Here is a 72089-nt window from a genome sequence, read left to right as displayed (position 1 = left end):
AGACTAAGTACTACTATATATATGTCGGCATGCATAGTTCTTTCGCGTTGCATGAGTACACAACGACGTGCCTTTATTGGCACCATTTTACTTACCTTATTGAGCCAGTTTTATTTTTCTATTTTTACTTTCTATTATTTTTGTAACTGATTTACTGATCAATGATCATAGTAACCACAAGTAATTATGTAAGATGTCTAGAAGAGTGAACGACTGAATACAATTAACCTGTAGGAATGTTAGAATGTTAAAAAATATATATATGTTTATTTTGTTATCCAATTTTAGAGATCATAAACTAATTTTAGTATAGATTACTTATTAAATATTTCTTCATGTGCTACGCTTGGCTGATTTAAATTTACCCAATTTAGATAAGAGTGAAGTCATGAAAATGAGTTTTGTAGCAATTTATAAATTTATTGTCTGAATAGTTACTATTTGTGTAACGCGATCAGTTTTGTACAAGTATAATAATTCAGAATTTTCTGAAATATAAATTATTTCATATCCATTCCTTTATCAGTAAAAAAAACAAAAAAGAAAAAAAAGAAAAAGAAAACGATAAGATGGCTTTTAAATTGTTCGAAAATTTTGAGATTAGGGATTTTCTTTTATTTTTAAGTGCCATATTAACGATCTATGTGGCACAATATTATTACAAATATTTTACTCGTGTCAATCCTCTACCTGGGCCATTTCCATTCCCATTCGTTGGTAATTTACCTCAATACTATTTGTGGTTTAATGGAGAAAATAAAAAATTTTACGAATATAATTACAAGAAATATGGTGACATATGCGAGGTTCAGTTTAATGAACGGGCTATAGTTTTATCTAGAACAGAATATATTGAAAAACTTTTAACACCTTCGACAAAAAATTCACACGTGGTAAGATTTCCCGATAATGAGGGATTAGAAGAATTGGGAATTGAAGGAAAAGGAATATTGTTAAATCAAGATCTTAAATCGTGGAAATATAATCGTCAGTTTTTCTCTCAAGCTATTTTGTCACCGAAATTTACTAATGAAGCTATTGATTGGACAAACAAACTTTTCAACGAACTGGAAGGTTATTGGAATAAGTTATTTCTTAAAGAAGAAATTATCAAAGAAAATAAAAATAAATTGGATTTTGCCGCATGGCTTCTTCATTACACAAATGATATGATTATTAAAATATTAACTGGGGAAAGATCTTATTCAATGGCGGCTTATTTTGATACTCTCAGTGATGAAAAATCTGATCATCCATTAGCAATAGTCGATGATTCTGTAAAATTAGTTCAAGCACTTCGTAAACATCTTTTGGGGTTTATAATGTTTGTAAATGTATCTTCTTTCTTACGACATTATGTTCCATTCTTCAAGAATAAAGCAGATGATTTACTTCAAAACGTAAGATTTATCAATAAAAGACTAGATGAAATTATTAAGAGACGTAGACAAACAATTGAAAATACACCATTGAATGAACCTTTAACAAATGATATGTTGACATCGTTAATTACTGCGAATACATCTCGTGATGTTAATCATACCAAAACTGTTGGTGGTGAAGCTTTGAACAGACCTATGACTGATACTGAAATTCGTGGTATTATTTTTGATGGATTCCTTGGCGGAACCGATACAGTAAGTAAATTTCAAAGAAATGCTGAACCTCAGCCTGAAATTACATTAAATTTTCACTTGTTTTTATTTAGACAGCAAACACGATCTCGTTCGTTACATATTATCTTGCACATAATCAAGATGTGAAAAAGAAATTGATAGAAGAAATTGATAGAATATTCCAAGGTGATGAAACACGTCCAATCACTGAAAATGATTTTCAAAAATTAAAATACTGCGAAGCAATTGTAAAAGAAGTCTCACGCGTTTTAACAATTGCACCTGTGTTTACAAGATATATTAATAAACCTGATGAAATCGCAGGATATAAATGGCCAGCCGGTACAATGTTTCGAATCAATGCTGATGCTATTCATTATAATAAAGATTATTGGGAAGATCCTGATAAATTTAATCCCGATAGATGGATGGCTGAAGGTTTCGAGTCAAAGAAACTTTCATTTCTCATGTTCGGTGGAGGATTAAGATTATGTCCAGGAAGAAAGTTAGCAATGATTGAATTAGTTTGTTTGATTGCTTTATTTTATAGAAAATATGAAATTGATTTAGTAGATATGAATGCTCCTTTAAAAGTTATAAATGGCGGTGTAACTGCTTGTGGCGAATTATTAACAAAAATTAAACATAGAAAATGATGTTTCGTTTCATTTTTTATTTTATTATGTAAAAAGTTTATTTGTGCAAAACAAAATTTTATTTTTAAAGTGATATTTAAGTTTGTTTTATTTCAAATGAAATTTTTATCAGGAACTTGATCCATCTCGTATATGATTTAACGAAAAATTTCGTGTTATTAAATATCAAATGATTGAGAATCCCGATGACATCAGTAATAGATGATGTAAAAATTTCTAACGTAAGTTTACGAACCTTAAGGTAAAAAAAAACATGGAAATGACTAGTATTACGGAAGTCAATATTATTTAATGCCATTAAGAAACTAATATTGACGGCCTTTTAATTTACAAATACACATACAGTAACCGTAACTGAGAATACAAAATAAAAAAAAAATAGGTATAAAAGAAGATCAAATAAGCGTCAATAATTTAAATATTCTAATTTATTGAATCTTAAATGAACGTACCGAATAAAATGTGTCCCTCTACTGTTTGATATTTTGTAGTAATTTCTTTTTTATAATATCTTATAATAGGATCGCTTTACTAGAGGAAATTAAATATTGAGATACGATATCTAATCTCTCATCTAAATGGATTATTATATTCACCAATAATTTTTCCTGGATTATGAACTCTAATTAATACTTTCTAACTTTTCTTAATTTTAACTTTACACATTTCTTTTTGAGCTCTCTTACTAAAGTCAAAGTTTTCCAATTAATAAAATCCATTGAAATCCATGTAAATAGTTATCTTTAAATTTTTCTGCGGGATGCAAAATCATCATATCAGCCATTTGATCGTAATTGAAAATTTTTGGGCCCGTCCAAGATTATGTATAAGGAAATCTTTAGCAATCTCTACGCTGAATTATTTCGTTTTAAGTTATTTTCAGTAATTATAAGTCGTAAGCTGCAATTTATAACATAAAAGTCATTTCACGGTAAGTTTCTTGAAAAAAAAAAAATAATTATGATTTTTGTTGAATTCATGACGATCTATTGTCCTTACATTAAAAGAACGCAAAATACCGAAGAAATATTAGGTTTTTTTTAAAGAAATATTTGGAGATTTAGTATCATCATATAATCGCGAAAATTTTTGTCTATAATTCCGTCAAGAATGCTAACGAGGGTGCTTGTTTTCTTCTTCAGCTTTAACTATCACATCAAAAGTGTTGTAAATACGAAATACAGTGAATTAATAAGCTCTTATAAATAGGGAAATTAAAGGTATTTATATTAGATTTTGGATTTTGACAATCACATTCTTTTGGATTAAGTGAAACTTAATAACGTACAACGATAAATGATTACTAACATGAAATCTTGAGATTATCAATCGGTTAATCTTTCCGTAATTTATTTTTTCCGCGAATTTTAGGTTCAATTGCCAATCGATAAGGGAGGACAAAATGTTAAAAATGGATAATTAATAGGTGACACCGACCAGCATTACGGCATTAAGAAATTAAGCATGTGAATTTTAATATTTAGTGTTACAATAGCTGCAAATATTTACACACTATGTATAATGCAATGAGTATATTAAATTCTTCCGCCTACATACAGTGTTTATCTGGTTGCTGAACAAGAAATTACGTGAATATATGTGGTCATATTACTTGATAAAAAATAATGAGCCTTACCAGCCTCACTTCTTCAGCAAAATACTACGCTTTCTTCTTTTCCTCATACTACCTTATCCTTCTATTAAATTTTTTTTGTTTTTTTTTTAAAAAAAAAAAGAAAGACTTTGTTCCTTTTCTCAAAAAATCGGCCATATTTGTTACACCAATGTATTTTATTATTAATATTATATAAATCACGTCAGAAGATCAACAACGTGATCAATGATGGTATTAATTTAATTTGTCAATACTGTTACCTAATGAATAATTATGATGTGCTATCGGAACTTTCGGAAATGATATCGATGATATCGATATGCATGAAACTTTGAAGATAAACATTTTAAGTATCCAAACAATGAAGTAAATAAAGTATAAATAAGCTGAGAATTTTCTATCATCATTAAATTTATTAAATTTTTATGCGATGTACTCAATTTTAACGAATATATTGAAACAAAAAAATGTATTAAAGTCAACGACAACTAACGTTAACCGTTATGTTATATTCAACTTTCATAATAAAATACGACAGTTTGGTTCAACGTCTGTAAACCACGCGGTTCCAACTGCAGAGAATCCGCCCATGCGTATTTTACTTCTCGGAAATCCGGTATGTGCAAAAAAAACCTAGTATTATGTTTATGTAATATATTCTGAAGTTAATACACAAATTATTGTTATATTTTATTTAATGAAGGGTGCTGGAAAAGGAACTCAATCCTCTCGCATGCAAAAAAATTTCAACATTACCGCAATAACTAGCGGCAACCTCCTTCGTCAAAACATAGCAAAAGGCACAACGGTTGGTAAAATTGCTGCTAAACACATGGAGCATGGAGGTAAATGGAAACGGAACTAGCTATTTTAGGAGGGTCATGTTATCTTTATGCGACATTGAATTTGGAAACGATTTTCAATTTGTTTTATAGAATTCGTACCGGACGATATTATGATTGAATTAATTGGCGATGAACTTCAAAGAAATAAGCGACAAGTATATATTATAACTATTGATAATTTAAAAATTGTTAAACCTTTTAATAATGTATATTTTTTTATTTAAAAGAATTGGCTATTAGATGGATTTCCGCGAACAATTAATCAAGCGATGGCCTTAGATGATAATTTAAATCTATCGGGTCAATCTTTAAATTTAGTCATTAATCTTCAGGTACCTGAAGAAGTAATATTACAACGTATCATGGGTATGTTAATAAATTATTGACAATATGTAATATTTTGTTTATATTCATTATTTAATAATTTATTCCATTATTAAATTATAAGATCGATGGATTCATGTTCCTTCAGGACGCGTTTATAATCTAAGTTATAATCCACCAAAAATACATGGAATTGACGATGTCACCGGTGAAAAACTAACAAAGCGCGATGATGATAATCCTGTAATTATCATATATATTTCAAATGATTATTTGTTTAAAAAAAAACTAATTAATTAAAATTATTTATTTTTCAATTAAGGATATATTTAAAATTCGATTACAAAAACATCATGCTCTAACTGAACCGTTATTAGAATATTATAATAAGCGAAATATATTAATTACTTGCAACGGGCGAACAAGTGATGAAATTTATCCGCAAATTGAATCGGAATTAATTGCAAGATTCAATGTTATTTCTCCCAATAATCAGGTTAAAACTTCTACTGAGAAAAATCTTTTAAAGGTTGCCACTCGAGAGAATTTATAGAGTAAAATTTCCATTCAATTACCCGCATCATACTTAAACTTGCCTTGTACATTCTTTGTGGTATATTTTTTTGTTATAAGGCAAATTGTTAATTTGTATATTCCTTAATTGTAAATAAAAATTTATACAGTAATAGTAATATAATTTGGAACACATTATTACTTTCGCAAAAAATAAATTTACGTTAAAAATTTGTTTGCTTCTAGGGCTTTTAGGGTTATATTAACTTTCTTTAATTTATCAATAATAATTGCATAATAAAATTATAATTTCTCTAATTCTAATCATTATCTTGTAATAAATAATATTTAATCGTCGTTAGTGTTTAGACATTAAGGATATCATTTGGATGAAATAAAACTTTTGCTTTTAACATGTCATTGAAGTAAGCCAGATAATCTTCAACGAACATAATAAACGCTCCAAAAAACATGTCAATGTTCATAATAATTATCTTCAATGACTTATTAACTACTTGTGTGGTACTGTTCGATATCAAATAAAGGTATCGGTCAAGAGTGACCATGGCAAGATGGAAAAGTTTTTTTAAACCTTTAGAGTAAATAAAGCACTTTTCTGGCAAAATAATTTCTTCGTGCAAATGGTCAAATCAGAATCAAATCGACTCAATTTAACTTGATTCGACTCGATTCGAATTTGATTTATTTTATTAGTTAAAAAGTTAAATTCGAATCAAATCCATTCAGATTCGACTCGACTCAAATTCGAAATGGACTTGATTCAATATAATTCGAATTCAAATCGATTCAAATAAATTCAAATCTGACTCAGTTCGATCTGATTCGATCAGTGCGGAACACTAGTTTGTAAATAGCAAAAAAAAAAAATATAATAATACAAGTGCCGCCCGTTATAACGACATCTCGTTATAACGACATACAGTATTATTGTATAACGACATATCATTTTTTGAATTCCTTTGATGTCGTTATATAAAACATAATAAATCACATTATAACGACAATTAGAAAAAATTTACTAATGGCCCGAAGCACTTTTACAGACTAAGATGTCAAAATTTCCTCTATCGGCGCTTTGGTATTGTATTTCAATTGTTCATCAAAAACTGTCAGGAAAACTACAATGTATCAATCTTATCAATTCAGGTGATTGTTACTAATTTAATATTGCATTGAAAAAATCATGTATATTATTTGCCAAATAGGATGGATCATGTCGGTTTAACATACTGATATTTTTAGATAAATCATTATTGCATAAATATCTTTGATATTTTTGATTAATTTGTAGGCAAAATATCTAGTTTACTATCATGCCAATAAATAAGCCTATAGAATTTATTTATTAGTTATTTTTTTTTATATGGAACATAATCTTGGACGTCTGCTAATAGCACAGTTATTGGGTACGGTGGTTAAAATATCATCTGAACTGCTTCTCCGTACGTGATTTCAACCCCACCCTCCCTACCCAATAACTATTGTATCTCAGGGAGAACATGGCATAGAGGATGTGGTTTGCATACTATGTTCGCTCACCGTTTATTACTACGTATAAATATGTTGGATGGGCAGATTCTTTATGAAAAGCACCACTCGGTAAACTCAATACATACCAACGTGCGCCTCAATATTAATTATCTGATGAAGGCTTCCGGGTAGGTCGATATTGTATCTTATTACTTTTGGATTATAATATCATGCGCGGCGCATTGTCTACATCAGAATAACCTTTCAACAAGGCTAAGAAAGGTGATGCATTATTTTATTTTTTATTTTTTTTTGGATATTTTCTTCGATTAACTGAATAAGTTATGCACGATAAATAATTCTACTATTCTATGGTCAAGCGTTTTCACGATTATTGTTAGTAACAGCATATACTATTAATAACTTTTTGTAATCAATTAGTAAGACACACATGACGCATAACATGCTTGACTAATGCTACTTGCCAATACTTATTTGCCTAATGGTGAAAAGTGAACTCTCTATATAAATGTTGAAATGCTAGGACTGCTAAAATTGTTTAGCAGCTTCGGCAATTTCGGCATTTTAACCCAATAAATCCTAAAAAAAAAAATTCGAACCTCAGGGCGCGCCTCTCATATAGACACGGCTTACGAAATAGCACAAATCCCGATATATAATCTATAAAGGTTATTTAAATGTACAGTAATTACGATATTACAGAGTTTAAAATGTAAATATATATTAAACAATTTTTTATATAGATTACAAACACGATTTCATTCATTAATCACATAATCCGGAGCGAAAAAGAAATTGATAAAAGAAATTGATTGAATTGTAAGTAGTGGGATATAAATGGCCAGCCACTATGATGTTATTCGCAAAAATGAGTTTTATTGAAAAAATTCTGATTTTAATCCTGGTGGATGGTTGAAGGTTTAAGAAATATTCATTTATCATGTTTGGTGGAGCAACCGAGCAAGGAAGAAATTGCTTTATTGTTTAGAAAATACGAAATACTATGATTAGACCAAGAAATTAACTTTTCTTAGTATTTAAAGAATACATAAAAATGATTTTAAGTTAGATCGATTTATCAGAAAAATAAAAAATTACAAAATTACATCCTAAAATTATTTGATAAATAATAGAAAATTATTATCAGTTTAACTAAATAATAAAGGCTATCTAAAACGAGTGCAAACACACTGTTATAACACTAATAAAAGCATCATAAATGCTGAAATTATGAAATTAAGAGATTTCCCACTCCACATGGAAATCCACATCAACTATTGTGGAATTATGTGGAAATCCAAAATACCCTGTGACGAAACACATGGTATTTCCGGCGTAGATCCACAAAATTCTACTTGGAATATATGGAATTCCACATATTTCTGAACTAATTCATATGGAGTTACGTGAAACCGATCTACCTATGATGTTTTTGTTAAACCCTACCTAATACAGCGAGCCCCTAATTATATGAAAATACACATATAGGATGTAACGTACCGCACTGCCTAAAATACCCGTATGATTTAAAATAATGGTTTAAAACATTATATAGTACTCGTGGTACTACATCAATTGCGCAATACTCGCAATATCAGCTATCAGCTATATGGAAATTTTAAGAATAATCATTAAATATACCGAATTAAAAAGGCATAGTACATTTTACATATTTCTTACTTGATTGCTGTTCCACGAAGAAATATCCACATGATGAATAAGGATAAACAAGAATTTGATTTGTTATTTCGCAAATCAAAAATGTAGATAAAAAATGCAAATGTAATTTTACATTAATTGACGAACCTGATATAATAAAAGAATAAATCGTAATACAGATACCTTAAAGACAGAAATATGTCATATATATATATATAAGTTGCAACTACTTTTTGACGATCACGTGAACTTCCTTAATAAGTAAGATACGTTTGTCTGCAAGTTCACTAAATATGTGAAAAAAATTTCATAGTGATTTATAAATAAATAACGCATATTTTGTTATGAAATAATTAGACTATTCTTTATAGGAAATAAATAAGTAAATAAATAAGTACAAATAAATATATATACCTCAAACATTATTATTTCTCAGCAAAAATAAAAATAAAAATTAATAAAGAAAATATGAAATCATTTGAAAATTTTGAAATTAGTGATTATATCTTCTTGCTAAGTACCATTTTAACGATCTATGTGGCACGGTATTATTACAAATATTTTACTCGTGTCAATCCTTTACCTGGACCATTCCCATTCCCATTCGTCGGTAATTTACCTCAATATTATTTGTGGTCTAAAGGAGATTCAAAGATATTTTATGGATATAACTTCAAGAAATATGGTGACATATATGAGGTACATTTGGGTGTACGATCTATAATTTTATGTCGAACGGAACATATTGAAAAGCTTTTAACGCCTTCGACGAAAAATTCACACGTGATGAGACTTCCCAACAGTAAGGGATTAGAAGAATTGGGAATTAGTGGGAAAGGAATATTAACTAATAATGATTTTAAATCATGGAAATATAATCGTCAATTTTTTACACAAGCTATTTTGTTACCAAAATTTACTAATGAAGCTATTGATTGGACAAACAAACTTTTTGATGAATTGGAAAGTTATTGGAATAAATTATTTCATAAAGAGGAAAATAAAAATAAAACAAATTTTGCTGCATGGTTTCATCACTACACGAATGATATGATTATTAAGTTGTTAACTGGCGAAAGATCCTATTCAATGGCAGCTTATTTTGATACTCTCAGTGATAAAAAATCTGGACATACACCAGCAATTATCGATGATTCTGTAAAATTAGTTCAGGCACTTCGTAAACATCTTTTGGGATTTTCAATGTTTTATTTTGTTTCTCCTTTCTTACGACATTATGTTCCATTCTTTAAGAATAAAGCAAATGATTTACTTCTAAACATGAAGTTTATTAACAAAAGACTTGATACAATCATTAAAAGACGTAGACAAGAAATTGAAAATACACCATTAGATAAACCTTTATTATCAAATGATATGTTGACATCTTCGATTACTGCAAATACGCCTCGTGATACTAATTATACCAAAACTGTTGAAGGTGAAGCTTTAAATAGACCTATGACTGATACTGAAATTCGTGGAAATATACTTGATGGATTCCTTGGTGGAACTGATACGGTAAGTAATTTTTCAAATGAACAGTAATTTTTTACTCGAGATTATATTAACATATTCTAATTTTTTTTAAATATAGACTGCGAATACGATTTCATTCATTATCTATTATCTTGCACATAATCCAGATGTAAAAAAGAAAATGCTAGAAGAAATTGATAGGATATTTCGAGGTGATAAAGTGCGACCGATCACTAAAGATGATTTTCATAGTTTAAAGTATTGCGAAGCAATTGTAAAAGAAGTATCTCGTGTTTTTCCAGCTGTAACTTCATTTGCAAGATATATTGATAAACCTAGTGAAATAGCGGGGTATCAATGGCAAGCTGACACATTGTTTAGAATCAATGCTGATGCTATTCATGATAATAAAGATTATTGGGAAAAACCTGATAAATTTAACCCTGATAGATGGATGGTTGAAGGTTTTGAACCAAAAAAAAATTCTTTTATTATGTTTGGTGGAGGATTAAGATTATGTCCAGGAAGAAAGTTAGCAATGATTGAATTAATTTGTTTGACGGCTTTATTGTTTAGGAAATATGAAATTGACTTAGTAGATATGGATGCACCCTTAAAAACTATAAATGGTGGCGGCATGACTGTTTGCACTGAATTATTAGTTGAAATTAAACCAAGAAATTGATGTTCTTATATTCAAAAGATGTTTTCGGACGATAAATATTTAATATTTACATGTATATGTATGTTATTATATATATAATATATTGCAATTTATGAAATATCATATATTTAACCATTTTTAACTATTTAATAAATTAATAATGTTTTATTAAGAATCATATACTAACTGGTCGTAGCGTGCAGCGGCACTATCATTCAAAATACGTTTAATATCACGCTGCGTCCTTTTTTTGTACGCAGTAAATCAGTCATGTATTTTGAATATATATACTAAGTCTGCAAAAAATATTTTTTTCAATATAAGAATAAACCTTATAAAAATTTTATCCATTATTTTTGCAAAAACTCCGTAAAAATGAGCCTTTTCCGGATCCATTTACGGAAAATGTAAATAATTCGATAAATATAAGGTTATTAATTCCGGAAATATGAGCCTTTTACGGAATATAAAAAAACGGATCGACTTTTTCACAGGGGTTGTATTACGTTATTATTATTACGATACTCCTTTATTACGATGCTCCTATATTTTTAATTATGATATAGGGTAAATAATTTTTTAACTTAAAATACGATCAATAATATGTAACTTTGAGTGTGTAAGAATCAAATATTTAATCAGAATACATGATTGACAATTTGTACAAAAAAACTATAAATGATTACCAATATATTTATCGAAATAGCATTATTTGTTCCACAAGAAAGAACATGACTACATGAACAGTTATACAAGATAAAATGGTTAGTAATGAAGTACTACATGTACCAGCTATTTAAAGAAAAAAGTATGCAAAATCAGACTAAATTTGTTCGGGGCGTACTTAGAGTTTCGTCAAATTGAAAACGAAACAAACAAACCCGCATTAGTTGACCAATGACGATCCGGAAATATTAGAGTTAATTCAAATATTTGTTATCTTATTACTAAGTTCATGTTTATATTACGAATAAGTGATTGTTATTTAAAACTTATGTATAAACAATCGTGCGGGTATTGTAATGATATAGCAGTAACTACACGGCAAATTCTATCTTTACGTTATCGTGAACTTCTACATGATGCAATGTTTGAACGTCTCCACAGTTCTCAAATGCTTTGCTTTTTCGTAGATGAGTAAATCCAATTTTATTAATTCTCATAAGAAACAATATTCTGATCTAAAGAAAAGAATCACATGTATAATGTTTATGTCATATTACTAAATAAAAATTTCTGATCGCGATAATCTTATGTTAGTGTTGTAACTTACTTAAATTTTTAATTTTAAGAGTGATCATGTGTACAAAATAACTGCAAAAATTTATAATTAGGTAAATAATAATGAATATCATCTTACTAAAATGAATTGCAAAAAAAAAAAATTATGTATATAAATATACCAAGAGTCCAAGACACATTTTTTTGGTTAAAGAAGCCGGTAAAAAACATTAAAATAAGAAATAAGAAATAAAATAAGAAAAGAGAAACAATGGAAAATTTTGAAATTAGGGATTACTTTTTATTGTTAAGTACCACACTAATGGTTTATGTGGCGCGATATTATTACAAATATTTTACTCGTGTCAATCCTTTACCTGGACCATTCCCATTCCCATTCGTTGGTAATTTGCCTCAACTTTATTGGCAGTCGAAAGGAAATACCAAAATGTTTTACGAATATAATCATAAAAAATATGGGGATATATACGAAGTTAATTTTAGTATACGATCCATAATTTTATGCCGAACGGAATATATTGAAAAGCTTTTATCGCCTTCAACAAAAAATACAGTCGTGATGAGAATTCCAAACAGCAAAGGATCAGAAGAATTGGGAGTTGGTGGGAAAGGATTATTGTTAAATAATGATTTTAAATCATGGAGACATAATCGTCATTTTTTTTCACAAGCTATTCTGTCACCGAAATTTACTAAGGAAGCTATTGATTGGACAAACGACCTTTTTATTGAATTAGAAAGTTATTGGAATAAATTAATTTTTAAAGAAGAAATTATCAAAGAAAACAAAAATATATTGAATATTGCTCAATGGTTTAATCAATACACAAACGATATGATTATTAAATTGTTAACTGGAGAAAGATCTTATTCAATGGCAGCTTATTACGATACTCTCAGTGATGAAAAATCTGATCATCCATCAGCAATAGTCGATGATTCTGTAAAATTAGTTCATGCACTTCGTAAACATCTTTTAGGATTTTCAATGTTTTACTTTGTTTCTCCTTTCTTACGACATTATGTTCCATTTTTTAAGAATAAAGCAGATGATATAATCCAAAATAAGAAATTTATTAATCAAAAATTAGATGCAATTATTAAGAGACGTAGACAAGTAATTGAAAATACACCATTGGATGAACCCTTATCAAATGATATGTTGACATCGGTGATTATCGCGAACACACCTCGTGATGTTAAATATATCGAAACTGTTGATGGTGAAGCTATGAGACCTATGGCTGATGATGATATTCGTGGTATTATACTTGATGGGTTCCTTGGTGGAACTGACACGGTAAGTAAAATTTTCAAAGAAATATTGAATCTTAAAATTATATTAAAAAATCCATTTTTTTTCTCATTTAGACTGCGAATACAATTTCATTCATTATCTATTACCTTGCGCATAATCCAGACGCGAAAAAGAAAATGATAGAAGAAATTGATAGAATATTCCAAGGTGATAAAATACGACCAATCACCGAAAATGATTTTCATAACTTAAAATACTGTGAAGCAATTGCGAAAGAAGTATCTCGCGTCTATCCAGCTGTAACTTCGTTTACAAGATTTATTGATAAACCTAGTGAAATAGCTGGGTATCAATGGCCAACTGGCACGTTGTTTCGGATCAATATTGATGCTATTCATGATAATAAAGATTATTGGGAAAAACCTGATAAATTTAATCCTGATAGATGGATGGCTGAAGGTTTTGAACCAATAAAAAATTCTTTTATTATGTTTGGTGGAGGATTAAGATTATGCCCAGGAAGAAAATTGGCAATGATCGAATTAATTTGTTTGGTGGCTTTATTGTTTAGGAAATATGAAATTGATTTAGTAGATATGAATGCTCCTTTAAGAACCGAATCTTCTGCTATAACTGTTTGCACTGAATTGTTAGTTAAGATTAAACCAAAAAATTGATAATCTTATATTTAGAATTTATGGTTTTATTTACAATTTTTTTTTTTTACTTATTACGTTAATAAAATGAATTTACTAAGTAAAATAAATTAACAATATTTTATCGTACAAGAGTACAAGACAAGTTAGTGAAGACAAGTACAAAGAATAAGAAAATTTATTTTCACATTTATTTTATTGTTTTATAGATCATTATAAAGAAATGAAGTAATCACATTATTACTCTAAAAAGAAACGTTAATAAAATAATTGCGAACAAGAGCTAATATTGCTATTTGCTAGTATTTATTGCAGTTTTGTGTATGCCCAAAAATTAAAACTCTTATTGGTGATGGCAACTCGCCAAAGTATTTTTAAACAAAATAATAATAATAAAATATATTAATTATTAACGTACGTATATCGAGAATTTATTTTATAATATGGACAACGATTGATCAATGTAATAGTATTGAATCACGTGATGTGACCCAATTAATGTCATGATGTTTGAGAATCTCGCTTTTTCCTTCTCACCCTTCCCCTCTCTTCGTTCTCCCCTCGTTCTTATCCTTTCCTTTTTTCTCTTCCCTTCTTTCTCGTTTTATGATATGTTTATATTTTGCTAAGTAGATTATTGACCACATACACCTGAAGTTACGCTGCCACTAAGTAATAAGGCGAGGTTTTGGTACGAAATCTCGAAAATCATTTGAGCGACTGACACAAGACCGACAACAAAATCCAATATCTTGACAAGTCAAAATCCTGTCAAAATTATAACACATTTAAAACTAAATATTACATATTGCAACAAATTATTTTATTAGAACACACATCACAAAATTGTCGATATAATGACATTTTGTTGTCGATCTTGTGTTTAGTCGTGCAAGTGACTGTCGAGATTTTGATCGGATACCATGAGGCGACAGAGAACTGGAAGCGCATCATGGCACGAGTCGGTTAATATATTGTGAACTCTATCTAACCTTATTATTCGAAAGCAATTATGGCTGTGGTGATTGGGATGTTCTTATTTGTCTTCATGATGCATATATGTATTCTTTTTTTTTTTAGGAAGTATAATTATTCGCTGATGAATTTTCTTAAATCTTTAATAAATAATCATTTAAGCGAGAATACTGAGAATACTCTTGCATTGACTTCAATATAAAACCTCCAACTCACTTCTTAGGAACATGATCACGAATAGGAAGATTTAAGCATGATTATAAATAAGGTAAATCTGAGTGTATTATTTTTCGTCTTTAATAATATTTTCGTTATCGTTATTAACCCATTTTCGAACTAGTGTGATCAGGTGAATCTATCGATCAATTATTTAAAAAAAATACCAAAGCACAAGAAAACAACCGACAATACCACAAAAAAGATTAAAATACAATAACCAAAAAATAATAATATAAATTTATCTCATACAATGTTACAAGATAAATTGAATAATAAATTAATATACAAAAAGTAAATTCCTTTTAAAAATAAATATTAAAAATACTAAAATCTTACAAAGTAAAAAAAAAAACTCATGAATCACTAAATAAGTTAAAGATTTAAGTTAGAATAAGTTGAATTAAGTTATTATAAAATAATGCAAACCAAAAAAGTTTATATAAAGAATAAAAAAATATAATCTCACCATTTTTTTTAGTCGATATATTTATAACTTCTATAATAAAACTTATGATGGAGTTGTGTTTGATTCGCTTGGAACCAAAATTAGAAAAAACTTATTTTTACTATTTTTGTCAGCACCTTTTTTTTTATAGCTGATCGACAAATCATCTGATCACACATCTGATCACACTATGGAGAAAATCACGCCCCTCTTCGGGGATAGTTTTTTTCGGTTAGTCAAAATCCATTTATCACACCGACAATCAGAATCTTGTCATATGAATGGCTATACTAATTTTTCGCCCCAGGTTCCCATTGGATCCGATGTGGAATTAGCTCTGATTCCATGTAATGACGGCAGAAGACATGGGTCCGGATGATTACAAATGATTACAAATAAAAAAATTCCAGATGTTGATCAATCGAACCCGGTTCACCAGCCGGAATCAATGGAACTAGGGGCTAAATTAGTATAGCCCCATATGAATAACCATACAAGATAGGAGTATGATTATTGCGAATATTTGAACAAAAATAATTAATATATTTAAGGTTAAACTTATTTCTCATGTTTTATAATTGAAAACTTAATATGGTAGAAAAATAAAACTATTAATTTTCAGGAGCTTTAGAATATCATTCAAAGTCACAACTCCTTATTATACTCCTCATCCTATTATTATGAAAGTTTTAAACATGCTCGTGTTAAAACTCTGGAATATAATCTCTATTGCGCTATACGATAGATTATTTTATAATCAGCCTTTATAGAATTATATACTTTATATAATGGAATATTCAATTAAAAAAATTAAAAAGCATGAGCATCTTGCCGCCGTTAATTAATAATGGCTCACCAAGTTAAAGTATATATATATATATGTATATGAACAGCTTCATAATTTTTTTTTTATTATCCAGGTTATATATACTACGAAGCTTAACGTTAGATCCTTTATTGGCGATTTCTTATTAGATTAACACATGCAGTTAAATGATCAGCATCATTGTCTATTTGACACATCAAAATCTAGAATCTTACTATGTTTAAAGTTTTAAATCGCGAAAGATTAACGTACATATTTTAAGTGTCGGAATATTCATATATGTAGAATAATTTGCAGATTAACAAAAATTATATATATATATCATTGAAAAGGTAAAAAGGGATGAAAGGCTGTTTAAACAACAGAAACGATAAGATGATTTTGAAATTACTGGAGAATTTTGAAATTAATGATTATATTTTATTGTTAAGTACAATATTAATTACATATGTAGCATATTATTATTATATATATTTTACTCGTATCAATCCTTTACCCGGTCCATTCCCATTCCCATTCATAGGTAATTTGCCTCAAATTTATTGGTTATTCAATGGAGATGCACAAATGTTTTACAATTATTGTTACGAAAAATATGGTGACATACATGAGTCTTACTTAACTTATTCGAGTTTTGCGAATGTAAGATCCATAGTTTTATGTCGAAGTGATTATCTTGAAAACTTTTTATCAGAAAAAAGTAAGCATTGGATGAGATTTCCCAATTGCAAAGGACCAGAAGAATTGGGAATTGAAGGAAGAGGAGTCGCGTTTAATACCAATTTTAAATCGTGGACACTTAATCGTCATTTTTTTTCACAGGCCATTCTGTCACCGAAATTTATTAATGAAGCTATTCATTGGACAAACGATCTTTTCATTGAACTAGAAAGTTATTGGAATAAATTATTTTTTAAAAAAGAAATTATCAAAGAAAACAAAAATATATTAGATATTTCTCAATGGTTTAATTATTACTCAACTGATTTGATTATTAAATTGTTAACTGGTGAAAGATCTTATTTAATGACAACTTATTATAATACTTTCATTGATGAAAAATTTGATCATCCATCAGCAATAGTCAATGATTCTGTGAAATTAGTTCAAGCACTTAATAAACATTTTACAGGATATTCAATGTTTTATATCATTTCTCCTTTCTTACGACGTTATATTCCATTTTTTAAAAATAAAGCAGAAGATATACTTCAGAACATGATATTTCTTAATCAAGTATTGAATGCAATTATTAAGAGACGTAGAAAAGAAATTGAAGATATACCATTGAATGAACCTCTACCACATGATATGTTGACATCGATGATTATCAAAAATACATTTCGTGATGTTAATTATATCGAAGCTGGTGAAATCGCGAGATCTATGACTGATACTGAAATTCGATTTAGTTTACTTGAAGGAATTATTGGTGCAGATTATAAAGTAAATTTTTTTATAAAAATATAAGTTTTGATTTATTTTACAATTTTAATATTATTTTTATTTTTTAACTTGAAATAATATTAACCATTCCTCTTTTTTTTTTAGAATGCGAATATGTTTTCATTCATTGTCTATTATATTTTAAAAAACCCAGATGTAAAAAAGAAATTGATAGAAGAAATTGATAGAATATTCCAAGATGATAAAACGCGATCAATTACTAAAGATGATTTTTATAGTTTAAATTATTGTGAAGCAATTGTAAAAGAAGTAGCTCGTGTTTTCCCAATAATACATACATTTGCAAGATGTATTGATAAACCCGATGAAATAGCAGGATATCAATGGCCAGCCGATACATTGTTCCGAATCTATATTGATGCTATTCATTATAATAAAGATTATTGGGAAGAACCTGATAAATTTAACCCTGATAGATGGATGGATGAAAATTTTGAGCCAAAGAAGAATTCTTTTATCATGTTTGGTGGAGGATTAAGATTATGTCCAGGAAGAAAGTTGGCAATGATTGAATTAATTTGTTTGATGGCTTTATTATTTAGGAAATATGAAATTAATTTAGTAAATACGGATTCTCCTATGAAAACTACGAATATCGGTTTTATAGTCGCTTGTGACGAATTATTAGTTGAAATGAAACCAAGAAACTGAATTTCTTATATTTATAAGATATATTGTATCATCTCTTTTATTTAAATATTTTTTTTTATTACTATATAAATAAATTGGCAACGTATATGTAATAGTTATTTCACGAGGAATTGTGGATTTTTTCACGGCTGTGCCGTGAAAATCTTGATGACTCCATGAAATAACTATTTATACCACGGTTTCCGAACATAAAATTAATAATGATAGGCTTATTATTCTAATATTGATAGATTTTCTATTTATTATTTTATATAATATATTATGTTGATTTTCAATTTTGTATGAAAATTTAAATATAGTTCGTTATACGACGATTACGGTCACAATACGACAATCTTGAGATGTGCGATCGTCAGAGTTTTTAACGATCATATGTAAATAATTTTGCAGATTACTAAAAATATAAATATCCCTGAAAATTGTTAAAGCTGAAGGAGCTGTCAAACAAGAGAAAAAAAAGGAAATAAAAAAAAAGAGATGACTTTTAAAATTTAAATAATTAATGTTTTATTTATTGATATATATGTGACACTATTATTATACATATTTTATTACCAGTCTTGCGATCTTCCCATTCATATTTATTGGAGATACCGAAATGGTTTGTAATTATTATTGACATACGTGAGATTTATACGCTATAGTTTTATGTCGAGTAGAATATTTGAAATTTTTTGAATAAATACACATTGGATGAGACTTCTCAAATCGTGGATATTTGGTCGTAGTTACTGTATCATCCATCAACAAGAATCGAAGATCCTTTGAAATTATTTCAAGTTCTCCGTAATATTCTTATGGGATTTATCTACAAAATTATGTTCCGTTTTTTTAAAATTATATTCCGTTTTTTTAAATTATTTTCTGTTTATTTAAATTATGTTCCGTTTTTTTAAATAAAGCAGATACTTGAAATTTATTAACCAAAAACTGAGTGCAAATATTAAGAGTCGTAGACAAGAAATTGTAATACACCATTGAATAAACATTTCGTGATGTTAATTACATAGATTTGACTGATACCAAAATTCGCGTTAATTTATTTGATATTCTTAGTGGAACTTATAAAGTAAATGAATTTTATTAGAAATATCTTAATTTTAGATTTATTTTACAATTTTAATCATCGAAATTTAACGTAAATGTAATCTGCTTTAACTTTAATTATAATAACCAATTCCTTTTCTTTATCTCAAATAATAAATGTTCATTCATAGTATATAAAATTTGACCAATTACTAAAGATGAATGTTATAGTTTACTATATTATTTAAAATAAGGTCTTATTTATTATCTAATCGTAAAGAAATTGTAAAAGAAGTAGCTCGCGTCTTTTCAACTGTAACTTCGTCTGCAAGATATATTGATAAATCTAGTGAACGGATATCAATGGACAGCTGATACATTGTTTATAATTAATGTTAAAGCTATTCATAATGATGATTATTATTGGGAAGAACCTTATAATTTTAATCCTGATGGATGGATGGATGAAAATTTTGAGCCGAAGAAGAATTCTTTTATCATGTTTAATGAAGGATTAAGATTATGTCCAGGAAGAAAGTTGGCGATGATTGTATTAGTTTGTTTGATGACTTTAAATTCTTAGGAAATATGAAATTAATTTAGTAGATATGAATTCTCTAATTGTTTGTGTTGAATTATTAGTTGAAATTAAACCAGAAATTTGCTTTCTTGTATTATAGTCTTATTTACGATTTGTAAATTTTATGTGATTTATTATAAATAATACGGCATATTTATATAATAGGGTGCATATTACGTCGCCATCCATAGAGATATTTAGGTTTTGTAATTATTGGCGAATAATTTAAAAAGATTTATATAACAAATCACATTAATTGACAAACCGGACATGATCCAGTTGAATCTGCAAAGAGACTTCAGAGAAACCACAGCTCATTTATATATAATAACTCTTTTCATCTTCCGACGATCTTATGATGTAAGTTTTAAACATACTCACGTGTCAAATTCTGAAATTTACAAAATACTTCGGTGGTAGATCCTTAATTGAAAAGCATGAACATCTTGCTCTTCAATTACGTCTACGCTTAAATGATTTACTTTCTCGGCAAAAGAATAAATCATTTCTAATTTTTTTTTTTTAATTCTATTAATTTATTGTAGAAAAAAAAGTTCAAAAAAGCAACTTTATGTTAAATAAAATACAATTAAAATTATAGTACATCAAGATATATACATATATATACAGCTTTATAATTTTTTATTACTCAGGTTATACTGCGAAACATGACGATTTCTTTAATATTAAAAAAAGATCTGCCAAAATTAACCCCACATGCTGTTAAATGATGTCATACTGTGCGTCATCCTTATTATCTAATTGACGATCACACAATTTTGAAATAAGATTAGAAAAAGTTTAATCGTGAAGATAACATGATGTTGACGCTTGTTATTTTCAAATGTCAGAGTGATCATGTATGCAAAATAGATTGCAGATTATTAAATGCAACAAAAAAATAAGGAGACGTTAAACAAAAAAAGATAAGAAACTATAGAATGGCTTTGAAAGATTTTGAGAATTTTGAAATTGATTTTTTTTTTATTTTTAAGTACCATATTAACAGCCTACGTGACAAATTATTATTACACGTGTTTTACTCGTATCAACCCTTTATCCGGCCCATTCCTATTCCATTAATTGGTAATTTGCCTCAAATTTATTGGTGATTTAATGGAGATATCCAAATGTTTTGTGATTATCAGTTATTTTTACGAGAATTATATGATAGTAAACGTTCTATTATTTCATGTCGAGGAGAATATCTTGATAATTTTTTTATCTCTTGCGAAAAAATACGTTATTGGATGGGATTTCCCGATCGCAAAGGATAATATTATTCAATAATAATTTTAGATCGTGGATATTTCATTTTTTTAATCGAGCCATTCTGTTATCAAAATTTACTGATGAAGCTATTGATTGGATAAACAAACTTTTCGATGAATTAGATGCTATTGGAATAAGTTATTTCTTAAAGAAGGAATTATTAAAGAAAATAAAAATATATTGGGTATTCCTGGACGGTTTAGTCATTACACAAATGATAATGATGATTAAATTGTTAACTGGTGAAAGATCTTATTTAATGGCAGCTTATTTTGACATTTTTAGTGATGAAAAATCTGATTATCAATCGGCAATAATTAATGATTCTGTGAAATTATTTCAACCACTTCGTAAACAACTATTGGGTTTTATTTCCTTTTTAATTCCTTCTTTCTTACGACATTATTTATATTCTATTTTTTAAAATAAAGCGAATGATATGCTTCACGAAATGGGATTTATTAATCAAAAGCTAGATGCAATTATTAAGAGTTGTAGAAAAGAAATTGAAGTGGATGAACCCTTACCTCATGATATGTTGACATCGATGATTATCAAAAACACATTTCGTGATGATAATTATATCGAAAGTGGTGAAGTCAATAGATCTATGACTGATGACTACTGATATTGAAATTCGCGTTAATTTATTTGATGGAATTCTTAGTGGAACTTATAAAGTAAGAAAATTTTTTTAGAAATATCTTAATTTTAGGTTTATTTTACAATTTTAATCATTGAAATTTAACGTAAATGTAATATAGCCTACAAACGTGCTTTCATTCATCGTTTATTATATTGCACATTATCCAAATGTGAAAAAGAAAATGTCAGAAGAAATTGATAATATATTTCAAGGTGAGAAAATGCGACCAATCACAAAAGATAATTTTTATAGTTTAAATTATCGTAAAGCAATTGTAAAAGAAGTAACTCGCGTTATTTCAATAGTACACTCATTCGTAAGGTAGATAATAAATCCGATGAAATAGCAGGAATCGGTTTTGATTCATGTTAAAGCTATTCATAATAAAAATTAAACCTAATAAATTAAGCACTGATAGATGGATGGATGAAAATTTTGAGCCAAAGAAGAATTCTTAATCATGTTTGGACTTTGGTGGAGGATTATGATTATGCCCGGGAAGAAGTTAGCAGTGCAATGATTGAATTAGTTTGTTTGATGGCTTTATTGTTTAGAAAATATGAAATTAATTTAGTAGGTATGAATTCTTCAATTAAAACTACCTGTGACGGTATTTTAGTTTCTTGTGTCAAATTATTAGTTGAAATTAAACCAAGGAATTATATTTATTTAAAGATTATTTGTACAGTATATAACAGATAATACTATATATATACAGCGCGCAACGGTCACAATGTTACACGTAATTTTTACCTGTAATTTATTCTATGCTGGTCAGGACTCAGGACTGAAATATAAATTATTTAAGGTTAAATTTATTTTGACTTGTTTGTTTTAGCTTAAGGTTTCGCAAAATTTAAATGTACGTAACGAAGCAAATACATTAATTGGCCCTGTAAAAATTTTATCCGTGAAAATAAAAATCTACTAAATTCCGTGCATATGATACATTTACGGAATAAATTTTTTTATTGGGTGACAAACTAGAACAAATTATATCGTTTTTTTGATTCACCAAATTGTGTAACTGATCGCTACATCTTTTTTGAAGTTTATCATAGATAAAGAATATAATACCTTTTTTGATTCGTTAAATGAACTTTTTTTGATCAATTACGTGATTTTTTTTGATTCGTGTAACCTGTACAACTAATAATTCAGGCTTTTTTGTACGATAAAAGGTTGATAAAAGGAAATCTATCCGGAGAAAAATTTTTTTTTTTGTTGTAATAAAAACACGCATCATAATAATGAAAATAACTAGAGAACATGTTATATACTGGTTATACAATATTGATGGTTTTGGTCGTACGGTATAGTGGTATAAGGTATGCCGTTTAAAAAACACCAAAGTCGTCAAAGAACTACACAGCTTATTAAAGAGTGATTTATAGAAGTTAAACGTACTAGATGCTATTGACTTTTTAAGCAAGGTGATGTAAAATCAACGAATAGAATAGATGATTATTAATTCCAAAATTGTCAAAACAGATCTTATAAAGGAAATTTAAAAAATGTTAATGATATGCATTTATGCAAAGTTAGGGTAATTTTAGGGTGGCAACTTTCATGGACCACTCCTTTAAAGATAACAATCCAAGGCTCTCACGTTCCGCATAATTTTCCGATTAACAATCACGAAGTTACACGTATTAATAATTTGGTCTATCAAACAAGGGATATGGTTTTTAAGGACATCATGCTGATCATCAATAAGGTAAAAATTCTTGCTCCTTTAAATGGAGCATCAGAAGAAAAAATCGGAGAAGCCCTTAATAATCAACAAAATTTATGCTCTAGTATGCTCTAATGACAAGCATAGGAAATTAACTACTCGAGATTATAAACGTTTAAAAGATAATGGGGGACCTTGGACTGACCTTGGCATGACCAATTTTGCATATGGTTGAAAGATATTAAAGCCGAACGGGTTTGTATTACATTATTAAATAGAAAATCCAAATGAATCTGAAAATTCTCCAGCAAAGTATTATCAATTAACGGTATCTGACGAAATGGAAGAGATTTTGGTAAAGTTTGCATTGGATTAGATGAAATATGACCTTAGCATAGATCGAGCACCTATATTATCAATAATTGTTGAAGATAATGCTGGTTGTGGCATTTGGTAATTATTCTATTGATTTATTATATTTTTATATTCAAAATATTGTGCTGAATTTTCTCTTTTTTTTTTTAACTTTAAGCAATAAAGAAAATCATAGTATGACAATACGTATGGCTATTTTGGTAGTAAAACGAAATATTCCATGCAATGATAATAATCATTGGTATTAAGAAGATTTGAGTTTTGTCCATGTCACAAAATAATTTGTGGAATCCATACTTTATGATTGACAAACACAGACCATCAAAAATTGAAATAGAAGGTTTGTTATGCAAACACTAAGCAACAATCTTAAGAATGGCAAATTTCAAAATAATTAATATTTGATAAATTAATTAATTCTAAGAATAATACCGAGATTAAATATAATTTATTCATTAGAAATCCAATTGCGGACGATGTTAATCAGATAATATTTCGTATGATTTTTCCTTTAGTCCGAAGGATTATATACTTCTACACTTGATGACGTGATGTCCATGAATAAGCATGGTAAAATAAATTGGCTGAAAAAGCAATTCAAGAAGCTGGTGGAATACGATCAAATTATTATGCTGTTAATATAATAACAGGAGAATCATATTTAGATTATACTTGGAATGGATCATTCCGTGATGTTTGTAAACATGTTCATGCAGTTCGTATATATCATGTTTTTTAAGATCACAAAATCAAAGTGAATTTATTGAAAATATAAAATATGAATTAGTTACATATTTCAAAGATAAACAACGAGTTTTACCAAGTTCTAATAAGAATTTATTAATTTATAATGGAAGTGTTGCATATCAGGAAATAATTCGTCTTTATAATTTACAAGGTATATGTTAAAAATCCATTTATCAATAATTATTTATATTTATATACTGTACTTAATTATTTCATATTTATATACTTAGGAAATTTAATCTTTAATTCAAATGAACGTCCTACAAATCATATAAATGAACCTTTTCGACCTAATGATCAAATACTCGTGCATTAAGTAATATGTCTCCATCAAATGACATGCCATCAATACCATCACAATCACCATCACCACCAAATGCAATACGTTTACCACTACTATCAAATACAATGCAATTACGATACCATCAAATACACGATCACCATTACCACCAAATACAACACGATCACCATCATTAAACGTACTATCATTAGATGTTGCATTACATGATGGAATATACGAAAAAAATAATGTACAGTATTATAAATAATTAAATAATTATTTAATTTATTTAATAATAAGTTCTTTGATTTTTTAGAATAAAGAAAACATAACAATTATCAAATGTTTTTGATAATGCTGATCTATTTTGCCAAGTCCAAAAAGCCTAGACTTATCGAATATAATAATTTTAATTTGATGAGTTAGAATATTCATTAGAAAGGAAAGTGAAGATCAAAGTACGTATATATTAAAATAATTCTAAACTAATGAATTTATTAAAATTCAATACGATTGATTATTGTTCTTTATTATTACAGATATTTGTCCTTTTTGTGACGAAATTTTACCTAATCCAATGCCTTATAAGACGAAATTAGTATTAGATCAATTAAATAAAATCAAGGTAATTGGAATCATATAATACATTATTCGAATTATTATTGTTTATTAATATTAAATAAAATATTTAGGAATGATTTCAGAATCAGATTGGATAAATTTCTGTTATTTCCATTACGCAGAACTACTATCTCAATAACAAACATCTTAATTGATTCGTTTTTAACTTCTCGTATTCTAATTCTTCCATTGAAACCATGTAATTAAATTTAGCAATATTAGAAATATTGATGGCAATAGTTCTCTGGAAACTGCATGGCAATTATAATAAATAATAGTGATGATACTAGTAGTGATTTTGGTGAATATACACTTAATATAAAATTAAAACTACTATTAATTAATAAAAAATTTTAATTGGTATTGCAGCATATTATTTCGTCTTTTGTCGTACAAAAAATTCTGAATTATTGGTTAAAGTACATTTAACGAATCAAAAAAGTACACGTGCTGAATCGAAAAAAAGCACGTTTTTGAATCAAAAAAAAGGTATATTCTTTATCTCGTGATAAAATAAAAAGGTGTAGCGATCAGTTATACAATTTGGTGAATCAAAAAAGTCCGTCTTTTGATTATATTTGTCAAACTGGATATCATGATACAGCTGAATCTGTCAAGAAGCTGCCCTCTTGGTTATAATGCTGCCTTTATTATGTAAGTTTTCAACATGCTCACACGCCAATTCACAAAATACTCAAGTCGCTTTATACGGTAGATCCTTGCTTCGTATTTTTTATTATCCACGAAATTAATGTTATTTTAATATCTGATATTGATTATGTCGACGATTCCTTGTTGAGCTGCTAACGTAATAAAAATCACACAAATCTGGAAAATCCCAAATTTTAACTGGATAACTATGTAGATCTCCGCCGAAGGAATTCTTGCAGAAATCTCAATTATATAAGTAGTTTCCTTATGAACAAGTTTTATATCACTACAAGCAAAACTACTTAAATAGCTGAAAATACCTCTGGTAATTACACTTCTTTCCAGGCTACCAGATTTATGAAAAACATTTCCTTAGGGGATGACGTACAGGGGTCGCACTAATTCGATAACAAAATTTTACCACATGCAGTTTATTGAGTTGGTAATATTTAATTAGAGGGAAGATTATGATACTGTATATTATGAATCGGCGTGTCATACATTTCCTCATTATAATTGACGATCACACATGCTTTATTATTATTTTAAATGTTGATATACTAAATACAAAGAAAAAAAGTATAAATATCCCTGAAAAAGTTAAAGCTGCTTTCTTCAGCAACAAGAAAAAAAGAATAAAATAAAACGTTAAGATGTTTTTAACTATTAATTTTGTTTTATCATTGCTAAGTACAGGATTAATGACATCTGTAGCATATTATTATTACAAATATTTTACTCGTGTTAATCCTTTACCTGGTCCTTTCCCATTCCCATTCATTGGTGTTCTTCCTTATGTTATTTGGTTTAAAGGAGATATTGAAATGTTTTATAATTATTGTTACGAGAAATATGGTGACATATACGAGATTAATGGTAGTTTACGATCTATAATTTTATGTCGAGTAGAATATATTGAAGATCTTTTATCAAAAAGTACATGTGAGATGAGATGTCCCAATTACAAAGGAATAGAAGAATTGGGAATTGAAGGAAAAGGACTAACATACAATAATAATTTTAAGTCGTGGGCATTTAATCGTTATTTCTTTAATCAAGCTATTTTGTCACCAAAATTTACTAATGAAGTTATTTTTTGGACAAACGAACTTTTCAATGAATTAGAATATTATTGGGATAAGTTATATCTTAAAGAAGAAATTATTAAAGAAAATAAAAATAAATTGGATTTTATTAAATGGTTTAGTCATTATAAAAATGATGTGATTATTAAATTGTTAACTGGGGAAAGATCTTATACAATGGCAGCTTATTTTAGTACTATTAGCAATGAAAAATCTGGTTATCATCCAAAGAGAGTCGAGGGTTCTGTGAAATTAGTTCAAGCAATTCGTAAACTTCATAGGGGATATGTCTTTTTTTTCTTAATTCCTTCTTTTTTACGACGGTATGTTCCGTTTTTAAAAACTATGTCAGATGATATATTTCAAACAATGGATTTTATTAATCAAAAACTGAATACAATTATCAAGACACGTAGAAAAGAAATTGAAGATGCATCATTGGATGAACCCTTACCTCATGATATGTTGACATCGATGATTATCAAAAATACATTTCGTGATGTTAATTATTTCGAAACTGGTGAAGCCAGCAGATTTATGACTAACAGTGAAATTCGCGTCAATTTACTTGATGGATTTTATAGTGGAACTTACAAAGTAAATTTTTTTTTTATTTTTTTAGATAAATTTTATGCTTTATTTTACAAATTTATAGAATCGTCGAAATTCAACATAAATACAATATGCTTTACTTGAGATTATATTAACCATTCCTTTTGTTTTTTATTTCAAAAATAGTCGGCAAATTTACTTTCATTCATTATCTACTATATTGCACATAATCCAAATGTGAAAAAGAAAATGTTAGAAGAAATTGATAGTATATTCCAAGGTGATAAAATGCGATCAATTACTAAAGAAGATTATTATAGTTTAAAATATTGTGAAGCAATTGTAAAAGAAGTAGCTCGCATTCTTCCAACTATGCGCTTTTCAAGATATACTGATAAACCTAGTGAAATAGCAGGATATCGATGGCCAGCTGACACAATGTTTCAAATTAATGTTAGTGCCATTCATAATAACGATGATTATTGGAAAGAACCTAATAAATTTAACCCTGATAGATGGATGGATGAAAATTTTGAACCAAAAAAGTATACTTATATCGTGTTTGGTGAAGGATTAAGACTATGTCCAGGAAGAAAGTTAGCAATGATTGAAGTAGTTTGTTTGATGGCTTTATTGTTTAGAAATTATGAAATTAATTTAGTAGATATGAATTCTCCTATTAAAACTATGAGTGACGGTATTTTAATTTCTTGTGTCGAATTATTAGTTGAAATTAAACCAAGAAATTGATTTCTTATATTTAAAAAAATGTACTAGTACTGACTATATATCTAAATGAATCAATGTATATTATTGTATAAATGAATTTATGAATTTATAATTTTATATATACCGCAGCGACACGTAATGTACTATCGGTTATGATAGGTAGCAAGTGCGTAACGTAAGATAGTTAATTTTTCATTGACTGAAATATATAGAGCTAGAGCGCTTACAAATAATTATACTGGTATGTAAGTTTAAACATACTCACGTGTCAAAACTTAAGTTTACGAAATACTGCAGCTGCGTTATACGGTAGATCCTTATGAAAAAAAAAATCTAGCCACCAAAATACATGTATGCATACAGCTTCTTCTTGTTATTAAAATAAAAGATCTGCTTCCTTAATTTATTACATAATATCAGATATACGCATTTATTTCATTATTTGACAATAATAATAGCAAAGATTAAGGCAGGAATTGTTGCGAAAGGGTGGTTCAGTTATTGACTCGACTCGGATTGGGGTCGCATGATTTGATGACAATAACCCGCATGAACTCGACCCGACCCGTCGAGTCGGGTTATACCTTCACTTTAACCCGGCGACCCGAATCTTTTTATTATATTTTAACTAAAAATTTCAATTTTTTTATATTAAATACAACTTGACGGGTCGAACCCGGGTTATCCGAGTCAGACTATAATCATTAGTACTTTTACACTCAGGTCGAGTTCGAATACACCTCAAAACCCGACCCGACTCGACCCCTTCGGAACACTAAATTTTGCGTCAAGAATTTTATTGTTATGAAATTACTGCGTGGTAGATCAGATGATCACAAATGCCATTTTACCGATTGACTTGCCATTCATCACCAAAAATTTGTAATTCTAAGCTTAATCGTTCTTTAGATTTTTTAAGGGGAATTGCTCATAACATTTCTATGTAATTATCATTTTAAAATAAAGAAAATTTTATAGCTTTTAAAAAAATTGTAGGCCTATTTAGTATTTACTTCAAATTGCAATAATAAAATTAAATTTATTCAATAATAAATAACATCACCATTTTTGTTTGTTTTTTTATTTATTAGGAAACGATAAATAAACAATATAAAATATATTTTTTAGTAAAAAATAAAATAATTAGGATATTTTTCAAAAAACTTTAAAGGCTTTAAAGGCAAAATTTTCATACGATCATCATATCTCTATCGGCAAAATAGTGGTGGTTTGGCAAAGTAAATTTTGAAACAGATATCAGTGAATAAGTATTATTAATTTTATTGTTATATATTTTATATGGTATTGTTATTTTTCAGTATTAGTATTATATATTTTTATATTTATTCAAATCCTTACCTGTAAAAAAAGTCGATCTGTTTTTTGTATTCCATCTTTTTCCGTAAAAGGCTCATATTTCCGGAATTAATAAGGGCAGTGACATTATTAGCTAATACTAGTTCTATAAGGGGTCTTACCCCCACCCCAAGTAAGATTTTTTTTAACCAATAATATTCAATTATATATATAATACTAATTTTTAACCAATAAAAATGTGTCATGTAAGATTTTGCTTAACCCCCACCCCAAAATATTAGCTAATATATGTCATGGCCCTAACCTTATCACGGAATTTTATCGGATTATTTTCGTTTTCCGTGAATGGATCCGTGAAAGGCTCGTTTTTACGGAGGTTTTATAGAAATAACGGATAAAATTTTTTATAGGGCTTTATTATTTTTGAAATGTTATTTTATTTTAAATTTTGTAATCAAATAATCTTTTGGCAGTCATTTGTAATAGTTATTTCACGGATATCAGAATCATAATATTCCAAAGTGACTCCGTGAAATAACTGATTTATATATCACGATCATCCCTTTAATATATACTTATTTTGACTAATAATGATATACTTTTTATTCCAATATTGATAGACTTTTTACCCCTCTTTTTAAATAAACACCATCCGTGAGAATATCAAGAAAAAATCATGAATTTTAACTAGAAACCATGGGATAAAAGGAATTATGTTATTAAATATAAATAAAGTAAAAAAGAAATCATTTATTAAATCCAGTAAAATGTCTATTCGAGAAAATTAGAGTTTCGGAAAATGATCCAATTCTGGAAATGAGCAATCGGAAAATTGATTTCGGGAAATGGGTATGTTCAAGAAAATGACATTCGGGTAATCGTACTTGTAACCAATTTTTAAGTCTATCAATTAAAGAAAAAAAAAAATCCATTAACAGTTAATAATATTTAAATGAGATAGTGATATTTAATTGACGATCACACATCTTGAATCAATTTTAGTTATTTAAATGTCGGATAAAATGATTTGCAAATTACTAAATACAGCAAAAGAAAATATAAATAGCCCTGTAAAAATTAAGTTAAAGAAGCTAGCAACTGTTCAGCAACAAAAAAAAGGAAATAAAATAAAGAAAAGAGAAACGATAAGATGATTTTTAAACCATTTGAGGATTTTGAAATTATTAAATTTGTTTTATCATTGTTAAGTACAGTATTAATGACATATGTGGTATATTATTATTACAAATATTTTACTCGCGTTAATCCTTTACCTGGTCCTTTCCCACTCCCATTCATTGGTATTTTTCCTTATGTTATTTGGTTTAAAGGAGATATTGAAATGTTTTATAATTATTGTTACGAGAAATATGGTGACATATATGAGCTTAATAATTTTATACGATCTATAGTTTTATGTCGAGCAGAGTATCTTGAAGATGTTTTGTCAGAAAGTACTCATGAGATAAGATTATGTTTCGAAGGACTAAAAGACTTGGGAATTGGAGGGAAAGGAATGACGTGTAATAATAATTTTAAGACGTGGATATTTAATCGTCATTTTTTTAATCAAGCTATTTTTTCACCGAAATTTACTAATGAGGTTATTGATTGGACAAACGAACATTTCAATGAATTAGAAAGTTATTGGGATAAGTTATATTTTAAAGAAGAAATTATTAAAGAAAATAGAAATAAATTAGATTTTATTAAATGGTTCGATCATTACACAAATGATATGATTATTAAATTGTTAACTGGGGAAAGATCTTATTCAATGGCAGCTTATTTTCATACTCTTAGTGATGAAAAATCCGATCACCCACCAGCAATATTCAATGATTCTGTAAAATTATTTCAAGCATTTCATACTCTTCATGTGGGATGTTTCTTCTTTTCAATAATTTCTCCTTTTTTACGACGGTATGTTCCATTTTTAAAAAGTATAGCAGATGATATACTTCAAAACGTAAATTTTATCAATCAAAAACTAGATGCAATTATTAAGAGACGTAGACAAGAAATTGAAGATACACCATCGAATAAACCCTTATCCCATGATATATTGACATCGATGATTATCAAAAATACATTTCATGATAATTATATCGAAACCTATGAAATCAATAGATCTATGACAGATAGTGAAATTCGAGCCAATTTACTAGATGGAATAACTAGTGGAACTTATTATAAAGTAAATTTTTAGAGAAATTCTTTTCTATTTTGCAATTTTAAATCATCGAGATTTAGCATAAGTACAATATGTTTAACTTGAAATTATATTAACAATTCCTTTTTTTACTTCAAATATAGTCGGCAAATTTGCTTTCATTCATTATCTATTATATTGCACATTATCCAAATGTGAAAAAGAAAATGTTAGAAGAAATTGATCGTATATTTAAAGGTGATAAAGTGCGATCAATTAATAAAGATGATTTTTATAATTTAAAATACTGTGAAGCAATTGTGAAAGAAGTAGCTCGCGTTCATCCAATTATGCACATGAATATAAGACATATCAATAAGCCTAATGAAATAGCGGGATATCAATGGCCAGCTGACACATCGTTTCTAGTTGATATTAAAGCTATTCATAATAGCGATAATTATTGGAAAGAACCTAATAAATTTAACCCTGATAGATGGATGAATGAAAGTTTTGAGCCAAAGAAAAATTCTTTTATCATGTTTGGTGGAGGATTAAGATTATGTCCAGGAAGAAAGTTGGCAATAGTTCAATTAGTTTGTTTAATAGCTTTATTGTTTAGAAAATATGAAATTAATTTAGTAGATATGAATTCTCCAATTAAAACTACGTGTGACGGTATTTTAATTTCTTGCGTCGAATTATTAGTTAAAATTAAACTAAAAAATCGATTTTCTTACTAAATAATGTACTGTAATCCATAAATGAGTTTATAATTTTATATATGTTGTAACATAATGTGAATTTCACATCAAATCCGTTTCACATAAATTGTTTACAATAATAATGAGTTTTTTTAAAAGTGTAATTATTTAATTATAGAGTATAAAATTTTACATTTTATCTATTTAAACATTTGTTAATCTGTAAAATATCCTTTATCCAATTTTGATCTTTAACAGTTCCTATTTTTGTATTATTAGGTTCGCGAAGTTTGAGATAATAAGTTCATAATCATTACGAGAAATGAAAGCCTTATGCTGCTATACTATCTATTAGAGGATTTTTTTTCAAGATACTTATTAGCCATATCATCAAAAAGTTTTTTAGGAAAAAAGGGCATTCTTCTTAGTTTGACACGGCAATATATAAAATCGGTTACGGTACATTTCCATTTCACTTAAACCCATTTCGCCGAAGCCATTTCACCGAAGGGATATTTCACCGAAGGGACATTTCGCCGAAAATGATAGCGATTAACATTTTAACAAAAATATTCATCGCGCAATGAAAATTAAAATTTAATTATTTTTAGAGATTTTTTTTTCCAGGATATTATCACTTTAACATTCAAGTAACTGTTGTTAATTGTTAAGAAATAAATAAATAACTTTATTTCCCTGAAAATATTTATTCACGAAAAAGTAAGTAAAATAAAGATTAATATATTATATTCAACGAGATAAATTTAATAAAATCAGCTAATTCAAAAATTTTTCTAGAAAACACTTCTTTACGTATTTAGTATAAAAACAATAAAATAACCAAATGGAATAAATAACTTATCGGCGAAATGTCCATTCGACAAAATGTCTTCGGCAATATGGAATTCGGTTAAATTAGAATTCGGTGAAATGGTATTTGCGAAACGCCTTTCGGCGAAATATCCCTTCGGCGAATTGGGTTTCGGTGAAATAGACTTCGGCGAAAAGTCCGGATACCTATAAAATTTTTAGTGTTGGTCTCCGTAAATAGTTGTAAGTCCAAAAGTCAAGTAAATATAATGGTTGTAAATCAAAATTATCATCTTTTAGCTAACAATAATAGTGTAGTATTTACGGCCAATTTACAACTTACGTTTATAATATTACAACCGCTAAAGGTTGTAATTCGATATATAATAATCGTTACTTACGGTAACCAACCTTATTATAAAATCATGTGCTATGATCACGTAACATGATTTGATTCCAGCAGTATGACATTTAAATGGAGAGATTCATTTAATAAATTCAGAAGAAAATATTGATGGAACAATTGAAGAATAGGATTTTAACATCATTTTAAATATCAAATTAAATAGGTAATATATTTTTTTTTTTTGAAAATTCTTGATTATTGAGCAGAAACAAATTAAAATGTTCAGATTTCACGAAACGACTCGCACGAATCGAGCTTCATGTGGGATTTTTTTCATTTTTTTTTTGCTTAATAAAAAATCATTCTTGTAAAAAAAATCAATTTTTATAATAAAAAAATTCAAATTTTTTCACATTTGCATCGCTAATTCACTATGAGCAATTGATTCTAAAATCCGCAAAACTGAGTAAACTAGAAAAATTTTTTATGGTGGCCTTAAATGTTAAATAAAGAAAATATTATCATATAATAAATATAAAATTAATAAATAAATTAATAACACTAATAAATAAAATTAATAATAAAATAAAATTAATAATAAATAAAATTAATAAAAGAAAAACAAACAATAAAGATAAAATAATAAAATGGTCACGGAACCAGCTTGGTACAAGTAAGTTCGAGTCAGTCAAGTCGGTTCAAGTCGGTTCAAGTTCGCATCTGAACGAACCGAGCTGAGAGCCCATGAGCCGACTCCAAAACCGTGCCCGAGTTAGAGTTTTCTCATCACGAGTGATTTACTGAGCCACTTTGCTAATGTATTTTTTTACTCCCTTTTTACCTGCTATTTTTTTAAAAAAGAATGATAACCTCTTTTTATAACCAATATCACAATAATGTAGATTTCCCCAATGGATTTTTAATAAAATAAAATCTACACAGGAAATTGCATCATCAAATATATGAAAAGGTTCTCTAAATATAAAAGATCTGCGCCAAGGTTATCAAATATTAATGAGGCGAGATGAAATACATTTCCCCCAGTGTGTGACTGACGATCACACATCTTAAATAAATTTAGAATGACATGAGGTAGTGCTGTTGATATTTTCAAAATACTACAACAAAAAAATATATAAATATCCCCAAAAAGTTAAAGGAGCTGAAGCATTGTTCAGCCACAAGAAAAAAAAAATAAAATAAATAAAAGAGAAACGATAAGATGACTTTTAAACCATTAGAGAATTTCGAAATTAATAATTTTGTTCTACCATTGTTGAGTACAGTATTAATGACATATGTGGTATATTATTATTACAAATATTTTACTCGCGTTAATCCTTTACCTGGTCCTATCCCATTCCCATTCGTTGGTATTCTTCCTTATGTTATTTGGTTTAAAGGAGATATCAAAATGCTTTATAAATATTGTTACGAGAAATATGGTGACTTGCATGAGATTAATGGTAGTTTACGATCTATAGTTATATGTCAAACAGAATATCTTGAAGATTTTTTATCAAAAAGTACATATGAGATGAGATGTCCCAATTACAAAGGAATAGAAGAATTGGGAATTGAAGGAAAAGGACTATCGTACAATAATAATTTTAAGACGTGGACATTTAATCGTCATTTTTTTAATCAAGCTATTTTGTCACCAAAATTTACTGACGAAGTAATTGATTGTACAAACCAACATTTCAATGAATTAGAAAGTTTTTGGGATAAGTTATATCTTAAAGAAGAAATTATTAAAGAAAATAAAAATAAATTGGATTTTATTAAATGGTTTAGTCATTATAATAATGATATTATTATTAAATTGTTAACTGGGGAAAGATCTTATACAATGGCAGCTTATTTTAATACTCTTAATGATGAAAAATCTGATCATCATTCAGCAAGAGTCGAGGATTCTGTGAAATTATTTCAAGCAATTCGTAAACTCCATAAAGGATTTTTCTTTGTTTTCATAATTTCTCCTTTTTTACGACGTTATGTTCCGTTTATAAAAAATATATCAGATGATATATTTCAAACAATGGATTTTATTAATCAAAAACTGAATACAATTATTAAGACACGTAGAAAAGAAATTGAAGATACACCATTGGATGAACCCTTGCCTCATGATATGTTGACATCGATGATTATCAAAAATACATTTCGTGATGTTAATTATATCGTAATTGGTGAAGCCAATAGATCTATGACTGATAGTGAAATTCGCGTCAATTTACTTGATGGATTTTTCAGTGGAACTTACAAAGTAAATTTTTTTTAGAAAAATTTCATTTTTATCTTACATTATCGAAATTTAACAAATATGCAATGTGCTTTAACTTGAAATTATATTAACAATTCCTTTTTTTTACTTCAAATATAGTCAGCAAATTTGCTTTCAATCATTATCTATTATATTGCACATAATCCAAATGTGAAAAAGAAAATGTTAGAAGAAATTGATAGTATATTCCAAGGTGATAAAATGCGACCAATTACTAAAGATGACTATTATAGTTTAGAATACTGTGAAGCAATTGTAAAAGAAGCAGCTCGCATTCTCCCAATTATGCACACGTTTACAAGACATCTTAGTAAACCTAGTGAAATAGCAGGATATCAATGGCCAGCTGACACATCGTTTATAATTAATGTTAAAGCTATTCATAACAGAGTTGATTATTGGAAAGAACCTAATAAATTTAACCCTGATAGATGGATGGATGAAAATTTTGAACCAAAGAAGAACTCTTTTATCATGTTTGGTGGAGGATTAAGATCATGTCCAGGAAGAAAGTTAGCAATGATTGAATTAGTTTGTTTGATGGCTTTATTGTATAGAAAATATGAAATTAATTTAGTAGATATGAATTCTCCAATTAAAACTATGTGTGACGGTATTTTAATTTCTTGTGTCGAATTATTAGTTGAAATTAAACCAAGAAATTGATTTTCATATATTTAAAAGCACGTTATGATTTAAATATATATATATTTTTATTATTATGTAAATCAATGTATATATATTATTAGTTTAAATGAACTATATACCGCAGTGGTACGCAATGTACAGTATAGTACTGTGTCACACTTGTAATTTTTTATTTATTCTATGCTGCTGTTGTGCATTATTACGGAATATTTTACAGGTTAGATTTTGTGATTATTAATTAGTGAATAATTTAAACAACGCTTGTAAGTAATTACAGTATATTATTTATATTATTTAGTAAGGTTAAATTTGATTCTGACTTGTTTATTTGTATTTTGTTCATTTACCGGTTATTAAGGTTTCGCAACATTGAAAATATACGTAACGGAACGAACGTAACCAACCAAATTAATTGACAAACTGGATATGATACAGCTAAATCTATTAAGAAGCTGCGGAATATCGTTCAAAACCAAAGCTCTTTTAGTTATAATACTCCTTTCATTTTCTGGCGACCTTATTATGGAACTTCAGCCGCGTAGATCCTTATAAAATAAAAAAAAGTATGGCACACCAATATATATATGCATACAGCGTCGTATTTTTTTATTATGATCCAGATTATATTACGAATTTAATGTGACTAGACAGATGATTTCTTGTTGTTAAACAAAAAATCTGCTAAAGTCCTTGTTGAACTATTTCTTGAAGTCAATTTTTTTGAATGCTCATTTCAAACTTGGATCATTTCCGAAATTCAAATTTTCCGAATGCTCAATTTCCTGTTTCCAATATCTAGACTACTTTATTTAAATATATTACATAATATATGTATTTATTGTGTATTGTATAGCAATAAATATTAACAATTATTGAGGAATTATTGCTTCAAGAATTTTATGTGCTTAATGTACGAACTAGTAATAATTTACTGCGTAGTAGATCAGATGATCTTTTTTTTATGGTACGTAAAAAAGTTTACGTACCAGGTACATATTGTATTATTATTTTATTATTATATATTTTTTATATTTATTTAAAACTTTTGTTAATTGATATATTTTATTTCAAATTTCGTAATCAATTAATCTTTTGGCCAAAAAGGGAACGGGCTAAAAAGAATCCTATGGAATTAATTTTATTTTTTTGTTATTGTGATTTATTAAGTATCTATTTTTTTAAAAAAAAGGAAATTTTATTAAATCCAGTAAAATATTAGACTAGGAATGATATATTTGGACTCCAAAATTATCTTAATCTTGACCACCTGGACTTGTGTAACCTTAAGAAAAAAGGTGCCATCTTTGATTAAGGTGAGTATTTGTAGATTTGTATGAAAGTATGAAACTGCCTTATTTGGCTGCTTTAATACCATGGGCAGTTTCTTGGCAAAATTGACCACGTGCAGTTTAAGGGGAGATTATAGTGAAATATATTACGTCCAGAGGTCATTTGTATAAACGACGATCTTGAATCAAAATTAGAACGTGATGTAGCTTGTGATTTAAGATCATATATAAAATAATTTTCGTTTAAAAAAGAAAGAAATAAATAAATAAAGAGAAACGATAAGATGATTTTAAACTATTTGAGAATTTTAAAATTAATAATTTTGTTTTGTCACTTTAAGTATAGTATTAATGATCTCTGAGACAGTGAGACTCGTGTTAATCTAATCCTTCACCTGGTCCCCCATTCATTGGTACTTTTCCTTATTTGGTTTAAGATGTCACAATGCTTAATAAAGATTGTTACAATAAATAAAGATATTACTATACTGACGATTAAAAAATAAAAAGATCTGCTAAGGTAATACCTTTTCCCGAATGCCATTATCCCAAATATATCATTTCCCGAAGTCAATTTTCTGAATGCTCATTTCCCAATTTAGATCATTTTCCGAAATTCCAATTTCCCGAATCCTAATTTCCAATACCTAGAATATACTTTTCTTATTTATATCATGGCAATAAATAACAGGAATTTTTGCGTCAAGAATTTTATTATCACAATAAATAAAGATATTACTATACTGACGATTAAAAAATAAAAAGATCTGCTAAGGTAATACCTTTTCCCGAATGCCATTATCCCAAATATATCATTTCCCGAAGTCAATTTTCTGAATGCTCATTTCCCAATTTAGATCATTTTCAGAAATTCCAATTTCCCGAATCCTAATTTCCAATACCTAGAATATACTTTTCTTATTTATATCATGGAAATAAATAACAGGAATTTTTGCGTCAAGAATTTTATTATCAAGTTATTAAATCTATGTGCTTACTGTATGCACCAGCGTAGTAGAGATCAGGTATTCACCCATTTTACCGACATCAATTTGCCTACTTGCCATTTTACCGACATGTATGTAATCAGTTTGTTGAACTTCAGCACTTGAAATTAAGGCGCAGTAGGGAGTGAGGCGCAGCTAATAAATTTTTGGTGAAATGGCAAGTCGGGTAATTTTACATGTCGGTAAAATGGAAGTTAGCAAAATGGCATCGGTTTCTAAAAGAATAAGAAAAAATTTTAAAGAATTATTATTTTTCTGTCATTGTGATTTACTAAATATAAACAAAATCTATTCTAAAAAGGAAATTTATATATATCATTTATTTCAAGATATTGGAGCTTCAGGAAATGATCCGGCGGAAAATGGTCAATCGGAAATTAATTTCAGGAAAATGGCACTCAGGAAACCATACATTAATCAGTCTATCAATCGATTAAGAAAAAAAATCTCATTTAATAAAATTTACCACATGCAGTTAAATGAGATTATGATATTCAATTAATGAAATATTACGAATCGGAGTATCATACTGTATAATTGACGATCACACATCTTGAATCAAATTTAGAATGGCGTGATGTTGCTTAATCATATATATATATATGTTGTAGGTAGGAATCCGGGTGGATTCACATAATGTGTATTATCAAATCATGTGGAAATAGAATACTCTATAAAAAATTTTATCCGTTATTTCTGTAAAAACTCCGTAAAATGAGCCTTTCACGGAACCATTCACGGAAAAGATACAGTAAATTACTCGATTAATTCCGGAAATATGAGCCTTTTACGGAAAAAAGATGGGAATATAAAACATGGACCGACTTCTTTTAGGGATATCATATTTGTAACGTAATCAAACACATGATTTTGTTGCTATGTTGATAGATACCTCTGATAAGAAATCTCCTAATAAATGTATTTCGTAAACAAAATGAAAAAAGACATTAAATTTTAGTCAATATTAAGTGTAAAATTTTGTACTATATAATTAAATAAATGATTTTCTAATTCCACATGATTTGATAAATCCATTTTCCGCCTATAACATAAAAAAATATAAATAGCCCTGAAAAAATTAAGTTAAACAAGTCTCTTCGTAAAAATTGTTACGCGACGCGATGATATATTTGATAGGTGGATCAGATTGATCAGTAACTATATTGATTATATTGTTGATTGGCGTAGTGCTGTAATGAGTCATTTATATACAAAATATACTTTTGCATAAGATTCATGACTTCATGAGCATTATAATTTAACTTTATGTATTTATTTACGTAATTTATAAAAAAGTTTGCACAACAAAAAAAGTATATAAAAAGACTTTCTTTCCTTTTTTTTAACAATATTTTACGACACGATAAACACAATTATCGTATAAAATCCATCAAAGTAGATATACCAATGCAATACCCGATAGAAAATATTACTAAACGTCACTTACCCAGAAATACACTAAAAATATATCCCAGAGTTTATTATTACGTTCAAAGTTTTTTACATGATATGTTTGGATGACTGACAAAACTTAAAACCACCCCTCTACAGTTATCACAGGTGTCCTATGGCAAGATAACGAAGTTATTAGTACTGTTGGTTATAGACTATTCAATACTTCAGGCCATAATAATACTGGCGAAGTTTCACTGCAAGAAATAAAACTTCAAAGATCGCTTTCTTATGTGGCGCAGCAACAGGAACTTACACAACTCCTAGCGAAATCATCAACAATAATAAGTGTGAATGAGAACACAATGTCCACAGATGACACCTTAGATCTGACATTCTGAATATAACAGAAACAAACTATACTAATCTACAAGAACACTAACATTTAAACCTATCATTATCCCTTCAAACGTATCAAAATATATATCCTACACAACGTTAATAGTAAAGGACACATCATTAAGTGGTGAGTATAATTAATATTTCACCTGTACGGATGAATGTCATACAGGTGAACAAATACCTAGACTTTCAAAGTCTCTTGCCATCCATACAATTGAACAGGTTTGGTGTCAAATAACTAGATCTGAAAGTATTAAACTCTTGGCTTTAATCCTTAATTGTTGGCTTCTGGTCATTAGATAATAATGCTTACTTTAACCAAGTGTACATAGGTTAACCATTTCTCTCATTCAGTTTTATAGGTCAATCTACTCTTAAATTCACAAGTGAGTGTCTGTTATTTTTATCTGTTCATGCCTGGTTGTCTTCAATTATAGGATACACGGGTAGTACCCCTGAGGTCAATACACAAACATGATAGTATCCGGTGAGGCCTACAGCGTTTAGTGAGGAGAAATAGGGTTTACCATTATTTTCGAACGCCTTTTACCATTAATTTCGCCAAACACCCCTATGCTGAGGATATTATCTCTACGTGCTTTAATTCTAATAATTGTTGACTTCTGGTCGTTAGATAATTATGCTTAATACTTGTTTAATGTGCATAGATTAACAATCATTTTTTCAGTTTTATAGGTCAATTATGAAATAGATACGTGATTAATTTAGTACCATATTCTAATTGGTTAAAATGTGATTATAGAGACCACGTACTAGTTATTAAGTATTTGCACGTTTTATTTTCTTAAAGGTTATTCGTAATAATACAATTCCATTGATCTGCTTTTATTTACCCAAATTTTTTTATAAGACTTTGTTAGAATCCTTCATATTAAAATATATTTATAAAATTTTGTACCAAAATTTAAATATTTTATTATAAATAAATTATAATTATTATAACAATTAAAGGATTAGTACTAGGGGAGACTCTATTTATGAATAATTCAGATAATCTCACCAAAGACAAGATATACGAATTTGCGTAAGAACACTAAAAAAAATATAAGAGATATCGAAAGGGGCAAAAAGCATCTTAGCATAAAAAAAGGAGCTTAAGCAGCTGATCAGCAACAAAAGCTCTATAAAAAATTTTGTCCGTAAAAATGAGCCTTTCACGGAAAATGAAAATAATTCGATATAAATTCCGTGATATAAGTAAGGTTAATAATTCCGGAAAGATGAGCCTTTTACGGAAAAAAGGTGGAATATAAAAAAACGGATCGACTTTTTTTACAGGGAAGAAAAATAAAGAAAAGAGAAACAATAAGATGATTTTTAAATGAATTTTGAAATTAATGATTTTGTTTTGTGACTTTTAAGTACAGTATTAATAATATATGTAGCATATTATGTTACAAATATTTTTTATTCGTGTTAATCCTTTATTACGATGAATATGGTGACATATATGAGATTAATAATTTTTTACGATGTATGAAGACATGAGATGAGATGTCCAAATTACAAAGGATTAAAGAATTGAAAGGAATAACGTATGATAATAATTTTAAGTCGTGATACTATTTAGTCGTCATTTTTTAATCAAGCTATTTATCACCGAAATTTACTAATTAAGTTATTGGTTAGATAAACGAACATTTCAATGAATTAGAAAGTTATTGGGGTAAGTTATTTCTTAAAAATTATTAAAGAAAATAATAATATATTGGATGTTATAATCATTATAAAAATGATATAATTATTAAATTGTTAACTGGGGAATATCCAATGGCAGAAATATTTTGATACTCTTATGGCCAGTCAGCGAGAATCGTCTGTGAGATTATTTCAAGCAATTCGTAAACTTCATATAGAATATTTCTTTTTATACGAACGTTATGTTCCGTTTTTTAAAATGTAGCAAATGATACACCTCACTCATGATATGTTTGACGTCGATGATTATCAAAAATACGATTCGTGAAACTATGACTGATGATGGGGGATCCGTACAAAATCCGAATGTCAAAATACCGAAAAATTGACCAGCATTAAGAATAATGCCGGCCGGTTCAGGATTTTCGGGATTTTGACATTCGGATTTTGTACCAGACCCCGATCTGAGTTTGTAGTTAGTTTAATTGACGATCCGCGAGTCAACTAGAGAAATTACATATAAAATTTGACGCAAATCATATACTAATTTGTCATAATACGCCGACTTTAATGATTTCTGATGTAACAAAAACTATAAGCATAGTTTACTAAAAATAACACAAACAATAAAGTAAATGTCACACTTTTATTTTTCAAAGCTACAAAGTGTAAAACTTTTTTTTGACGAAGTTTACCTTGGAAGCACGCGGCATTTACTATGTTATTAGGTAAACTAAGGTTTTAAAAGTACAAATTATGGAAATTTTTTTATATTTCACTAAACTTTCATGCATATTGCTTTATTTTTGATTTATTTTATTAGTAAACTATGCTGTAATAACTTCTAACTCGACAAATTCAAGACTTTTTCACACTCATTATACAAGTGATATGGTATGATAAAACTAGTTTTTGTCTTTCGAATCTCAGATCTCTTAGAAATTGGACTTTTTTCCAATGTTACATTATGATTTTTTTTGCATGAGATTGGTGGGAAAACTGTGGAAAACTATTTCATTAAAGAAAAATGGCGTTATTTAAACATTTGGCTAGAGAAATTCATGAACAACCCCACATTCGGAAATGCGGCTTTTAATTAATAAATTTCCGTCAAATTTTATTATCGTTTTCGCTACTTGACTCGCGGATCACCAATTAATGTATTTAATGATCATATGATCGTATGATTGAAACTATAAATCTTACACTCCCTCACCAAATTCACCAAATTATTATGGAAATATTTCAGCCACGTTATACAATATGAACCCATTTAGTATAATTGATCCGAAAATCCCTTGACCACATGCTAATTGATGATCACATTTTAGAAAAGTTTAATCGTGAAGATAAACGCTTGTTATGTCGGAGTAATCATGTAAGTAAAATAATTTGCAGATTACTAAATACAATAAAAAATATAAATAAGCCTCTGAAGAAGTAATAATAATAATAATAATAATAATAATAATAATTAAGAATAAGATGATTTTTAAACCACTTGAAAATCTAGAATTTAATGATTATGTCTTATTGATAAGTACACTATTAATGACATATGTGGCACACTATTATTACAACTATTTTACTCGTGTCAATCCCTTACCCGGTCCTCTCCCATTCCCATTAATTGGTAATTTGCCTCAAATTTATTGGAAATTTAATGGAGATGTACAAATGTTTTATAATTATTGTTACGAGAAATATGGTAACATACATGAGATTTATGATAGTGATCGATCTATAGTTTTATGTCGAAGAGAATATCTTGAAAATATTTTATCTCCTTCGGAAAAAAACGTGCATTGGAGGAGATTTGACAATAGCATAAAACCAGAAGAATTTGGAACTGAAGGAAAAGGAATATTGTTCAATAATAATTTTAGATCATGGATATTTAATCGTCAATTTTTTTCACAAGCCATTCTATCACCGAAATTTACCGATGAAGCTATTGATTGGACAAACAAACTTTTTGATGAATTAGAAAGTTATTGGGATAAATTATTTCTTAAAGAAGAAGTTATTAAAGAAAATAAAGTTCAATTAGATTTTTCTGGATGGTTTAATAATTACACAAATGATATAATTATTAGCTTGTTAACTGGTGAAAAATCTTATTCAATGGCAGCTTATTTTGATACACTTAGTGATGAAAAATCTCAATCAGTAATGATTAATGATTCTGTGAAATTAGCTCAAGCACTTCATAAACAACTTTTATGGATATCATTTTTTCTATTCATTCCTTCTTTCTTACGACATTATATTCCATTTTTTAAAAATAAAGCAAATGATATGCTTAATAACATGGGATTTCTTAATCAAAGACTGGATGCAATTATTAAGAGACGTAGAAATGAAATTGATAATATATCATTGGATGAACCCTTACCGCATGATATGTTGACATCGATGATTATCAAAAATACACCTCGTGATGATAATTATTTCGAAACTGGTGAAGCCAACAGATCTATGACTGATAGTGAAATTCGCGTTAATTTACTTGAAGGAATTATTGCTGGAACTTATAAGGTAAGAGAAATCTTAATTTTAGGTTTATTTTACAATGTTAATTTTTAACTTGATTTTAAATTTAACTTCCCTTGTTATTTCAAATATAGCCTACGAATATGTTTTTATTCATTATCTATTATATTGCTCATAATCCAGAAGTGAAAGAGAAAATGTTAGAAGAAATTGATAGTATATTTCAAGATGATAAAATGCGACCAATTACTAAAGATGATTATTATAGTTTAAAATATTGTGAAGCAATTGTAAAAGAATTAGCTCGTGTTCTCCCAGTAATACCTACATTTCCAAGATGTACTGATAAACCCGATAAAATAGCAGGATATCAATGGCCAGCTGACACAACATTTCTAATTAATGTTAAAGCTATTCATAATAATGAAGATTATTGGGAAGAACCTAATAAATTTAACCCTGATAGATGGATGGATGAAAATTTTGAACCAAAGAAGAATTCTTTTATCACGTTTGGTGGAGGACTAAGATTATGCCCAGGAAATAAGCTAGCAATGATTGAATTAGTTTGTTTGATTGCTTTATTATTCAGAAAATATGAAATTAATTTAGTAGATATGAATTTTCCTAAAACTATTGGTATCGGTATTACAGTCTTTTGTGTCGAATTTTTAGTTGAAATTAAACTAAGAAATTGACTTTCTTATATTTAAAGGATGTACTATTATCTTTATATCTAAGTATTTGTTATTACTACGTAGGTATATAATAATGTACTCTATTATGGTTACAGTATCTTGTATGAAGTTTTCGGATTGGCCATTTCCTGAACTGGATCATTTCCCGAAACTCCAATTTCTATCGGAAATCGGTCTTCAGGAAAATAAAGATTTAGGGAATTAGCATTCGAGAAATTGAAGTTCCAGAAATGATCCAGTTCGGGAAATGAGTATCCAACAAATTGATTTTTGGAAATGGTATATTTGTGAAATGACATTCGAGAAAAGATTCGATTTATAATTTAATATGTCGCAGCGTCATGTAATGATATATATGCAGTGGATAGTGTCACCGTCCGTAGGGATATTTTATGGATCTTTATATATAATTTAAACAAAAACGTTGACAATGCTTGTTTACTTAAATTCTGTTATATATACCTAAACGTAACGAACAAATATCGACCACATTAATTTACAAATGGATATTATATACACTTGAATACGTCAAGAAACCATAGCTCATCAACATACTCACGTGTCAAAACATATATCAATTTTATGATCGCTTAAACCGTTCCCGCAGCTAACGCTGGCCGTTTGATCACGTGTTCGTGTAAACTCTGTATAACTCTGGCAAACCTGTCGGGCAAATGTCCTGTCAAGGAGTCATCCGTCGCCGTATATTGCCGACCATAGTGCCCCCAGGTATGATACAAATTTCGGGGGTTGACCTTGTACTACCACGTCTATAACTCAAATTTTTATTATAACAGCATTATTTCAGAAAATCATTTATATATAATTTCTTGATTCTCTAAATAATAAAATCGATAGAAAAAGTACCTTTTTTCACGTAAAAAAAGGGGAGATACTATACATAAGGGGAGGGGGTAATGCGTCAGGATATTTTATGCATAATAATTTATTTGTATATTTGATGTATTATAATTGTTAAATGTTCATCAAGTGTACTTTATGATTTAAAAAAAAAAAGAATATCACATTTGGTTAAGTCTTAAATTACCTTTAAATTTATTAATTTTTTAATATTTTTAATAAATTTAGTAATGTTACTAATGTACATTTTAAAGGAGTATATTTCCATATTCATTGCACTATAGACAAAATATTTTTCTGATAACTATTTACCAGCATTATATATTATTTGTGTAAAATGAATTTATAATTTTACATATATCGTAGCGGCACGTATATTCGTGATTTATTCTATATTATTCAAATGGTGCCAATGACAAAGAAATCAAGACTAGTGTTGTTTGGGAACATACCGATTTGCTGATATTCTCTATTTTCTCATATACTACTATGGATCGACATCCAATAACGTAATTTTTTTTTTTCACACGGATATTTAACTCAAGGATTTACTTGTTATTTTTAGACAAGTGTAGATAGGCGCCAATCCATAGGGATATTTAATTAATAATTTAAAGACGCTAAATTATTTAAGGTTAAAACACTCATTTATTATATGGCATTGCAAAATTGATTTCAAGTATACTGTATATAAGCATAATCAGCAACGTTAATTGACAACTTCAGAATATTATACAAAGCCATAGCCCCTTTGCTCCTTTGACGATCTTATTATTGGTGAGTCAAAACTCTGACGATCACATTAAATCATATTTATACTATGCTTGTCATTTTAAATTTCAAAATTTAATTTAAATATCCCTAAAAAAAATTACAAAAATAAAGAAAAAGATGTTTTTAAAACCACTTGAGAAATTTGAAATTGACAATTATGTTTTATCGTCGTTAAGTATAATATTAATGACATATGTGGTACATTATTATTACAAATATTTTAATCGTGTCAATCCTTTACCCGGTCCTTTCCCATTCCCATTAATTGGTAATTTGCCTCAAATTTATTGGTTATTTAATGGAGATGCACAAATGTTTTATAATTATTGTTACGAGAAATATGGTGACGTATATGAGATTTATGTTAGTGTAAGAACTATAGGTTTATGTCGAGCAGAATATCTTGAAAATTTTTTATCGTTTTGTAGAATAAGTGCGCATTGGGTGAGATTTCTCAATCATAGAGGATCAGAAGAATTGGGAATTAACAAAGGACTATTTTTTAATAATAATTATAAATCGTGGGAACATAACCGTCATTTTATTTCACAAGTCATTCTGTCACCGAAATTTTCTAATGAAACTATTAATTGGACAAACAAACTTTTTAATGAATTAGAGAATTATTGGAATAAATTATTTCTTAAAGAAGAAATTATCAAAGAAAATAAGAATATATTGGATTTTTCCAAATGGTTCGATCATTACACAAATGATATGATTATTAGCTTGTTAACTGGTGAAAAATCTTATTCAATGGCATCTTATTTTGATACACTTATTAGTGATGATAGTGATGAAAAATCTGATTATCAATTAGCAATAATTAATGATTCTGTGAAATTAGTTCAAGCACTTCGTAAACAACTTTTGGGAGTTTCATTTTTTATATTCATTCCTTCTTTCTTACGACATTATATTCCATTTTTTAAAAATAAAGCAGATGATATGCTTCATAACATGGGATTTATTAATCAAAGACTGAATGTAATTATTAAGAAACGTAGACAAGAAATTGATAACGCACCATTAGATGAACCTTTACCACATGATATGTTGACATCGATGATTATAAAAAATACACCTCGTGATCGTGATGGTAATAGATATGGTGAAGCCATGAGACCAATGATTGATAGTGAAATTCGTGCTAATTTACTTGATGGAATTCTTAATGGAACTCATAAAGTAAGTAAATTTTTTAAAGAAATTTTATTTATTAGGTTTATTAATCATTGAACTTTAACATAAATACAATACTATGAAATTTTAATTTGAAATTATATTAACCATTCTCTTTTTTTTTGTTTAAATTTAGTCTGCAAATATGCTTTCATTCATTATCTATTATATTGCGCATAATCCAAATGTCAAAAAGAAAATGCTAAAAGAAATTGATAGTATATTTCAAGGTGATAAAATTCGACCAATCACTAAAGATGATTTTTATAATTTAATTTACTGTGAAGCAATTGTAAAAGAAGTGGCTCGCGTTTTTCCAGTAGTACACTCATTTGAAAGATGTATCGATAAACCTGATGAAATAGCAGGATATCAATGGCCAGCTGACACATCATTTCTAATTAATGTTAAAGCTATTCATAATAATGAAGATTATTGGGAAGAATCTAATAAATTTAACCCTGATAGATGGATGAATGAAAGTTTTGAACCAAAGAAGAATTCTTATATCGTATTTGGTGGAGGATTAAGATCATGTCCAGGAAGAAAGCTGGCTATAGTTAAATTAGTTTGCCTGATGGCTTTATTATTTAGGAAATACGAAATTGATTTAGTAGATATGGATTCTCCTATTAAAACTATAAGTGGCGATGATGCAGTTGCTTGTGTTGAATTATTAGTTAAATTCAAACCAAGAAATTGATTATCTTTAAAGGATGTATAATATTTAAAAAAATTTCTGTTGCTATGATATAAATAAATTAAAATGTTTATTATGTTTGTATAATGAATTTATAATTTTACATTTACCAAGCGAAGTAATAATGGATTATGTTACACGCATAATTTTTATTTTTAAAGATTTATTCTATACTGTTCAAATGGTAATCTAGTATTGTTTTTAAGAAATGTACTAATTTGCTTCTATAATAGGAGCTAGGTATATAGGTTAAACCTCATACATTTGAATCCTCATTACTATCCCTCTATTATAGCACCCCTCCAATATGAAAGTTGCCTATTTCAGTTGAACCAAATTAACTTGTGTTGATATTCTTATATACTGTACAGAAACGTCCTTTACAATCACTCAATCCAATTTTTCATACGAGTATTAATACTCTATAAAAAATTTATTCCGAGTTTTTGTATTCCATGTTATTTCCGTAAATGTAACATATTTACGGAGTTTTTTTACAGAAATTACGGATAAAATTTTTTTTCAGGGATAATATTAAATTTTTGATATTACATATTCTCTCAATCAATTATTGCGCGTGATTTATCTTTAATGCATACAATTTAAATGCGTGATTTAGACAGGACCAAAAAATGTACAGTATAGGTAGGGTAGATCATTATTGCGCCGCCAATCCATATGGAGGGCTAGATTTTGTGATTCGAATAATTTAAACAAAGACGCTAAATTATTTAAGGTTAAATTTATTTCTAACTTATTTATTATATGTGGCATTTCAAATTGAAAATGTATATGTGAATAAAATGATTAACTTGAGAATATTATTCAGTCACAGCCCCTTACTCCTTGACGATCTTATTTACATTTAAACAGATTCACGTGTCGTTCTGATAGGACTTATATAAATCAATTTGAAGGTCACTAAACAATATAAATATCCCTGAAAAAAATTACCAAAAAAAAAGAGGGAAGAAAAGATGGTTTTTAAACCACTTAAGAATTTTGAAATCAATGATTATGTTTTATCTTTGTTAAGTACAATATTAATGACGTACGTAGTACATTATTATTACAAATATTTTACTCGTGTTAATCCTTTACCCGGCCCATTTCCATTCCCATTAATTGGCAATTTGCCTCAAATTTATTGGTGGTTTAAAGGAGATTTCCAAAAGTTTTATGATTATTGTTACAGACAATATGGTGACATATATGAGATTCATGATAATTTACGATTTATAGTTTTATGTCGAGCAGAATATCTCGAAAATTTTTTCTCGTTTTGTAGAACAAGTGCGCATTGGATGAGATATCCCAGTGGATCAGAAGAATTAGGAATTATTAACAAAGGAATATTGTTTAATAATAATTATAAATCGTGGGTACATAGCCGTCATTTTATATCACAAGCTATTCTGTCACCGAAATTTTCTGATGAAACTATTAATTGGACAAACAAACTTTTCAATGAATTAGAGAATTATTGGAATAAATTATTTCTTAAAGAAGAAATTATTAAAGAAAATAAAGTTCAATTGGATTTTTCCAAATGGTTCGATCATTACACAAATGATATGATTATTAGCTTGTTAATAGGCGAAATATCTTATTCAATGGCAGCTTATTTTGATACACTTAGTGGTGATAGTGATGAAAAATCTGATTATCAATTAGCAATATTTAATGATTCTGCGAAATTAGTTCAAGCAATTCGTAAACATCTTGCGGAATATTATAAATTATTCTCCGTTCCTTCTTTCTTACGAAAATATATTCCATTTTTTAAAAATAAAACAAATGATATGCTTCATAACATGGGATTTATTAACCAAAGACTGAGTGTAATTATTAAGAGACGTAGACAAGAAATTGATAATACACCATTGGATGAACCCTTACCGTATGATATGTTGACATCGATGATTATCAAAAATACACCTCGTGATGGTGATTATTTCGAAACTGGTGAATCCATGAGATCTATGACTGATAGTGAAATTCGCGCTAATTTACTTGATGGAATTATTACTGGAACTCATAAAGTAAGTAAAATTCTTTAATGTTTTTGGGTTAAATCATCGAAAATTAACATAAATGTGATGTGAAACTTTAACTTGAAATTACATTAACTATTCCCTATTTTACTTTTAGTCTGCAAATTTGCTTTCGTTCATTATCTATTATATTGCTCATAATCCAGATGTTAAAAAGAAAATGTTGGAAGAAATTGATAGTATATTTCAAGGTGATAAAATTCGACCAATCACTAAAGATGATTTTTATAATTTAAATTACTGTGAAGCGATTGTAAATGAAGCAGCTCGCATTTTTCCAGTAGTACACTCCTTTACAAGATGTATTGATAAGTCCGATGAAATAGCAGGACGTCAATGGTTAGCTGGTACAACGGTTCTAATTAATGTTAAAGCTATTCATAATTATGAAGGTTATTGGGAAAAACCTAATAAATTTAACCCTGATAGATGGATGAATGAAAATTTTAAGCCAAAGAAGAATTCTTATATCGCATTTGGTGGAGGATTAAGATCATGTCCAGGAAGAAAGTTGGCAATAGTCGAATTAGTTTGTTTGATAGCTTTATTATTTAGGAGATACGAAATTGATTTAATAGATATGGATTCTCCTATTAAAGTTATAAGTGACAATATTGCAGTTACTTGTGTCGAATTATTAGTCGAAATCAAACTAAGAAATTGATTTTCTTATTTATCGAACTTTTAGTTGAAATCAAAACCAAGAAATTGATTTTCTTATATTGTATCGAATTAAAAATTGAAGAATGTACTATATTTTAAATATTTTTTATTTTTATTACTATGTAAATAATAATTTATTCAATTTTACTTTTAATCACGTTTTTTATATTTTTATTTTGAGATTTTTATTTCTATATTGTTCAAATGGTACCAATGATGAAATTTCAAGAACGACATGGTTGAGACTAGTATTGTTTTAAGAAAAATGATACTCTATAGTATAATGTCAATATATCAAACTATATGGTATTTTAATAATTTGCAAAAATACATATAAGGGAAAAAATGGACAAGACGGTTCTATACTTTCTTACCTTTGAATGAAACAGTTTATTTTGCTTTTTATTTGTAAGAATCATGAGCACTTGTCTATTTTTAATAACTCACAATGGCAAAATTTTTTTACAATATTACGATTTTCACTGTGAACCAATATTTGTTGTATGTGATGGTGAGAACATGGGAGGTAATGTTGAAAGAGTTCTCGGACATATTGCATGATTATTGGATGAGGCAGCTCTTGACGTAGTCAAGGAGAGAGGAATAAAAGGGAGAGATCATCGAGCAATCCTGCAGAAAAATCAGGCTAGATTTTTAGGAATGGATAGGGTTTAGGATAAAAATTAATCATGTATCATGAGCAGTGTCCGATTTTGTATTTATTTGACAAATAAAAAAAAATAAAGTGCGCGGTTCTTTTAATAAATGCGTATTACTTATAGATAATTTCTTTCATTGTAGCATAGTTTCGGATATTATACAGTAAAATCGGCGTACGTAATATTTTTTTTCTTTTACACATATAATATACAGGTTGTTCCTGAAGTTTCTGAAATTTTTTAGTAAGGCCAATTTCGACCTCTCCATCGTATTGATCATGATCTAGCTTCAGCATTATGAGTAAAGATCCTTCATCATAAGGAAGTACCAGATTCAAATCAAAGAAACACATGCACGCCAAAGTGATGAGACCAGGTACTCATATCTGGGCACTCTTCTTCCTCATTCATTTTCTTACTATGGGGTCCAGATTCTTTTTTATAATTGGGCCTCTTCTTTCTTTTTTTTCTTTTCCTTTTCCTTTTTCTTCTTTTTTTTCTCTTCCTTTTTCCATGTACTGGTGCTCTAGACACGCCTTTAAAGCTTGCATTTTACCTTGCTTGCTGGAACTACTTTTTCGTAGATAGCCACATTTTTAGGTTCATTTGGTTCATTTGATTTATCTACAAGAGAGAGTACAAGATCAGAACCTGCATGTTGCGGCGGTTGGATAGCATGATTATGGTACTTGGTTGATTTGTATATGTCATTAACGTAATCATACAGTGAAACAGCTTTTGATAGATTTGTCTCCGTGACAAACTGCATTCCGGGCGTGATCCATTCTGGAAACTCGAAATGTTTATCGGTCCACTTTTTGAGTTCGTTACAACCGTGCTTCTCAATAATTGCTGATGCAAAAGCACCATCAAGTTCGCTACCAAATGACTGAGAGCTCCCAAGACGTTTTAAAATGTGTTCAACATAAGTATCTTTCGGGTTGTACGGATCCCGTATCTGTCAAAGTTAATTTGTAATCTAAACACATATATTTTCCAATAGCTATAATATTGTAAGATTCTACGTAGTTCAGCACCAGCCGATTCTGAATATTTATAATTCGGCAACAAAGAACATCAACAATCGCATCCATTGGGTTGACTCCTCCGATTGCCAAAGTACTGGCGGTATTGCGCAAATAAAATACCATTGTATCAGTTATTTCATCGAACCATTCCTTACTAGTTTAACAATTTCATCATCTTTTAGCGGTTCTGATCGGTCGGGTAGCATTTTTATAAATGACGCACAGTTGCAGGGTCGTCCCTTGAGAATATTTCCTAAATAAGAAAGAGTTTCAGAACTAATCTCCATCCATATTGATTATAGTGTTCAGGGAGAGATAAGGGAGTTTCAACACAAGATTCACATTTCGTCATTTCGAGATGAATCAAAATATTCCAACACTTGTGACTAGGGATAGTCCGCCTGACATATGCATAGTAGTGCCAGAAATAATGTGTGTAACTTCAAAATTGAATCTGATCATGTGATAAGTATAGGCCTGCAAAAGATGCCATGGTTTGTTTTCCCTACTTCCAGTGTATTTTCCGAATTCAAGTCGACAAAGACATTGCGCCTCATCTTGGATAAAGAGGATCCGTCTAATATGTCTAATATTAAGACATTTATTGATGAAACGTATAAGTGGCGAAAATTCTTCTGCGCTTAGTTTTGACAGGTTTTCGCGAATAAGGTTTAAACTATCTAAATCCAAACCATGAAGTTGTGCTAATAGCCATTCCTTATTCTTTTCTCTATATCATTTTGATTAGTATTAATGCACGTGAAACGAATGCTATGTCGAGCTTGCGAAGTGCCGACTCCTGGAGTGCGATATTATCTGAAGGTGGATTTGCCGCTCTAATTGCACTGAGTTCACGAGACAATTGATTATTATAATCTGAAATAACATGGGAACAGTCCACAGTCCACATGTATTCCCCAATGTTCTGCAGCAATGGCGAATATGGTTGACGTTTTCCCCGGTGATTGGTTCTATGTAATGTTTTTTTGGGTAGTAGCTTATGATAAGAAACAGAAAGAGATCACAAGTATTAACAAATATGATACAGTGTAGACAGAAAAAAAATTGAATGACAATAAATATTCTACGAATTTCTTGTTCGAGAGGTAAAACATTGAGAGACACTTACCAATAGCGGGTACTTGTACGATGACGTGAATGTTCCTCTTCCTGAACATGTGGTTAGGTCTCAACTCGGTACTGTTACGGTTATATCAGTAATTAAGAGTCGTCAGGTATTATGTAACAGTACCAGCAATATTATCTTTATCAAATTCTTTAAGCCTGTCCTCTTCACTTCAGCGATGCCAACCTTCCAAAGACTCATAATGTTAGGATCATAGATTCCTAACGTTTCTTTTTTCCTATTCCAAATAAGCTTGAGGTCTGAAAATCTTTAAATCATCAATTTTGACATCAACACCATTAATCTCGTTAACATCAGCAACGTTAACCGTAAAAGTATCACCAAAAGAAGTCTTTCCTACAGTAGGAGTAAACAATTTAGTGACACCATCATTTGGGTGTAAAGCGATAAAAAAATTTTTAGAGAAAGAAGTTTTGAGAAAGTTTGAGGATAATATATATGCTTGTAAAAACCTTTCCGAATTCATCATGATTAATAATAAAATAGACTTTTGATCAGTGGCTCATAGTGACGATATAGATACTTCGAAAAAAATAATTTAATTTATGCGAAAGAAATGATTAATATGATGAGTATTCATCATGAGCATTTATCGAGTATTTATCATTAAAAAAAGTGAATTACTGTTACGCAATTTTTAGGTCGTACGTTGACCGTATTTGAGAAATGTAACTTAAGGCTACTTGCCTATTTCATATCAGAATTTTTTTTTTTTATGGAAAGAATCAATACTAATTGTAAGTCCTTGTGCGCGTGTCCGGGGGAGGTTCATCCCGATCCCGTGCACTTCCCTTTTTCCGACCAAGGGACATCACCCTGATTCCGAGTTTTGGTTATCAGTCTTCATAGTTACTTTAGACTTTAGTTTATAGGGGTCCTTGTAATTTTTACAATAACTCGGTTCGCTTTGTGATTTAAAAATAAAAATAAAAAAATTTTAGCATGGAGTGGGTTGTGAATTGTGTGAAACGTGTGCTATTATTTTGTTCTTTATCTATTATTGTAACTTGATAAATAAATGCGCCGTAATAAAATTGATCATTACGACCTATGATGGAAAAAAAAATATAAGTACCAAACACGATCTGATTCAACCCTTTTAAACCTTTCCATGATAAATTTGATGTAATTTTTCTTTTTTATAAATTAAAGAAATATTTTTTTTTTTTAAAAAAAAGAAATTTATTTTTATTTGTATAATAATTAATAATTAATTAATAAATTTTAAAAAATTAATATACGATTGAAAAGAAAAAAATTAAACCTGGAATGTCTCATTTTGAATTTTGAATTGACTATGAATTTTTTTATAGGTAATTTTTATATTTTTTCTTTTTTACGAGGAAATTTAGGAAAAAACTTTTTGGATTTGATAAAATTATTAATTTAATGTAATATACAAAATATACAAAATATTTTCAAATTAAAGAAATGGATAAAAAAATGAAAAAAAAGAATGAACTAAATGTTAATAATATTTAAAAGAAATTTTTTTTTTTACTATTTAAAATAAAAGACTTACTAGATCAATCTATATTGTTAATATACCGTCATATGAGTATTATTATCTGTATTAAAATTATATGTTGTGTTATTTGTATTATGACCTGACGACCTGACGTCCTGACGTCCTGACCTATGGAAAATCATATAGAAATCATATGAATATAATGTCAATTTCTATTTAGTGTTAGTAGTGTTAGTGACCTTACGTTAGCGTCAAACTCCGTCAAAAATTTGACAGCCGGACTTTATCGGGTTATCAAGAACTTTATAATTGATAAGATACAAAATATTTAAAAAATATAAAAAATATTTAAAATTTTTAATCATAAATTCATAAATAAAGATTTCTCTTCTTTTATTTATTTTTAAAATAATTTTACTTCATTTTAGCTAATCTAGCCTGCTATCCTAACTCCCTACTCATTGTGATGTAAAAAAATATAAATATGAATAATAATATACAAAATAAAATAAAATAAAATATTATGAAATGTTATGAATAATAATGAATAATAGTTAATAATTGGGTTATTAAAATAAATTTTAACCCCACCCATCTTTATTAACTTTATTACTTTTTCAAACTAATTTGTGCCAATACAACAGATTGGAAATTTTTAATATTTTTTCTTGATAGAAAGTTTCAACATTTCTATGTCGGCCATCAGATCATCATCAATGGAATGTTGATACTTGGAAGGTTCATATTTGTCATTTAATCCGGAGATTAAATCTTGGTTTTGATCAAAATTATAATTTTGATTCTGATTACCGGTTGAAAAAATATTAGAGTTAACGTCATCAGGTCCTAATAAATCTATTGGTTCCATGGATACTCCATTGGATCCATTCCGATAATTAGTGGTGTTGTAGAATCCATTTTGGTTGTTGTTAAATCCATTTTGATTATTGTGGGTTGATCGGATCGTTCCTTCAGTAAAAGTAGCGGTTGGTGGCGTGGAAACTCTTCGGGTACCTTTAACTTTATGATTATTTCTAACGGCAATGTCACATAAGATATCATGCACAATCCAAGGGAATGATATCATATTTTCAGAATCATCATCACCTAATTCAGATGGATGGTATGATACATAATACCATGCATATGCTTTAGACTCCATCCTACTACGAATATCGGGTGTAATAATATTAGATCCCCCATTATAAAATTCTTGTTCAAACAATTTTTTATAATGTCGTTTGATTGGAATTAAGGCTTCCATCACTGATTTGGTTACATCGCGAGGTTTCTTTTTATCAACTTTTGTAATAGTATTCACGATGTATCCACTAGTTACTTCGATCTCAGTCATAATTCCAAATTGGTTCATTAATCCCCTTATGTTTGCATCGTACTCTCGTTTTAGCTTTCGCGCATCATCTAAAAATTCATCATATCCTTCAACATATAATCTTTCATCAAAATTTTCTATATTTAAATTAGTTTGTGGGGTATACTCTTCCGATACATTAATAGAACGATATAAGATACCAAGAACTTTTTGAGATTCGTAGGATTGTCTATCAGCTTTTTCCATAAAGTCCGGGAATTTACTAGCACGAAGTTCAGGTGGAAATTCTGGTGGTCTTCCCGTTTTAGGGAAATCTACAGCATCGGAATGTAATTGTGCAAGCCGTTTACATTGCCCATGTAATGCACCAACTTCAAAAAAATCTGCTTTTGCCAGATGAGCGTTCGCAATCATCCCTAGTTTGTCGGAGAAGATATATTTTACGAAAAATGATTTGATATTTTCCATTGTTACATTTTCGACCATTCTTGGTTTTTGAGCCGTATAATTCATAGGCTCATACATTTTTGGAGGAATCAAACGCTCATCATATATTACACTAAATTATTTTTTTTTAAAAAAAAAAAAAAAATTTATCAATAACTTTAACAACTTAAATACTTTTAAGTTTTAAACAATGAGAAATAAAGATACATACGTAAAATCATCACCATCTAAATCACCACCGCTACACTCGCTAGGAAGATCACGAGAACCAACTGCTGGGAATACTACTACATCTACTAAATGATTTAAAGCCTCACACTCCACAGCTGTAACTATACGTATATCTCCTGGATGAAAGCAAGGATTTCGAAATACTATACACCTTCCAGTTATTACCTTTCTACTGGATGGGTTACATGGATCAGATACGCAACAATAAATTTGATTCTCTTGTAAAGTTTCGGTGACATCCAAGACGCCTAATAAGAATGCCCCTTTATCAACACGAATTTTCGCCTTTTTCTTAATGTCTCTTAACATCATGATACGAAATAAAGAAATCAAATTCATCAAATATCGATCATTATTTCTTAAAAATCCCGCTTTGATAAGATCAGCAAGTGAGATTGAAATTCCATATTCATCAACATTCCTTTGTAAAACATCCAACGCCGTATGTTCACTTTCAAGCATTTTATCCAATTCCCTAACTCGTAAATCTTTTAATCCAATAAATACTTCATCAGGAATTCCTAATGCGGACAATAATGTAATGGCCTGACGATTGAGATATGCTGAGATGAACGTAGAACCTCTGATAACTTCCAACACATTATGATGTGATTCAAATTTATGTTGACTAGGACGAACTTGAACTTGATTTTCTTTAACATCAAGTGCCTGACATAAAACACCCTTATACCCAGCCATTCTAAATTGAAATGCACTTGGAATTGTTTTTAAATCCAATTCATAAGCAATCTTCTTTGCTATTGAAAAAGAGATATTTCCTACCCCATCAGAAAAAGTGAAACCATTTCTAACTATATCGGGAATTTCTTTAATGTCATCAATAGGTAGTTTTTGAATAGCACGAGTACTTGAAAAACACTGACCCATTCTGGCAGCATATTTTGCTACACTTTTATTTGTTGAAAAATTCCCCATCCAATCTCTAACTTTATTAGCAGTTAAATTACCAGTTGGCGAAAAAAACCAACAACTATGATCTCTTAATTGACTAGCAGAGAAAGCCAAGAATTCGTAGTGCCTATCACCAATAGTAATACCATGATGTAAAGTATAATAAACTCTATCATATAAAGCAAGATTTGAAGTATCATTAAAATCCCCATTAGATGAACTAACTTTACTCAAGGCCTCATCAACAAATTGAACACGTAAAAAATGATCTTTCTTATCACGAAAATAACGGATCACCCTATTAGAAGTTTCTATGGTTGGAGTTAAAATATAACTTGTAGTAGGAGTTACAACAATTTTACGCACCATACCACAATAATATGGTATATGTTTAGGTTTACTATCCATTTTATGTTTTGGATTATTCAATTCTGAACGTAAATAGTTTAAAGGATCATAAATTCTTTTCTTCCTTGAATAAATACCTTCCAAAATATCAATAGAGACTCTAGTAGGTTGTTTAGATAATAAAGAAAAGAATTCTTCACAAAGGTTATAATCATTAAGGTAATTAAAAGAAATATTACATTCGACCATATAATTAACTTCAAAGTTTAACATTGAACGGTTCACAAAAGGTTTACGTAATTCAACATCACCACCAACAATTTTTAATGGAACATTACTAATATTTGAAGTTCTAGGAGCCAAATTATATTCACTAGCCTTCTCAATTAATTCTTTAAAACGAACAAGACCTTCATTAGAATTTTTACCAATTTGATCCAAATCAAAAGTTATTCTAAAGACGAGCCATTTACCAGGTTGTTCATTATTTTTATGAAAATTAGGCATTTCATTAACATCTTTTGTATTAATTTCAATAATACGTTTCCAAGAATCTTCAATACACCAATTAAATTTATCTTTTGATTTTTGATTCTTATCTAATACCCAATATTTTGCGGGATATTTATTTTCTATAGTAATTGAACCACGAGATCTTCGTTGAGAAGCGTCAAGCTCAGAATAAATATCATTAAGTATATCCTTAAAATTGATTTCAAGTTTAAAGGTGTGGATCTCTTCATGAAATTCTTTAACACCAAATTCCACAATTATTTTTCGTTTTTGATAACTTATAGAAAATTTTACTGATTGAGTAAATTTAGCCTCAGATACAAATATACCAGGTAGTAAATAATCACCAAGTTCTAAACTTTCAGCAGGAAAGGAATGAAATTTTAACTTTTGTCTTCCATCAGTATAATCAGTGAAAGTATCAGAGCTATGAATAGATTTTTGATAATCGACCTGTAAAGGTCTTCCATGAAAGCGGACCGGATTATCCCAGAAAGGATAAGTGGGTACAGGTCTAATTAAATTAAATAAATATTTTTTAAATGAATGATAATTTAAAGGGATGAAAAAGAATAATAAAAAAAATAAAAAAAAACACGTACTTGAATATGATATAAGCAGTTCCAGTTGGACGTTCAGGATAGTCAGAGTCATCAGTTTCTTCGGTCACAATTTCTACTCTATAAACACTACCATAAGCAGCGAAAGCCTCCATTATATCAGTTACAGTAGCGTTAGTGTGAATATTACTAACTCTGAATTTTATTTCAGTAAAGGTTTTCCATTCACGAGGAGGTTTTCTTTTATCATTCCAATCACTTCTGTCACTTCTGTCACTCCTATCACTGTTGTCACTGGTATTTCCGCCACCATTATAACTGTTATAACTGTTATAACCATTATTACGATAACGACCATTACTATTATTACCACCATTGGAACCATTGTAACTATTACGATTATTATAAGAACCATTTGGAGAGGATCTTCTCGCGTTTTTATCCCCATTACTACCGTAATAATATCTTTGATTATTATAATTATCCATTATTTTAAAGAAAGAAGTAGGAAAGGAAAGAAATGGGGAAAAAAAACAAAAATTTTTTTTTTTTTTTTTTTTTTTTGAGAGTTTGAGGCGGGGGATATTTAAAGGAATTTGTTTATTGTTTAGTTGTTTATTGTTACATTATAAAAGGAAAACCAGCAAGTGGTGGATCATACCCGATTTGTAATAAAATTTTAATTTTACTAGTGAATAGTATTACAACTGTTAGTCAAAAATGGAATTATCCGTTACGGGGACAATCAATAAGGCTGAATTTAGGTGTTATCAGAGGGTAATAATGATAGAAACTAAAAGAAGGGTTGAAAAAATTTATATATATTTTTTTTTTCTTTTTTTATAAAAGAAAAAATTCCAAATAAATAAACAAATAAAGTTAAATTATTAAATATTTCCTTTATCCATAAATTGATTGTTTTTATAAATAAGGTAAAAAATATAAAGGAGAAAAAAAAATAAAAAAAAAAAAAAAATTTTTTTTTTTAAGGTAATTTTTGATAGGTTGATGATTTTTTAAACTAAACTAAACCTTATTAAATCTATAGTAGTTAAATACAAATTTGTTTCAATATTAAGGAATAAGGATTTACTTTTATTGTTTATCAATATAGAAATATCAATATAAGGTAAAAATGGACAAATAATTCGAAAATTCTTAAATTCGAAGATTACATAATTAAAAAGTTTGTAACCCTCCTATAATACGATAACAGATAATAATACGGTATTACTCGACTCTTAAATATAAAATTTACGAATCAAAAATTTGAGATTAAATTATATCGCAGGAAATTTTGAAATATTTATTATTTAATATCTTTTTTGGAATACAAACATATTATTGGTATTCTTTAAAAAATCTTTCTTCTATTTATAAAAAATAAGATTATTCACCCTGATTTACATTTTTAAACAAGGTTTCTTTTATATTCGAACAATAGAAACGAATTATTATAAATAAAATAATAATAATTAATAAATAATAAGAAATAATTTTATAATCATGTTTCATTTCTAATTATTTTCTAATTATTTCGCGCAAAAAAGAAATTTTCTCCTTTTATTGGTGTCGCGCGTTTTTATTTACAAAAATTAACTAAATTATCAATGATTTGCGTTTAATTAATAATCAAAATTACGGAAATAGCATAACACCCGTACTATGATGAAATTTAAAAAAGGAAAATTTTTTGTTTCCAAAAAAAAAAAAAAAATATTATCAAATAAAAATTAATAAAAAAAAATCAAAAAAAAAAATAAAATAAATAAATAAATAAATTAATTAATTTTAATTTTTTTCTTTTTAATGACCTTTTCATCATAATTTTTTTTATTTTTTATCATCACTGTCTTTACATTTATTATTATCGGAACGTTGTATATTTAAAATTTTTTCTTTAAACAAGTAAATTCTTTAACCATTAAGATAAAAAAATAAAAAATTATTAATGATTTTCGGAACTAGGTATTTAATCACCTACGTGGCACAATTTTTTTACCCGCGTCAATCCGTTACCCGCTCATTTTTATTTATTATCAAATAATTTGCCTCAAAAATTCGGTTTCAGTAACTTCCGAATTCAGCCATGTACCGTCTCTCGGATCTCTACCAGGAATTCCTACATCGATCCAAGACATGAAGAATATTATTTGAATTCTGAGATGGGCTTATTATCTAAATATTGTATATAAAATTTATGTTATATAATTCTATCGTAAACATTTTATAAGCTATTTTTATTATTAAGCATTATAAGTATATGTATTTTTTTTAAATTGAATTTTCTAATCAATAAGCTATTTTTATAAGTTTTTTTTAAATCAATAATCAATTTTCGTATATAAGCTAAACAATTTTCGTATTCTTATTTTTGAAATAAAATAATTTATTTTATTACATAATTGTTATAATTGTTGAAATATCCTGTTATTATATACCATCTCCAGATCATGAAAAAAAAGATTTTAGTAAAATGGATTATCCGATGGATATTCATATTATCACGTGCTATAATGATTGATCATCGGTTGTTTTATCAGGAAATAGTTTGAAATAGGCGCAGATTTGTCTGCCCTTGCTGCCTTGCCATAAAGAACGTCCCGTAAACGGCGTAAACAGGTTAATATTTCCAAATAGCGCGCTTAAAATACGTCATATTGACCTTTTTACCTTCTCGAATTTTCTATTCTTTGCAACTAGAAGGTGTAATTGAGGTAAATTCACTCTAGATAGTATGGGCTGTGGGAAACAAATTAAATTATCCAACGCCTGATATTAATGACGCTAAAAATGGTAAGAAAATTCTTTCTCCTATCACATCTTTAAAAGAAAAGTACCTATTTTATAAATACTTGTAAAAAATATTACATACTATTTTGGAATTAACGACTGTTTTTCATTCATAGGTCATATTGAAACATTTTACTCGTTAATTCAAGTTTTTCGGCGTTCCTTCTAAGGTAGGTTTGCGGTTATAATCACAAGAACTATGGTGATATATAATATTAATTTGTAACTTTTCAAATGGGATATATGGGAAAACTCTAGATGCTTTCGACAAAAAAAAAATAGCTCATTTCTTTCCAAACGGTAAGATATTAGAAGAATTGGGATGTGTGTGATTTTAAATTGTGGAAATATAATTGTCAATTTTAACATTTTGTCACCGAAATTTACCCATCAGGTATTGATGAAATTGCATAATGGAATGTTAAAAAAGAACTCACCAAGAAAATACAAATAGATTTATGACATAATGATATAAACGATGGTATTATCATCAGTGATAGAAAAGCTGAACATCCATCAGCATCAGGAATAGTTGTTTATTCTGTAAGTAATTCGTAGTTTTTTTTCTTGCGATATTATGCTAGTCAGCTGATTTAATTCAATACTTGAAATTTATTAATCAAAATAATGTTCTTCTGGCTCAATTTTAGGTGCTTCTATACTGATGATATGATGGGCAACTTCTGCCATTCGGTCATAACTTCAAGAACATCACCCTTCCAATTGATAATCATATTATTATTATAATCTATAATGGCCTTAGTCTTAATAATTGATACATTCTTTAAGGAACGTAAAGAAGAAATTAAAAACACACATTAGATAGCCTTTGCCTTATCTGTTATGATATGTTGATATCGGCCATTACTGTAAATACACCTACGTGTGTTAATCAATGATAGTTGAACTTAACGTTTTATTACCCATAGTTCAATGATATTTATTACACGTAAATGGGTTATTTAATTAGAATCTAAAGTTTATTTTTTATAAGATAGGAATCATATTATCAATTATATTTAACATATTTTAAAGACTATCATAAGATTAATTTTAACAATCATTACTAGTCTTTTGATTTATTAGAATAAATGATTATACTGTAATTTATATATCCTATTTTTGTTGATATTTATTTCTTTCATTATTAGCAACTTTTTTTTATATTATTACCCATTATTAATGAAAGACATGTCTGATAGGAATAATTGCTAGAACTAATTCAGCCATTTCAGTGAGTAAAATTTTTTTAACGTTAACGTTTTCCTTACCTTCTTACCTTTGATGGAAAGTGATTACTATTATCTTGCAAATAATCCAGATATGAAAAGGATATTTCAGGGCGTCCCATTACAATTGATTTCTTTACGAAACGATTGTATGTGAAGTCGCTCGTATTACCTGCAAATGCGTTTGAAGACTTGATGAAGTAATAGGACATCAATGACTAGCTCTGATGCGCGAAAATTGTTGGGAGAATCCTAATAAATATAACGGGTGGGTGAAATTTTTGAACAAAGAAACTTTTATTTATAATTAATTGTTGAGTATCAAGAAGAAAGTCAGGCAATGATTATGTGGGAATTGATTTATTAGATATGAAAGCTCTCTTGAAAACTTGTTAACTACTTATTAAAGACATTTAAAGATATGCAATATTTTAGCGATAGGATTTTTTTTTTTATTTGATGATTATATAATTATATTATATATTTTAATAATTCAAATTCAAACATAACGTTTTATATATATATATATATAATATTTATATATTTATTATCAAATAAATATTTATTACAAAATAAAATTCATCTCATCTCTAATGAACTTAATTATAAACAGGTTATGCCTATCATATTATATGCCAATCTTATTTTAGTTGAGCGGCAGAAGTGGAAGAACCAAAATTTGAGACTCTGGCTTTATTTATTTATTTGTTATTTGTTTGTTAGATCTTTTTTTGATCAAGTATTTTCCTTGAAATTGAATTGATATATAAATATTCACTTGCATAATTTTTGTACGACAATCGATTTTTACTAAAATTAGAAAAAAAAAGAAAAAACTATATAATTATTCTTTCTTTATATCTGAAATTTTTTTTTTTTATTTTATTTTACTTTTATTTCTCTCTATTTTCTTAATTTTTTTCTTGACATGAATCCAAAAATATAAAATTACACAATCAAAATACCGTTATTGAAATTGAAAATATCTCATATCCTTTATTATAATAATTCTAAAATTTCGAGTAATCGAGAATGAATGATCATAAATTATCTTACTACAATTGTACTACTGTATAGTACTGTATAGTACTGTATAGTGTGTACATTGATCCTTAACTTTAACCATTACTCACTCTTATCTTTGATAAATATGAATATGAAAATTTGATTTTGTTTAATAATTATAAAAATTTTACGAAAATAATAAATTCTCTACAACAATTACACCACATTTTTATACAGATTTAAGTTGATATCCTATTGAAAATGAATAAAAAAAAAAATATTAGTCATTTATCATAACTGATAACAACTATGATAACGTCCTATGATAGCTTCCACTGGATGATCTCCTCATCTCATAAGTGTAACCTCGCCATCTGTGTTCTGCCCCGTGCAGATTAAACACCAGCAAAGAATTACCACCATGTACCACACTTTCGTGCGGGTCGATGGGGCCTAACATGGTACTTCAATGCCCCAGAATATACATGGCACAAGGTGAACCATATCAGTAGATATTATTATAGGCACAACCTAAGTATGTTGTTCTACCAAGATTAACAAGTTAAACAAGACAGACAGTGCATACCTCTTGTTAGAACCACGTCGAAGCCGTTTATCGTAAAAACTTTCTTATCGATGCATTCGCAAAGAGTTACCGATGATCTCGTGTATAACTTCACCATTTGTGTTCTGCCGATAAAGAAGTCGTTAACTTTCAACAAGAACTTATGATTATTTTTTGAGAAAGCTAAACGTTAAAGAAAAAAAAGGATATACTGTACATATGTAATTATAATTTTTACAACACGGTTGGAAGGTATGTAAATTTTGTTGGTTGCTTGTTATAACAACATACAGCAATAGATACTTTAAAAAATTTTATTCCAATACCGGCTTTTGATTTCTTTTTATTGTTATTTCAACTTTACATTTTTAATTATCATGAAAAAGTTGAGGTACCTGATAGTCGAACAGTTTGACCTTATAGTCTTTAAAAAAAAAAAAGGTTGAGGAAAAGAGTGGATCAAAAAAATGATCTATTTCTGAGAGACGATATTATATCTGATATTTAAATTGTGTACTAACTTTAAATAGCTGATTTTAAAAAAAAACTCGGAATTTATACAAACTTAAGACTTAAGGAGAAGTATGACTAATTTCACATCAGTGTATCATTTAATCATGTCAGAATACCAAAAATAGATGCTTTTCATGATTTATCGTATATTGATATGATTTATAAAATGATCTTAAAAACCACTACTGAAACAAGTTTTCTATTATTTTATTCGTTTTATAAAAAATATAGAAAGGTTTTACACCGTTCTATAAAAATGATATTGCTGAGGGAATGTTGAATTGCACTACCCACCGAACTAGGTGGTCCGACGGTAGAGTTCAAATATTTTGGAACAAAATTTTGACACTGTTTCGTTCTTTTTATTTGCGTCCAAAAAAATTAAGAAAAAATATTATTCAAATAACCTCAAAAGAGTTTTTAGCTTCAAACAGTCCTAACACCTTTTATTATATAAAATCTTTATTTGATTTCCATAGTATTACGTACCCTTAAAGATAAACCTAAAACCTAACGCTATCAAAAATAGAATAACTTCAAACACTAATAATAATCGGAAACTACAACGTATTATCATTTTTTCTTACTACCTTAGATTTGTAGTTACGATCATCGATGCACCCTATCTTCCGCTTACATCATGTTTAATAATTGTTGGGAGATGCAAAGAACACGATCTCGATAGCAATTTCGCCCATTAAGTTACTCATATCCTGCGGGATATATTATTTTGACCAAGTCTTACAAAAAGTCGAATACGAAGGGAAAAAATCTTTTATAAATTTGGTTATATCATCATCATCAGACGAAACAAATACAGTAGACATTTACGTCAACTTCGTATTGATCGCAAACTTTTTTATAAAGAATATTCGAATCTGAGATTCGACATCATGAGATCTCTTCACCAATATTGAGTCTCAAAAACTTATAACTTTGACGGCAGTAGCTTTGGGATCTTGGGTAGAAGAGATCTTGAGTAGTACAACCTTCAAATATTAAAGTTTATCAAACACATTACTCACGAAGGCTTAGAAACTGTCTTTCCCCCGGAACAATATAGAGATTTTCACGGTATTTGATCCAGGTGTTCGTAAAAAAATGCAACTGTAAACATCATCTAAAGTTTCTCGAACGTAGAGACCGATACGACATATCACAGAACACAATCAGGCACCACTTCTCATCGAAATTAAAATTAAACAAAATTAAAGAATGGACGAGCGATCTTAAAGACCAAATAAGCGAACTTAAAGGCCAAAACAACAGCCTTAAGGCGAAGATGAAAGACAACCGTTTGTAGTAGCCCCTACCATGTTCGAGGCAACGACAGGAGCAATCGCCTTACTTGGATACATAGGCTGGAATGTAGATGTAGACATAAATTTTATTCATAAAGAAACCTCGTACGTCCCGCGTATTGGGGAATATTAGATCTGACGAAAGAGAGTCTCAAAAACTCAGGTTTAAAGGATACGGATATACAAACATTGTCTCAGGATTTTCGAACAAATTCAAATAGTCTATTAATAATGTCCCAGACAGTATTTACATATGGCATCAGCATGATAAAAGAAAATACGTGTTATATTTAGTTTGCGTCTTTCTGGTAGGATGGCATAGACTTTTTAATCAGTTGCTTTAGTGGTTTTACATTAGTTATAGATTCTGTTTTACATTCGCTTAGTTTGAAAAAAAAATGGTCATGTTAGAAAAACTTCTAGGAGTGTTAATATTAGGCATTGTGAAAATATAAACGATAATTCCTCCACAGTACAGACTACAAATCCATATAGTTTTTTCAATGGCAACACCAGTACTAATACCCTACCACTAGCTCAATTTTAATGGATGATAAATTCTGCAATACAATTAATAAGAGAAAGAAGCTCTTTGCCTTCCATTGTATAGAAAATCATGATGACGCCCGTGACCACTTTTACTTTTACACTATAATACAATGGAGATCTTTACACGGTCAATAATAGCCGACCATAAAAATATGCGATCTAGAAACGATATACGACTTGGAGCACGAAATTAATATTAATAGATCACGTACGACGTCAGTAGCGACGTACCCATTACATTCACCACTATATTCTCCCGCACCTCCTCCACCTCCACCTTATTCACCACCTCTCTCATTCGTAATGGACATGATATACTACCGGCTAATAAGAATTGTTGAGTTTTAACAAACTGATTAGTTCTAACTAATAATCTAATTAGTGTTGATGAAGAAATGAAGAACATAAGGAAATATGTAAAATTTATTTATTAGCGCGAATAGAGAAATGATTTACCAGAAGCTGAAGTTTACTTTGGGAACATTAACTGAAAGAGAATTATTCTCAAGGAACACATGGAAAATTTTTTCATATAACGAAAATCTTTACACAGTTAACTGCGACTTCCCAGGTTCCTACGGATACAATATCGCGATATCAAGATGAAAATTTCCACTTATGAACAAATATGGTATTGATAATGTAAGGAGATAGTTGTTATTTCTAAATATCAGCAGCAGAGAAACAGTATTTGCCTTGGAGCTGTACATCTCGCCTCCATCTTATACCAACACACACTATAAAAATAATTATTTCGCCTTTGAGCAACTCCGTTCGAATGTTGTGGTGATTAACGTATACAACATATTCCCTTTAAATTCGTCAGTCTTCTACATCACCGTTATCTCCTGAAGAAAACATGGCAAAGAAATATCTTAAATATTGCAAATATACCTGAAAGTTTAAACATGGATATAATCGACTACTATCGAGATATACAGTACTTGAGATTGATTTTGTGATTAGTCCAGAAAAAATACGACACATCACCTTTGCCTAGTAAAGGAAGAGAAGAAAAGCTCGCTTGTTAAGGTTAGAGTTTTGTAATGCAAGTTGACATAAGTATATCTTAAGAACGCATTCTTATGATATTCCCTTCGTATGTGATGATGATGAAAATGATATCTATACCTTTATGCCCAATTACTAATAATATGGCTTTAATTATCCATCTACACCAAAATAACCAAATGTACATCAAGAATAAGCCAGAGACACATATGAAGATGACGAACCTACAGACCTTTCTTCTATATGAGTTGATTTCCTAATCACGTGACTGAACTTATATTTTATTTTAATATATATATCAAATTTTTATAGTATATTTCTTACCCGATTATTTTATACTTCGATTTTCTTTTTATTTCTTTTTTATATTTTCTCGATTTTCCTCAAAATAGAGATCATTTATATAGTCTTCTGTAAGGCAGTATTTGTGTACGATACTTTAGTGAAAGAATAATACGGTAGTTTGTATATAGATTTCCTATTACTTTTCTTATCCACTTCTATCTTCTACTGGTCACATCCTTTATTAACGTGAAGTTATTCTAGGGTAGTTCTTTTTATTGGTAGACGGTATTTCTAGGCTAGCGTATTTCAGTTTCAATTAATATTCTACTTCACGTGTCGATATACAGAGTAGTTTGTAGTGGGATTATGATCTACTTAGCTATAAAAATAGAAATAAAAATAAAATAATTATTATATGAAGCCGTGAAACCTATTACTGATATTGAAATTCGTGATATTTATTATACATTGGCGGGCTTATCAGTGGAACTGATACAACTGATACAGTAAGTAAATTTTTTTAATCAAATAATAGCTCTGATCTCCTCGGTTAGGTTCCAGGCCAAGTTCCACGGCTTTCTGGGCGGCATTTCGAAAGGTAAAACTTCGAAAAAAAATTCGTTTTTTTTTACTTTATTTTAACGAACGTTAACTAACGTTCGTTCTTATTTTGATATTAAATCAACATTCTATTTTTTTAGATTATATACAGCAGGTTAGTCTGTTTGCTTTAGCAAACCTATCACACTTATACTTTTCACACCTTGGGTCACGATCTCAAAATTTAGCACTTTTTTTCGCTTGTCCACCGATTTCTACTGCACCGCAAGTCACATGATACTTATGTAAAAAAAATAAATTCATGATTCACGGTTATTATCTGTTATGGGATTACATAATATTATGCTAATTTTTTTTTTTTTACCATGAAGATAGTGACGCACATCATTACATGATAAAAAAGAAGAATTCATCGATCCAATCACACACAAATTGTACTCAAACCCCCAAAGTATATCTAGTCTGGCGTTAAAACGACTATCACGTGATTATATAAATATTCATCTCACTCCTTCGTTTCGATAGTGTCAATCTATCAAACAACAAAATGTTTTGTAAACCACATTTGTTTCGCATGATTAATTTTACTTTTTTTTTATACTATTTTTTGAAGTACCTATATCGTTATAACAAGCCACTGATCAAGAAGAGTCTATTTTATTATTTAATCATATATCCAGAAAGGTTTATACTTTTATTTACTCACTCACTCATTTTGTAAATCTTATTATCCAAAAACTAAGGCTTTGCAATACACATTAATCTGGGTAATTTTCGAGAGGATCCTTACATAGATAAGTTCTCAATTAAAATTAGTACTGGCACGAATATTAATCTTCTCAAAACAGCTGTTAGGGAGGATATTAAAGTTCCTGATCTAATGGTAAAGGATCTTAGGTAGATCTCCTCCTTGGAACTGTCAAAAATGAGAAAATCATTAATATATGTGTGTATAAATGACAAGAGGATTAAAGAACGAAAATAATTTACACATTATAATACGACTCCCTACTGGCAAGTCATGTCATAAAATCATATAATACCGAATCCTTAATCTTGTACTTTTCTTACTGCTTTTTATTATTAAACCTTTGCTTCCAGTTCCGTGGAGAATGTTGTAATTCGATAGGCTATATTCACAGAGATTTTTCTAGGACGTATCAGGTAGCTCTACCAGTGTGAGTACATTACTCTGTTAGTGAATGCAAACTCGGAAGTTATGAACAAAACTCAGAAGTTATGAAAAAGTATTGATTCGACTTGATAAAGAGGGAAATGCTGAGGTACTAGTTTTTCATATACAAGATTTGGCGCTTCCACTTCTGTTAA

The 72089-nt window shown here is 28.7% G+C and overlaps 8 protein-coding genes across 8 annotated transcripts; 5 read left to right on the top strand and 3 right to left on the bottom strand.

Moving 5' to 3' along the window:
• The first annotated feature begins 4295 nt into the window (after nt 1–4295).
• OCT59_002492 (uncharacterized protein) lies at nt 4296–5891 on the top strand. Its single transcript, XM_025319115.2, has 6 exons — nt 4296–4503; nt 4591–4732; nt 4823–4887; nt 4960–5098; nt 5181–5299; nt 5379–5891. Exons 1-6 carry the CDS (start codon nt 4318–4320, stop codon nt 5607–5609), a joined length of 882 nt encoding a protein of 293 aa, XP_025174520.2. The 5' UTR covers nt 4296–4317; the 3' UTR covers nt 5610–5891.
• A 17524-nt stretch (nt 5892–23415) lies between these two features.
• Nucleotides 23416–23976, top strand: OCT59_002491 (uncharacterized protein; the record flags this gene model as incomplete). Its single annotated transcript, XM_066144546.1, has 3 exons — nt 23416–23474; nt 23638–23863; nt 23947–23976. The coding sequence occupies 3 exons, from the start codon at nt 23416–23418 to the stop codon at nt 23974–23976; spliced, it is 315 nt and encodes a 104-aa protein (XP_065995702.1).
• A 221-nt stretch (nt 23977–24197) lies between these two features.
• On the top strand, nt 24198–25259 carry OCT59_002490 (uncharacterized protein; the record flags this gene model as incomplete). The annotated part of the gene is made up of 6 exons (XM_066144545.1): nt 24198–24274; nt 24354–24396; nt 24712–24766; nt 24847–24915; nt 24984–25094; nt 25174–25259. 6 exons carry the CDS (start codon nt 24198–24200, stop codon nt 25257–25259), a joined length of 441 nt encoding a protein of 146 aa, XP_065995701.1.
• A 23-nt stretch (nt 25260–25282) lies between these two features.
• On the top strand, nt 25283–25921 carry OCT59_002489 (uncharacterized protein; the record flags this gene model as incomplete). Its single annotated transcript, XM_066144544.1, has 6 exons — nt 25283–25328; nt 25436–25473; nt 25540–25567; nt 25646–25681; nt 25763–25848; nt 25916–25921. The coding sequence occupies 6 exons, from the start codon at nt 25283–25285 to the stop codon at nt 25919–25921; spliced, it is 240 nt and encodes a 79-aa protein (XP_065995700.1).
• A 27578-nt stretch (nt 25922–53499) lies between these two features.
• Nucleotides 53500–54112, bottom strand: OCT59_002488 (uncharacterized protein; the record flags this gene model as incomplete). Its single annotated transcript, XM_066144543.1, has 2 exons — nt 53500–53919; nt 53999–54112. The coding sequence occupies 2 exons, from the start codon at nt 54110–54112 to the stop codon at nt 53500–53502; spliced, it is 534 nt and encodes a 177-aa protein (XP_065995699.1).
• Nucleotides 54113–54475: 363 nt separating this feature from the next.
• OCT59_002487 (uncharacterized protein) lies at nt 54476–54855 on the top strand (the record flags this gene model as incomplete). The annotated part of the gene is made up of 2 exons (XM_066144542.1): nt 54476–54603; nt 54738–54855. 2 exons carry the CDS (start codon nt 54476–54478, stop codon nt 54853–54855), a joined length of 246 nt encoding a protein of 81 aa, XP_065995698.1.
• A 498-nt stretch (nt 54856–55353) lies between these two features.
• Nucleotides 55354–55605, bottom strand: OCT59_002486 (uncharacterized protein; the record flags this gene model as incomplete). The annotated part of the gene is made up of 1 exon (XM_066144541.1): nt 55354–55605. One exon carries the CDS (start codon nt 55603–55605, stop codon nt 55354–55356), a length of 252 nt encoding a protein of 83 aa, XP_065995697.1.
• Nucleotides 55606–56956: 1351 nt separating this feature from the next.
• OCT59_002485 (uncharacterized protein) lies at nt 56957–61436 on the bottom strand (the record flags this gene model as incomplete). Its single annotated transcript, XM_066144540.1, has 3 exons — nt 56957–58496; nt 58596–60902; nt 60991–61436. 3 exons carry the CDS (start codon nt 61434–61436, stop codon nt 57260–57262), a joined length of 3990 nt encoding a protein of 1329 aa, XP_065995696.1. The 3' UTR covers nt 56957–57259.
• Between the last annotated feature and the right edge of the window lie 10653 nt (nt 61437–72089).

Source organism: Rhizophagus irregularis, chromosome 10, assembly GCF_026210795.1.
Source record: "Rhizophagus irregularis chromosome 10, complete sequence".
Lineage (NCBI taxonomy): Eukaryota > Fungi > Glomeromycota > Glomeromycetes > Glomerales > Glomeraceae > Rhizophagus > Rhizophagus irregularis.
Note: the sequence above shows the minus strand (reverse complement) of the source record. Positions and strands in the feature narration are given on the sequence as shown.

Coding starts and splice junctions, on each gene's coding strand:
- OCT59_002492 (XM_025319115.2), top strand. CDS start 4,318: ATGTACTCAATTTTAACGAATATATTGAAACAAAAAAATGTATTAAAG. Junction 4,733..4,822: donor TAAACACATGGAGCATGGAG/GTAAATGGAAAC, acceptor TTTGTTTTATAG/AATTCGTACCGGACGATATT. Junction 4,888..4,959: donor TTCAAAGAAATAAGCGACAA/GTATATATTATA, acceptor TTTATTTAAAAG/AATTGGCTATTAGATGGATT.